Raw genomic sequence first — 60,716 nt, forward strand, 5'->3', positions numbered from 1 at the left:
TTGTGACAGCTGTCCTTCTGGAGCCCACCTCTTTGAGGCAGCGAGCAGTAGCCTAGAAACATGGAATGCTACTTTCTATACAGACACTGGTTAGTCTCTAGAAATATTTCCCCAAGCATCACAGTGTATAATATTACAGCATTCTGTGTTAAAGATTATCTGTCCAGGGCTCTATGTGTCATACTGTTGTGGAAATGTAAAATTTTAAAAAATTGTCTTGTTAAAACTGGCCATTCTTTCTCTTCTGTTTCAGTCATTTTTGTTCTGTGGAATAAAGACTACATGCAATGTTACCTGCTCAGTTAAAGTATAATTGATAGCTGTAAATTTTGCCCTAAGAAGTCAAAAATTTTTTTTGTTTCCACATAAATTTATCAAATGTTGCAGGAAGATATCGCCATCTCACTGCCAAAAATGAAGAGATTACTATTAATATAAATAATTTGAGTTGCATTGCATAAAAGGAAATGTTTTTTGATGGTTATTTCTTAGACACCTGCCTTTCCCTTAAGAGACCTGTTAAGAGTGTCTTATTTTTCCTATTACAGTAAAGAATCAGTTATCTTTATATCAATTATAGCAGTTGCGAGGCAGTCATCACCAAGAAACTTTAAAAAGATAAATTTTTTTAAAAGAAATTTAAATTTTTCATTTTAAATTTTAATTTGTGGGTAAGGCTAATCTACAGTCTTTATTATTCATAGATAACCAAAATGTTTTAAACAGAGATTTTAAGTGGTACCTTTTTTTAAAAAAAAAAAAAAATAATATTTATTTATTTATACAAGCACTGGGTACAGAAGCGCAGGAGGGTGAGAGAATTCACCAGAGCCAAAGCGGGGAACAGAACAGGAAGATGGACGAAATACACTGCTGAGGGGAGCAGCAGGCACAGCAGGAGAGGTCTGTCATGCCATGTGGGACCCTTGCCAGCAGCCGGGGATCTAACCGGCGCTGCAGAGGCTGCAGGCAGCTTCGCAGTCCAGCACTCAACCGCTGCGCCATCAGGGGAGGCCCTTAAGTGGTACTTTTAAATAATGGTCACTACTCAGAATTATTTTTATTTAGAAAGGAGCTGGCTTATTAGCATGCTGATAAGATTTTTGACATACATGTTTTTACACCACTGTCACAATAGTCAGGTTTCAATTACTTGGAACACTTTCACAGGAATGAAAACTTAAACTAAAAGAAAATAGGTTTCTAGAAACAAAGATATTTAAAACCCATATTATACTATGGGTTGATGCTGATTTAATTGATTTAAGAAATTTTTATAAAAGCAACATAAATTTTCAGATTAAGTCCATTTCAGAGGAAATGGAAAATTCTTTTAGATATTTCTTCTTTTTTCTTGTCTTTTAATTGTAATGTCTAAGGTAAAAATGCAGACTATCAGACAGCATACAATAGCTTGGAAGTTGACCATTTCCAGGTTTCTTATGTTAGTTAAGGGAAAGCAAGTTGAGAATTTTGGCTTCAGTTTACTATGTCTCCTGTTTAAGACAAAATATATGTTCCTTATGAGGCTAGTTCTAGATTTTTATCTTTACAAATTGTTTTCAGAAATGGCTAAACATGTACAGGAAGCAGTAAATTCCTTCGTTATTCAGAATAATATCAACAGAAGATTAAAATTAATAAAAATTTTAAATTATTTAATTTAAAATTAAAATCTAACTTAAATTCAGCAATATTCAACATTAAATTTTAAATTGCTACTTTGAGCTTTGATAATGGCCAGATACTTCTCAATCTTAATAGTGTATCACATCCCAAAATTGTAAAAATTGTAGTGCCTTTGTGGTTGGGATGTTTCTTAAGATTGTGTATCTATATCTAGTTAAGGCACAGAATTGTCTGTAAGGGGTTGAATCTGATTAAATTCATTAGATGTATATTTTGAAATTATAAAGCATAACTGGTTAGCCTCTACAATTAGAATCTATTAGGGCCCTCTTTTGCATCTGTATATTGGAATGTAATAGTACTTGGTGCCTTCAAGGGTTACCTCTTCAGTAGCGTAGAGGTGCTATATCAAGCACAATTTAGATTAGGATTGAACCACTCATTGTTCAAATTATAGGTGTGCTCAGATATTTTACAATATCACAATAACTGTCAGCAGGCAACAGCAAGGTTTATATTAAAGGAAATGGAATTAGATTTTTAAAAAATGATGATGCATGTTGGTATCATGGAGTAAAAAATAGGAACAGTCTGAAATTAAAGCAAAAATAATTGAGGCTCCTTATCCTTTCCATCACATGTTTTGTTATGGTCTTTATACTGTAAAAAGTTCTTTTTTTTTGTTTGAAAAGAAACAGGAATAGAGTAGTATTAAGGCGCTAGTTAAACCTCTGGTGAAGTACTCAGTGGCTACTCATCTTTTTCCCTATTGGCTACTAATCTTAGTAGAAAATTTGAAAAATCTTATCAGACCCATAGTTCCAAGAAATGACCTTAAATATTGCTGCTTCTCTTTCCTGGGCAAAAAATGCCATTTAATGACACTAGTCAATTTAAGTAAATTATCCAAGGTGGATGTAAACCACCCTAAGACTGCTATATAATCAAAGACTGCTAAATAATCAAAGATGCAGGTTTAAAACATCAATTCTGTATATCCAGCCTAGGAAGCTATACTTAATGGAACTTTGGAGTAGAATTGTTTTTTCCCCATTCCCTTTCATTTGACTGTATTTTCAATTATGTCCTATGTCAAGATAACATCTAGCACCTTTGAAGAACATTGCAATGAAAATATATTTGTGTTAAATTAGGGTAGATTTATGAGCCATAGTTTTGGTTTTGTGTTTTTAATGTATGACCCCATAGGACGTGTGGCAGTACCCAAAGTTCAAAGGAGATCATGAGTAGCAGTGAAAGCAAACTTACTGTCTTGTATATGTGAAACCTACCCCTCCCCTGTCTTCTAGTGGGATGTTTACATTATTTGGTTATTGTGCAACTTTCATTTGCGGTAAACAGTGTTATTACTAAACTGATGGTATAAATTAAAGGCAGTATCATACTGTCAACTGATGTGGGCAGCTTTATCTATGTGTTCTTTATTCGGGAACTTTATATGGCTAGGACTTCAGAGTATAGTCATCCACCCCATAACAATGTTTTGGATAACAACAGACTATGTATAAGACGGTTGTCCCTATATATAGCCTGGGTTTGTAGTAAGCTATACCATATAGGTTTGTGTAAGTATATTCCATGATGTTTGCACAATAGAATTGCCTAATGACGCATTTCTCAGAACTGTCGCTGTCATTTAAGTGACCCATGACTTGTAGTGTTCTGAGGCAGCTTATTGAGAGGTTTGCAAACTTATGGTTTCCCTCTAAAATTGATTGTAGCTGATTTAAATGATCGTTGATATTGAAAGTTTAATCTTTACCTTTGCTTTGTATTACACATTTTTAATTTTTAGTGTTAACTCATGAACTTTTCTTTCAGGAATGATGCAAATTCAGCCTTTGTTCAGTGATGAAAATAGCAATATGATAGGAAAATTTGCTCAATGTGCTTTAAATGAGCAATAACTATCTTTTTCAGTATTTCATAGGCTTTGCATGACCTGGTACACTCCTAATTGTGCATTCTTGGGTTTCCAAATCTTAGCCTGACATGTTCTATATTAGTCAATTGGTAGCCTAAGAAAGTGCTTTCTCTGCCTGTTTCTCCTCTCCCCGATTTGGGGGGATAAATTATGGGAAGATCAATACTGTCTCATTTCTCTGGATGAAGAAAAGCTGTGACAGCATAGCCAAACTTTATAGCTAGACAGAAGACTATTAAGAATTCTAGAAAATCCAGATTTAGCAAAGTTATTTGATGCGAAATCATAAGTAGAGTTCGTTAGAATGTGATTTTGGACATTTGGAAAACTTCATATTGGTTCTTTTAGTTTATTTTAATCAATTTAGAAGGAAGAAGCTAATTAGTTAATGAAAACTGAGACAGTTGCATACAAACAAAATCTTGAGAGCATTTTTTCCACTTACAAATAGGAGAATGTGTGTCAAGATTTATCTCACATAATCCTTCAAGAATAAAATTTTTTGAATCCCTGACTTTTGTAGAATCCTCACTGTCAAATTCTCACTGACTTGTGAATAAGCTGTTTTTTGCTTGTTTCCTGATGGAAGAGTTTAACTCCACTCAAATAATAAGAAAAACTTATTGAAAAGTTTAATGTATATACATTCCAAAAGCCTCTCAATTGTCTGGACTGAAGGCTTTATTCTTATTATGACCAGATGACTTGGAGTGTTCTGTACATGAATCATGTTAGATTTTAAATCAGGACATCACTTAGGTATTAATATTGTGTGTACAGTTTTTTGTTTGGGAATTTTTTTTGGCCTAAATAAATGTTATAAATTTTATGTAAAGTGTTTTGTTTACTTTGATTCCAGACATTTGCGTAAAATTTAGTAATGCACGATTCAGATTCCGCTTTTAACAATCGCTTAATGAAAAAGGCCAATAGTTTTGTTGCAAAAGTTTCCTAGTATTGAAACTGTTCATATCATTAAATACCTATACTAGGTACTGTTTTAAGTGTTGGAATTTAATGTCATGTTACAGACCAGTCCAGAGTGCTTATTATAGAGGCAGAAGTTATAGCTAATGCAGGCTAGACACCATTAAACAACCCAAGAAAACTTACCAGAGAACATCTGAATTGACAATCACATAACTATATAATGCATATTGTTTAAGTGCATTTAGGGAGGGAGATTAAACAACTCTACACTATGAGAACTCTTGCGCCAGGAAGAATAAGTGATTTTAGTTTCAGAAATGTTTATAGTAGAAGAAAAAAACTCAGGCCAAATGAACTTGCTCATGTCACACAGCAATGATAGACTCTGCACTACAATTATCATTTTCAGACTTCCAATCCAATCCAGTAGCTCCCACCACCACCATATTGTTGCATGAGGTTTTTTTTTTAATCTTAGTCAATGTGTGAATAAGCATCAAGTGAATAAGAGAAGAGAAGGTGCACCAAATGGTCAGAGAAGTAAAAAAAAAAAGCCCATGATTAGTCTTAAGGAACCATTTCCCTAGTTAATTTGGTTCCCGGGAGCAATATCTCTTTTTTCAAGTTCACTACTATCCATTTGTTAAATTTTACTCATGCTCTTTCACAGTCCTCTTAACTCCAAGCTGACCCTTTCAGGTTTAAGAGTGCTGACAGTTTGTGCTCCTTTGTGATTCCAATTCTTTTTATTTCTTAGGCGGAGCTCTTTACATAATAAAGGTTTTACTGCTGATGACTACAATGGGAGAAATAAACAGAACCAAGACTTGTGATATATGTAAATCACAAATCTTAAGAACTAGTGATGGAGGCTAAGAGTAGAAAATTTAGGATGGAGGTTTCACAAGGCCAAAAACTGGAGGTGGGGGTAGAAATGATTAACATAATCATTAAATCAGCCATAGAAAAGAAAAATCCTTAGGTGCCAACTGCTAAAGAAAGTATCTAGAGTTGCAAACCTGAGGTGGGGACATGGAGTTTGAGGGCCATTAGAGAATCACTGGGCCTTACAAATTACCCCAATCACACCCTAAAAGTGATTGATTTAACAGTAGGTAACTCTACAAAGGAATGAACCCTTAGTGATGTTGTTTTGATGAGATGTTAGGTTCACCAGTGGGATCCTTGGCTTACCTCTGAGAAAAGTTTGGCAAAATTCCCTTTCAGCAGCACAGTACCCAAGGAGACAAGATATTTGCACAGACACAGGTGAAGGGTTACATTTTAAAAGGACAGGTTTATTAGGAAAAGGAGAAACAAAAGAGACACTTGTGTAGTCACAGGCGGGCAGTCTTGGGGGAGAGTTGAATTTTGCCACTGCAGAAATTGTATTGATAGTGTTTTTTGGGGAAGGGGCCCATTCATTTGTGGAATTCTTATCTATTGTTAATCACTTTTAGGGCCTCCCTGGTGGCACAAGGGGTTAAGACGTAACCTATGAAGCTGCCAGCAGCCTCTACAGCATGAGTTCGATCCTTGGCCAGCCAGGGAGCTACACACATGGTGCAGCAGACCTCTCCTGCCTAGCCTGCTGCTTCCCTCAGCAGTGTACTTCGGTCGATCTGTCTGTTTTGTTCCCCACTCTGTCTCTGGTGAATCCTCTCGCCCCCCACAACTCTAGCCTGTACCCCTTGTATGCAAAAACAAATCTTTTTTAAAAAAATAAATCACTTTTAGGGTGTGATTGGGGTAATTTGTAAGGACCAATGATTCCCTAATGGCCCTCAATTTCCATATCCCCACCTCAGGTCTGCACTTCCTGATACTTTCTATAGCAGTTGGTACCTAAGGATTTTTCTTTCTCCTTTTTTTTAAAAGATTTATTTATGCATACAAGAACTGGGGTACAGGCCAGCTGTGCTGGGTTGGGAGCAGGTTGAGAGGATTCACCAGATAGAGTGTTGAGCAGAACAAGAGGATCTACTGAAATACACTGCTGAGGGGAGCAGTGGCGAGGCAGGAGAGGTCTGCTGCACCACATGGGTTAGCTCCTGGCCAGGGATCAAACTTGTGCTACAGTGGCTGCCAATAGCTTCATAGTGCTGAGACTGAACCCCTTGAGTCACCGGGAAGGCCCCGACATATATATTTTGAAGCTACACCTGCTAAGGAAAAACCTGAGGTAAAATGACCCAGCGTATGAGTCTTCACCATGAGTGTTTATACCTTCTTAAGAATACAGGAAGAGATCCAAATACAGATTTACATCCAGAGTGAAAAAGGGATCTCTAAGAGACAAGAAATTTTATTGGGGGCCTCCCCGGTGGCGCAGTGGTTGAGCGCTGGGTTGCGAAGCTGCCGACGACCTCTGCGGCACCGGTTCGATCCCTGGCTGCTCCCCGGCCACCTGAGGAGGGTCCCACATGGCACGCAGACCTCTCCTGCCGCCCGCTGCTCCCCTCAGCAGTGTGCTTCGGCCCTTCTGCCTGCTCTGCTCCCTGCTCTGGCTCTGGTGAATTCTCTCACCCTCCCGCGCTTCTGACTCTACCCAGTGCATGTATAGACAAAACAAACAAACAAATAAATAAATAAAACATGCCTCTATTAAAAAAAAAAAAAAAGAAATTTTATTGGCTGGTACGTGGCAGGATGCTATCTGTCCTACCAGCAGATAACATCAGTTGAGCAGAGACCCGGGTGCAAGAAGACAAAAAGGAGAACAGCTCTCTGTGTTCAGTCATTTTAAGGTCTGCCTGGCAGGTCTGATCCCTTTGTTCCCAGCAGCGTCCTCTCAGGAAGTCGGGTAGAGTCAGAAAGCTACACCTACTATGGTATTGGCTCTAATGAAGCGAAAATTTATTATTGAACAAATGAATATAATAAAAATTCCAGCAGAACTTCCAGCCCAGGTGCAATGAACACTCCAACGCAGGCATAATCAACAAGTTTGCTTACTTACAGCTCCTTCCCTTTCAAGATTCGTGGCCAGGGCCTCAGCACTCTTATCTACAAGGTTAGGCAGCTGGCCAAGCTGGTCTGTCTCTCCAAGGCCATCCCCTAATGCCTGCATCTTTCCCCCCTTGCCTTGCCCCCTTGTCTGAGGACTTTGCCGAAATGGTTGTAACTGCTGAAATATGATGTTATCAAGGTAACAGATATGGACACAGTTGTGAATAAAAGGAACCCTTGGTCTTTTTTTTTTCTTTTCAAAGATTTATTTATTTATGCATACAAGAGCTGGGGTACAGGCCAGAGATGTGGGGGGTGAGAGGGTTCACCAGAGACAGAGCAGGGAACAGAACAGGCGGACTGACTGAAATACACTGCTGAGGGGAGCAGCGGGCGAGCCAGGAGAGGTCTGCTGGGCCATGTGGGTTGCTCCCTGGCCAGCCGGGGATCGAACTCGTGCTGCAGAGGCCGTGGATTGCTTCATAGTGTGGTGCTTAACCCCTTGCGCCACCAGGGAGGCCCCCAGAACCCTTGGTCTTTAAACAGATGCTCAGACCTTATGGGCTACCCAGGTCTGGGACCTCATGCATGAGTAATAAAGCTTTTCCTGACCTCACCATTCCTGAAATACCGCTTGTTCTTCCTCTGCCTGGGTAAAAAGTAGAATTTATTTCTACAACACTGAGAGGCACCCACTGACTCAGAGTTTGCTCCTCCCTGTTCCTCTTACACAGCAGGATTCCCTAAAGGATAGGACAGGGTATATATGACTACAAGAGGAGTTAATACCAATTTCTAAGGTTTTTTTGTCACAAGCCACTGAAAGGAAGAAATTGCTCTATACTAAAATGGGAAGACTGGCAGGTAACGTAGGTTAGAGAGAGACTATCAGTGTTATAGGGCAGCCCCGATAAAAATGAGGTGCCTGACTGTGGGTCCTCACCTGCGCGCTTAAAAGGACTTATCAATGCTCTACTGCAGGCACACATGAAAGGTTAATAAAAGGTTTATTTACAAGGGAAGGGGAAATGAGGAAATGTACAGCTCAGGGAGAAAAGTGGGAGAAAAAGTTTTAAGTGAGTCCTACCCGATTCGCCGATCAGGAATCCCAAAATGGCACTCTGAGAGCTGGCCGCAAGCCAGGAGCCGTGAAGCCAGGAAGCAAGCGATAGTGAGCCAGCCCAAGGCCCACGTGTTTGGTTTTTATATCCAACCTGGCTGCCCAACTCCACCTTCAGGTCCCAGCCACCCTCCCTTTGGTGGTGATGGGATTTGTCTTTCCCAATGTCTTGATGGCTTTAGTCTGGAGTGGGGGTGGGGTCCACAAAGCCTGTATGGGATTAGCTCAGGACATCATTTCCCCCTAACATCAGGAGTTTATTTTTGGAAACGAAGTCTTTTCCGTAACCTGGTGAGTATGTTGAATAGAGTTGGCTATATTAATCTGGAGTGGAAAAAGAAGATAAATGCTAGACATATAAAACGGGGATATATTAGCTTATTGAAAAATTTTAAAGTTATGAAGCATGGTGGCCTGGGATAAGCAGCCTGGGGACCTTAGCAACAACCTTTTACTCAGTTCATGGTATGCAACTTAATCCCTGCTCTGACTCTTAGACCATATACCGCCATGAGGCAGGATGGACCTGGGGGCATCCCATGACTACTCACCCTTTATTCACACCTTGGTATGCAACTCTACGACTCACCTCTTGGCATGTAGCCACGTCCTATCTGACCATGTATAGCTGCCAATGCAAACCCACCCAGAACCTTGTAGAAACTGAAAGTGTATATAAGCCCCTGACTTCCTACAGACAGGGCTCAGCCTTGGGATATGAATCCTCTGAGTCAGCCCCAGTGCATTAAATGTGCTTCTTGTTAGCCCTGGTGTCCATGTTTCCTTTGTGCCATATAACATTTCTGAAATGAGAGAAAAAACACCACAAATAGGAGAGAAGAGGTACACAAACACTGACTCCTGCGGTGCACGAGATTTAGAACACCAAGTAATGAAGAATCAGGAGGACAGAAGTATTGATGGAGGATAAGAATAGAAAAACTGGAAAGGAGATACAAAGTCAAGAACATAACTCACACAGGAGGTAGGGGTAGAAGGGATTAGCATAATTCATTAACCCAGTTATCGAAACCAAGACCCTTAGGCATCAACGCCAGATCAGGAGGTGCAACACCCAGAAACTATCAGACTGCTATAGGGAGTGTCAATGGCATAAACCATCCACCCACAAAGATGAGTCCCTCCCTAAAGATGATAAAGCCTAACGCAGCCCTCACAACAGGGCAGCATTCTGTCTGCCCACCTGTAACTATGCAGGTGCTTCCTCTTACCAACTCTCCCACTCCGCAGGGCAGCAGCCTCCTTGCCTGCCCATGACCTTGTTACAGGACAGGGAGAGGGGCACCTCAGACCTCAAACCTGCCTGATCTAAATAGTTTCTGCTGAGACACAGGGCAAGCTAGAAATTAGGCAGTTTCAGGGACAGTGCAGGAGGGGACCTCTGAAGAATTTAGGGAGGCTTCAGAGATAAGGACAACCAAGGGAATGTAACCAATTCCACTAGGAAAAACAAACATCTCAGGACCAAGGACAACATTGTTAAAGCTGGTCCTGGTTTCCTTCAGGTGGTAAAGGGAGGCGGAGAATGGAGAAATGGAGAGTGGTTTAATTTATGGACAACTTAGAAGGGCAGCTGTTTAACTTCAATGCAGGGATGCCCATCCAGAGGACTGGGCCATAAATTTAAAGATGCAACAAATGGGGAAAGAAAAAGCTGTTAGATAAGGAATGTGAAGATCCCCCACTCAGTAGCAAATTAAGTGAGACAGCCGAGAACTAACCAATCACAAAGAGTCTGGTGGAGCTTTAGAATAATGAGGGAAAAAAGGTATATATTCCCTGAGACACAACTCCACTTTGGCTTCCTTGCCCCTCCCAGGCCTGGTTCCCTGGCCTGGGAGTCCCACTTTATTTCTGCTCTTTTTCTCCTCAATAAGCTTTTTCTTTCTCTAAACAAACCTGCCTCTTCTCGCTTGCTTGCCTGAACGTCTGCGAAGTTCCTGCTGCGGCTTTGTGAGACACCAACCCGTGGGGGTCTAGTGGCTGGGACTCAGCGCTGCCCTGCAGCCTGGGATCCGTTCCTGGCTGGAAGACTAGGCCTGACAATTCTGGTATCACTGCCATCCGCCTCATCAACACAAAACATATGAGACTTTAGTGGGAAAGAACTTTAATACAATTAGGAAACAATACAGGAAAGGCAAAGAATGTAGTTTCTAAATCAAGCACCCAAAGTTACCCGTCCCCTTGTGGGCAGAAGTCCACCCAAGAGGGATTGGCCCAGAGTAAGGCCCCAAAACCTGTCACAAGTCTAAAGCATCTTCCAGTGGGGACCCACAGAAAAGGATCAGAAACAAACAGACAAGTCTGAAAGGAAAAGACCAAAATTAAAATCAAGACAAAAACCATCATTGTCACCTCCCCACAGGTCTCTCACCCACATCTGTGTCACCCAGTCCATGACCAAAAGGCAAGCGCAGTTTCTTCACGTGTCTCTCGGCTCTGTGTGCTTCCTCCAGGTCTCCTCTGGCTCTCCATCCTGCTTCCTTCCTTCCTGAGTCTCCTTTGCAGCTTCTCTCTCTCAGCTCCACTCTTCTTTTGGGTGGAGCAGTAAACCTGGAACCTCCCCTTTTCCTGGGGACCACCCTGTTACAACCTGTATCATGCCGGGGCTTCTCTTCACTTGACCCCCTCAGTGGAGGCAGCTCTCCTGAAGGCTGCCCACCTGCAACCACGCAGGCCTCTCAGCAAAACTGTCCCTTTCAGGGCAGCTCTTCCTGCCCGCTTGCAAGACAGCAAGTGCTGTCTATGCAAGTATCTTTTACTATTCTATCCCTTTTTTAATAAACCTGCTCTTTAAATATCACTACTGGTCTCTGTCTCATGGAGAAACTCACTGCGTGCCGCCCAAACGGGCGCTCTGGCGAAACCTTTCCCAGAGTGAACCCAAGGACGCAGCACTCTACAAAACTCCATCAGTATCAGTCAGTTAGAAGAGAAAGAGGAAGAAGCTGTGAGGGGGAGATGTATCCTTGAAGCCAGTGAAGTAAGTGTAACAGGGTGGTCCCCAGGAAAGGGGGAGGTTCCAGGTTCCCTGACCCACCCAAATGGAGGGTGGAACTGAGCAGGGAGAGAAGAAGCTGCAGAGGAGACTGAGGAAGGAAGGAAGCAGGATGGAGAGCCAGGAGACCTGGAGAAGGCACATGGAATGGAGAGACATGTGAAGAAACTGTGCTTGCCTTTTGGTCGTGGACTGGGTGACACAGATGTGGGTGAGAGACCTGTGGGAAGGTGTCAATGCCAGCTTTTATCTTGATTTTGATTTTGCTCTTTTCCTTCTGGGCTTGTCTGGTTGTTTCTGACCCTTTTCTGTGGGTCCCCACTGGAAGATGCTTTAGACTTGTGGCAGGCTTTGGGGCCTTGCTCTGGGCCAATTCTATTTGAATGGAGATTTACCCACGAGGGGGGAGAGGGGGGACGGGTAACTTTGGGTGCTTGGTTTAGAAACTAGATTCTTTGCCTTTCTTATATTGTTTCCTAGTTGTATTAAAGTTCCTTCCCATTAAAGTCTCATATGTTTTGTGTTGATGTGGCGGATGGCAGAACCCATTTAGAATAGGCAGGTTTGCAGGGTTTGGGCTGCCCCTCTCCCTGCCCTGTAACAGAAGGATTTGGCAGAGAAATATACTCAATGCTCAAATGCTGGTGAACATTTAAATAAGATGAGGAATGGCAAATGGACTTTGATTTTAGCAACTTGTAAGTTGACAAAATGGTTTAGTGGAATGGCAGAGGTGAAACACAAGAAGGTGGGAGAAATACTGGAGACAGCAACTATTGATCACACTTGTGAGCATTTTGCTGTAAAGACTAGAAAAGATAATGGGTCCTCCCTGGTGACACAGCCACAGCAACATGAGTACAATCCCCCACCAGGGAGGTGACCCACATGGCGCAGCAAACCTCTCCTGGCTTGCCCGCTGCTCCCCTCAGCAGTGCATCTCAAGTCAGTCTGCCTGTTCTGTTCCTCACTCTGTCTCTGGTGAATCCTCTCACACCCCCCACCTGGATTCACTGAGATACACTGCTGAGGGGAGCAGTGGGTGAGCCAGGAGAGGTATGCTGCACCATGTGGGTCATTTCCCCGGCCCGGGCTCGAACTCTTGCTGCAGTGGCTGCGGACAGCTTCATAGTGCTGCGTCTTAACCCCTTTGATACAGTTAACAAGTTTGTCTTTCCCCCATTTTTTGCAATTCCCCTTATCTAGCATTAACAGGATTGATGACTTGTCTTTCCCATTTGTTGCAGCTTCCCCTCCCCTTGGGAAGAAAAAAAAAAGCTGGCGCCCACCGGTTTCCCTGCAGACCCTTCCCCCTCGCCCTAATAAAAACAAGCTGGCGATCACCCATCTCTGTGCCTTGACACCTTCCCCTTCCCTTAAGATGAATGAGCTGACACCCATCCATCTCCCTGTTGAGCTGGCGCCCACTTGTCTCTGTGCGGACCCCTTCCCCCTCCCCTTTGCGGACCCCTACCCATCTCCCCCTGTATAAATACCCCTGCCCGCTGCCAAAGAGCAGGACGGTGGTTTTTCGGACATGAGTCTGCCTCCCTCCTCATTTGTCGACAAATAAAACCGCTTTCCTTTTCCTCAAACCTAGTTTCCTTTTATTGGCTGAGGGAAACTGAGGCCGGCGTTCGGTAACACCTTGAGCCACCAAGGAGGCCGCAAATAAATATTTCTTTTCTTTTCCTTTTTTTTTAAGGAAAAGGATTATTAATAGAAGTTGGAATTAGAAAACTTGACTCCCAGGTTTCCTTCTCATATAGTCGTTAAAATTTAGCCTGCTTGTAAACCTCTCAGATGTAGTTTCTTTACAGGTAAAATGGGGATGATGGCTACCATCCAGGATTTTTTTTTCAAGTGATGATTAAGTGAAAATAAATATGAAAGGGGGCCTCCCTAGAGGCACAAGGAGTTAAGACACAACCTATGAAGCTAACCACAGCCACTGCAGCATGAGTTTGACCCCCTGGCCCGACAAGGAGCAACCCATATGACACAGCAGACATCTCCTGACCCATCCTCACCTGCTGCTCCCCTCAGCAGTGTACTTTGGTCAATATGCCTGTTCTGTTTCCCACTCTGTCTCTGGTGAATCCTCTCACCCCCCCACACCTCTGGCCTGTACCCCAGCTCTTGTATGCATAAATAAATAAATCTTTAAAAAAAAATAAATACGAAAGGAGGGCATTTTGCAAAGTCACTTGTACTGGAAACGAATTTTAACATTTGAATCCCCTTATTAAGGACTTGCCAGTGGGCAAGCATTGTGATGTTTTACATAACATTATCTTCTTTAATCCATATACTAACCCTATGAGATAAAGCATTCCCACTGCCTTTTCTGAAAAGGAAGTTTAGCTTCAGAGAATTTAAGACGTGCATTAAGGTTCACAAGTTAATTGATGACTGAGTGGGGAGGCCAATTGAGGACTCAAATCCAGGGTTCAGGGCCTCCCCTGGTGGCACAGGCGGTTGAGCGCAGCGCTGTGAAGTTGTCCACAGCCTCTGCAGTGTGGGTTCCATCCCCAGCGGCCAGCGAGAATCCCACATGGAGTGGCAGACCTCTCCTGCCTCGCCCACTGCGACCCTCAGCAGTGTATTTCAGTCAGTCTGCCTGTTCTGCTCCCCACTCTGTCTCTGGTGAATGCTCTCACCCTCCCGCGCACCTGGCCTGTGCCCTGGTTCTTGTATGCGCACATCTGGCCTGTACCCTGGTTCTTGTATGCATGAATAAATAAATCTTGAAAAAAATAAAGTTACAAATCCAGGGTTCATAGGCTTAACTAACCTTTTCCAAGACCTAAAGCATGCTTTTTCCACACTCTCGGGAAGTTTTCCTTGGAGCTCGCTATAAGGGTTTCCTTGGCACTTTTCAGGTCACAGGAAGTTGATAGTTCATTTTGTGAATTTATGGAGTCAGTAGTGGTGTTGATATTTAATTCATCTAATGTCTACAGAAGATAAACAGAGGTGCTGTTGCCAGATTTTTAGGAGAAAAATTCTTCAAAATTGGAAGAGTTAAAAATACACGATCCAGGGGCCTCCCTGGTGGCGCAAGGGGTTAAGCACCACAAGATGAAGCAAACCGCAGCCTCTGCAGCACAAGTTCAATCCCCGGCCAGGGAGCAACCCACAATGGCGAAGCGGACCTCTCCTTGCTCGCCCGCTGCTCCCCTCAGCAGTGTATCTCAGTAGATCAATCTGTTCTGCTCTCCAGTTTCTGGTGAATCCTCTCACCCCTGCATCTCTGGCTTATATCCCAGTTCTTATATGTATAATAAATATTTACAAAAAAAATACACGATCCATTCCCCAAATTCACAGACTTGGTCCGCTGAATGCCACTGCGGGGCGAGAAGGAAGGTGGTATCTATCCCTGGGGCGTGGGGTTGGGCAGGCCAGTCAAGCAAGAGGGTGTTGGAGTCCAGTGAGTGACGTAAAATTGGGCTCGCAGCCTGTGGGTGCCATCACTGTGGCGCTAAGACGCGTCGCGGTCGGCGCCCCGCGGCCTGAGGGCGGGCCTGGGGGGCGTGGCCTCCAGCGGACCCGCCCCCGGGGCGGGGCGTGTGCGTCGCCACGCCGGGCTTTTCAAATACCCTTGCGCAGGGGCCGGAGAGGCGGGATCTGTGCGTGCGCTGCCCGCGGAGCCGGCGCTCCTCAGCTGCCTGTCGGCGCGACCCCGCTGCATTTCTCGCGGGACCCGAGCCCCGGCTCGACGTCCGTTCTCTCCTCGACGCCCGGCGCCGGGGTCGCCATGGTTCACTTCTTACACCCGGGCCTCACGCCCCGTCTCGTCATCACTCCTGACGCCCACAGGGATGCTCTGAGCCGCTGCGTGGTGCAGGTGAGCGCCGGGCGGGCGGCGCGGGCACGCGGGCCTCGCGGGGGCGTCCGGCCCCTGCCGAGCGCGGCGGGTCGTCTGGGGCCCCGCGGAGGCACTTGTTGCTTAGTTTGGGCCGCGCGAGGCTGAAATCTGACGAGGCTGAGCCCCGCTCGCCTTCGCCCGGGAACTGAGGGGGGGGGGTTCTCAGCCTTCGGGGTCCAGAGCGCTGGCCGTGCGCACCTGAGGAGACGGGCCTCGAGGGCCGAGGCCCGCCCCGCGTCACCGCGGTCCACCTGCTCCTTGGGTCTCCGCTGGCGCCTGTGCTTGCTGGAGGCTGGCGTGAAGTTAGGCGTTAAGTGCTGGCCTCGACGCTACGCCTGGCCTGTAGTAGGCGTTGGCGTTTAGGGTTGCCATGAACCCCCAAACCTCGACCGTGCTTCCACGTGGGTTGTGTACACGGTATCCCCCAGAGGCTGTGCTCCCGCGACTGCTACTACCTGAGCCCAGTGGGGAACTGGAGCTCCGCACCGAAATTCCTTCAATTTCACGCGTTTCTTTACTTTATTTTTTAATTCCCCGAATGCCTGTTATTACTGAACGCTGAGCCGAGCAAGTCAAAAGAGTGTGTATTTGGCGCCTGCTGTGTATTAAGTGTTGCATTTTTTAAAAAGATTTACTTATTTATGCATACAAGAGCTGGGGTACAGGCCAGAGGTGTGTGTGTGGGTGGGGGGGAGGGGTGGAGATTCACCAGAGACAGAGTGGGGAACAGAACCCGCAGACTGACTGAAATACACTGCCGAGGGGGGCAGCGGATGAGTCAGGAGAGGTCTGCTGCGCCATGTGGGTTGCTCCCTGCTGGGGATTGAATTTGTGCTGCAGTGACTGTGGATAGCTTCGTAGATTGTGTCTTAACCCCTTGCACCACCAGGGAGGCCCAAGTGTTGCATTTTTAAAGCACTCCGGGTAGTCTCTTTCGTAGGCCTTGGTAGTCTCCATTTTAGGTTTGTTGTGTCCGGAAGTTGGAAACGCTTGGTTGGTTTGCTCGTCACATCAAATGTTGTCAGACTTTACTTTATACAACATTTGAGGGCCATCCGCTGGGGATCCAAAATATGCTGAATGCTTAAAACGGAGTAACGGCCATTATTGTGATTGAGTTTGTGCTTTACATACTAAAGACTAAAGACTTTTTTGTTCCCTGTAAAGATCTAGCCTGTACTTCTGTATTCACTTTTTAAAAAGATTTATTTATTTATGCATACAAGAACTGGGGTGTAGGTCAGAGGTGTGGGGGTTGAGAGGATTCAGCAGAGACAGAGTGGGGGGGCAGAACAGGCGGATCTACTGAAATACACTGCTGAGGGAGCAGCGGGGGAGACAGGAGAGGTCTGCAGCCCGTGTGTCAGTAACTCCTTTGTGGGCTGGGCTTCACAGTGCTGTGCTTAACCCCTTGTGCCACCAGGAAGGCCCCTATTGAAACTTTCATTTTTTTTTTTTTTTTGTGGGACCCTCGCCGGTGGCAGGGGATCAATCGGCGCTGCAGAGGCTGCGGGCAGCTTCACAACCCAGCGCTCAACCGCTGCGCCACCAGGGGAGGCCCTCATGTGTTTTTTTTTTTTTTTAAAGATTTATTTATTTGTTTGTTTATTTATTTATTTTTTTATTTATACAAGCACTGGGTACAGTCAGAAGCGCGGGAGGGTGAGAGAATTCACCAGAGCCAGAGAGGGGAGCAGAGCAGCCAGAAGGACCGAAGTACACTGCTGAGGGGAGCAGCGGACGGCAGGAGAGGTCTGCGCGCCATGTGGGACCCTCCTCCGGTGGCCGGGGAGCAGCCGGGGATCGAACCAGCGCTGCAGAGGCTGCGGGCAGCTTCACGACCCAGCGCTCAACCGCTGCGCCATTGGGGAGGCCCTTTTTTTAAAAAAAAAAAAAATAAAAGATTTATTTATGCATATAAGAACCGGGGTACAGGCCAGAGGTGTGGGGGGGTGAGAGGATTCGCCAGAAACAGAGTGGGGAGCAAAACAGGCAGACTGAGTGAAATACATTGCTGAGGGGAGCAGCGGGTGAGACAGGAGAGGTCTGCTTCGCCATGTGGGTTGCTCCCTGGCTGGCCAGGGATCGAACTTGTGCTGTGATGGCTGGGGTCAGCTTCATAGGTTGCATCCCTTGAGCCACCAGGGAGGCCCTAAAAATAAATTTTATAAAAGGAATTGTGGGGCCTCCCCTGGTGGCACAGGCCGTTGAGCGCAGTGCGGTGAAGCTGTCCGCAGCCCCTGGCCTGCCGGGGAGATACCACAAGATGACGTGGCAGGCCTCTCCTGTCTCGGCCACTGCTCCCTTCAGCAGTGTTTTTCACTCAGTCAGCCTGTTCTGTTTCCTGCTCTGTCTCTGGTGAATCCTTTCACCCTCCTGCACATCTGGCCTATACCCCGGTACTTGTATGCATGAATAAATCTTAAAAAAAATAAATGTGGGCCTCCCCGGTGGCGCAGCGGTTGAGCGCTGGGTTGCAAAGCTGCCCGCAGCCTCTGCAGCACCGGTTTGATCCCCGGCTGCTCCCCGGCCACTGGAGGAGGGTCCCACATGGCGCACAGACCTCTCCTGCCGCCCCCGCTGCTCCCCTCAGCAGTGTACTTCGGTCCTTCTGCCTGCTCTGCTCCCCGCTCTGGCTCTGGTGAATTCTCTCACCCTCCCGCGCTTCTGACTGTACCCAGTGCTTGTATGTATGTATGCATAAACAAATAAACAAATCTTTACAAAAAATAATAAACGTGATAAATCACATTAATAAAAAAAGATAAAAATTATTTAAAAAAAGGAATCGTGGTCCATTCATGCAATGGAATACTTCATAGTGATAAAAAAGGAATGAATTATAGAAAAAAAAACTTGAGTCAGCCACAGTGCACCATATAGAATGAAATCAGATCCAAATGACCTCTGTATTGTATTGATTCTATTTAAATAATATTTTGAAAAAGGCAGAGAACTCTGGGGACAGAATCCAGGTAAGTAGTGCTTGTGATGGATTGGAGGGTTTGTTTATAAAGTGTCAGAAGGGAATTTTGGGGTGATGGAACACTTCTCTGTAATTGTGTTGGTACATGGTTGTATCTATTCATCAAAACTCAGTAGTACTGGGGCCTCCCCAGTGGTGCAGCGGTTGAGTGCTGGGCTGCGGAAGCTGCCTGCAGCCTCTGCAGCCCTGGTTTGATCCCTGGCCGCTGGCGAGGGTCCCACATGGCCCGCAGACCTCTCCTGCCATGCATGCTCCTCCCCTCAGCAGTGTACTTCTGTCCTTCTGCCTGATCTGCTCCCCACTCTGGCTCTAGTGAATTATCTCACCCTCCTGTGCTTCTGACTGTACCCAGTGCTTGTATAAATAAATAAATAAATAAATAAATAAATAAATAAATAAATAAATAAATCTTTTTAAAAAAAAGAAAGAAAACTCAATAGAACTGTATACCAAAAGGTAATTTTTGTGGGTAGCTGTATGTAATTTATACCTTATTTAAAACAAATAAAAATGAGTAAGAGAGAAGTGATTTTTAGCTTTGTAGAATAAACTGATTGGCAAAATTTGAGTATGAAGAGGAATAACTTAGGGCCTCCCTGTTGACATAGGAGTTTAGTCTCAGTGTCTCTGCACTGTCACTGCTATGGCCTGAGTTCGATTCTCCACAGGAGCTGGCCCGCATATGCTGCAACAGGCCTCTCCTGTCTTGCTCACTACTCCCATCAGAAGTGTATTTCAGTAACTTGGTCTGTTCTGCTCCCCACTCTGTCTCTGGTGAATCTTCTCACCCCTGCACCTCTGACCTACACCCTAGTTCTGTGCATAAATTTTTTTTTTTTTAAAGAGGAATAATTGAAGAAGATAATGGAGAGGCAAACAACACAGGGCGTAAGTTGTATGTTTATGAAAATGATCCAATTGAGGAGGAGAGTTTGAAGGTGTATGAATGAAGAAATAACAGGAGGAACCAAGGCCAGAAGAATGGAATTCAACCAGCACATCTGGAAATGTTTGCAAGGCGGTACACTTTTTTCATGTAAAAGGGAAATTGGCAAAAGGTGAAGTTTCTAGCTAAATTTGATTGAGAGATGACTTCATTTTTCTTAGTGAAATGAGTCAAGATTTGAGGAACAAATAGAAGGCATGAAATAATTCTTGACAGATTGTGGAAGAATCCCCTGTCTGAAGAGGCCATATAGGATTTTCAGCTACTAAGGACTCATTGTAAGTCAATGATTGTGACTTTTCCATGAGTCTTCCCCCTCTCCACTGAAGGTTAGCTGCTGGGTATTGCCATTATAATGGTGGATAGTTATTCCTGGAATGGAGTTTTGTCTGGAGAGTGTAATAGAAAGGAAACAGGAGTTGATGATATTTGTAAGGGAATAATTTATACTTTGGATCGTTGATGGAAATTAATCTGTTGAAAGTCGAGTGGAAGTGAATGAATTATTACTTCAAAGGTGGTAATCTGTTTGGCTTATCACACTATTCATGTCTAGTACAGTGCCTTGCCTGTCAAATATTTGTGGAAGTAATGTTACTATCTTTTTTTTTAAGATTTATTTTTTATTATTTTTTAAAGATTTATTTATTTTTGCATACAAGAGCTGGGGTGTAGGCCAGAGGTGGGGTGGGGGTGGTGAGCGGATTCACTGGAGACAGAGTGGGGAGCAGAACAGGTGGATCTACTGAAAAACACTGCTGAGGGGAGCAGTGGGTGAGACAGGAGAGGTCTGCTGTGCCATGTGATTAGCTCCCTGGCTGGGGATGGAACTCAAGCAACAGTGGCTGGCAATAGCTTAATAGTGCTGAGACTCTACCCGTGGCACCACCAGGGAGGCCCTGCCACTATATCTTAAAGGAGAAAGGGATCATATGCCTTTATTCTCTCACTTTTCTGTCTGTTCTTGTGCAACACCCTAGGTTGGGTATGGCAACTCTTTTAAGTTGTGAACATTTTTGAAGATAGGAATCAACAGACCTATCCTCTGGCACACATCGTAGTCACTGAATGAATGAACACATGATCTACTTTAAGTTATCCCACCAGTTGTATTGAAATTGTCACATTTCTTGGTTATATTTCCCACTAAACTGTTAGCTCTAAAAGGATTAGAACTGTGTCTTAATCATCTCTGTATTTTTTTTTTAAAGATTTATTTATTTATTTATTTATACAAGCACTGGGTATAGTCAGAAGCGCGGGAGAGTGAGAGAATTCACCAGAGCCAGAGCTGGGAACAGAACAGGCAGAGTGACAAAATACACTGATGAGGGGAGCAGCAGGTGCAGCAGGAGAGGCCTGTTGTGGCACGTGCGACCTTCGCGGGTGGCTGGGCATCGAACCGACACTGCAGAGCCTGCACTGCAGAGCCTGCGGACAGCTTCGCAGCCCAGGGCTCAACCCCTGCACCACCAGGGGAGGCCCCATCTCTGTATTTTCTTTTTTTTTTCTTTTCTTTTCTTTTCTTTTCTTTTCTTTTTCTTTTTTTTTTTTTTTTTTAAAAGATTTATTTATTTATTTATACAAGCGCTGGGTACAGTCAGAAGCGCGGGAGGGTGAGAGAATTCACCAGAGCCAGAGCGGGGAGCAGAGCAGGCAGAAGGACCGAGGTACACTGCTGAGGGGAGCAGCGGGCGGCAGGAGAGGTCTGTGTGCCATGCGGGACCCTCTGCTTGTGGCCGGGGAGCAGCCGGGGATCGAACCGGCGCCACAGAGGCTGCGGCCAACTTCGCAACCCAGCGCTCAACCGCTGCGCCACCGGGGAGGCCCTCTTTTTTTTTTAAAGATTTATTTATTTATTATTTATACAAGCACTGGGTACAGTCAGAAGTGCGGGTGGGTGAGAGAATTCACCAGAGCGGGGAGCAGAGCAGGCAGAAGGACCGAAGTACACTGCTGAGGGGAGCAGCGGACGGCAGGAGAGGTCTGCGCGCCATGTGGGACCCTCCTCTGGTGGCCGGGGAGCAGCCGGGGATCGAACGGCGCTGCAGAGGCTGCGGGCAGCTTCGCAACCCAGCGCTCAACCTCTGCGCCACCAGGGAGGCCCCCATCTCTGTATTTTCAATGGCTGCACAGAACAGAGGACAAGTTGAAGGACTTTGAAAACTTTTTCCCTTTAAGATACAACAGAAACTATAACCGATAAAAATCTTCCATTCAGTTAACAGTTGGAATAAGGTGATTTCATTACATGTATAAATCATTAGATCCTTCATCAACTAACCTGATGTGTGGTATGACTTTATGTTGAATTTTTGCAAATGTAGTCTAATAAAGTTTGGGGTTTGTTTGCTAGGAGGAATCATCTCCCCATTCTTTGGTCAACATCTGCCTGAATGTCTTGGTTGCTAACTTGGAGAAGTTATGTTCTGAAAGATCTGATGGAACTCTGGGTTTTCCAGAGCATTGGAGTTTCCCTCAGGAAGTAGCTGATCGATTCCTAAGGGTGATGACTTGGCAAGGTAATTAAGATTCTTCTGTAATATACTGTTATAATACTTTAGTATTTGAAAAGCACTTCTACATACACTTCATGTTTTCCTCCTCAGCTTGTCAATTTCTAAATAGAAGCCAGCTGGTATTTGAATAGGGTTTGCATAGAGTGTTTATCAATTAGAGGAATATTGCCCCTCTTAACAGTTTTAAGTCTTTTGATCTATGTGCATGATGTCTTTGTATTATGTAAATCACCTTTAATTATTTTCACCAGTGTTTTGCTCTCTCAGGAATTTGAAATTGTTAATTCATGACCATGGGATATATTTCAGTTTATTTAACACTGATCTAATGTCTGTTTGATTTTAGTCTTAGTATAATGCTGGCTTCATAGAATGAATTAGAAGGTATTTCCTCTGCTTCTAATGTCTGTGCTTGCAGAGAATTGCTATAATTTCTTCCTTAAGTTTTTGGTAGAATTCAGCAGAGAACCCATTTGTGATTGATGTGTTGGTTTATTTTGGAAGGTTATAATTACTGATTCTGTTTCTTTGATAGAGAGGCCTGTTCAGATCATTTGTTTCTTTTGTGAGATTTGTCAGATTATGTCTTTCAAGGAATTAGCCTGTTCCTTTAGGTTATATTTATGGGCATAGAGTTGTTCAGAGTATTACTTTTTTTTTTTTAACTTCCATGGAATTCATTTTGAATAATCTGCTATTCTGGGCCTCCATGCCTTTCACATGTTTTTCTACCTTCTACTTCCCCTCTTAGCAAAGCCTTACCCAAAGCTAATCTTATCTGTACTAATTCAGTGTTTGGTATGAATCACGATTGTAAGTAATAACACTACTATAGGTATCATTTATTTACCTGATGTACCTTCCTAGACTGAATAATCTGCCTGTGGTCATGGGTGTCTAGTTATCTTGTGTGCCCATTTACATAATACAGGATCTCATACTTAGAAGACACTTAGGAAATCTTTCCTAAATGAAATCTTAAAGAATCTACTCATTTCATAGATAAGGAAAATAAGTCCCAGAGGTAAGTGGCTTGTCAAGCTTGTACACTAAATTGGTTAAAAATAATCATTAGTAATATTATTTGCATGTTGTATGTCCTGTACTTACACATATTTTATTTTGTTTTTTCTGTGAACAAGGTTACTATGGATAGAAGTGGGAGCTCTACACAGTCAAACTGACTTTGATTCTTGGTTCTGCCTCATAGTTTGATTTTTAAGAAAAAACTTAAAATTTTTAAAATTTATTTATACATACAAGAATTGAGGTATAGGCCAGATTTGGGGGGTGTGAGAGGATTCACCAGAGGCAGAGTGGGGAGCAGAACAGGCAGATCTACTGAAATGTACTGCTGAGGAGAGCATCTGGTGAGACAGGCGAGATCTGCTGCGCCATTTAGGCTCCCTGGCCATGATCATATCATGCCATAGTGGCTGGCGATAATTTGATAGCGCTGAGACTTAACCCCTGTGCTATGATAGTTTAATCTTGAACAAGTTACTTCTGAAAACTTTGGTTTTCTTAGCCATGTAACAGTATAATCATTCTTTGATAGTAATGATAGCAAAAAGTAAATGAGATAGTCTGAGTACAATGATTGGCACAAAGTAAGCAGTGAATGTTGTTATTAGCCTTTGGCCACATTACCTCCTGGAAAGGCATGGATATAGGTTGTTATTACAAGCTGGTTCTGGTTCTCTTATAGGTAAACTAACTGATAGAACAGCAAGAATTTTCCAAGGCAGCCAGATGAAACTGAAGCTGGTTAACATTCAGAAAGCTAAAATCTGTACAGCTACATTTATAAAAGCCTTCTGTCATCACAAGTTTACTGAACTGGATGCTACTGCAGTACACAATGACCTCCCAATCCCAGACATCCTAAGTGGACTCTGCAGCAATAGTTGGCTCCAACAAAACCTCCAATGTCTATTTCTGGACTCAGTGAGCAGCCCTCAAGATTCAAGACTATTGTTCCTTGGTCAGCTCACTGGTCTTCGCGTTTTAAGTGTTTTCAACGTTTGTTTTCGTAGTGAAGACCTAGCTAATGTTTCTCAGTTACCAAGACTAGAAAGTTTGGATATCTCCAATACTCTGGTTACCAACATCTCTGCACTCATTAACTGTAAGAATCGACTCAAATCTCTCACAATGCATTATCTGAAATGCCTGGCCATGACTAAACCACAAGTCCTTGCTGTCATTAGAGAACTTAAATGTCTGCTTCATCTTGATGTTTCTGATCACAGGCACCTCAAATCAGACCTAGCTTTTCATTTGCTACAACAGAAGGATATTCTGCCTAATATTGTGTCACTGGATATTTCGGGTGGTATCAATATCACCGATGGAGCCGTAGAACTGTTCATCCAACAACGACCTGCCATGCAGTTTGTGGGACTATTGGCTACGGATGCTGGCTATTCAGACTTCTTTACTACCAAGCAAGGCTTGAGGGTTTGTTTGTTTTTTGTTTTTTTTTAAGATTTATTTATTTGTACAAGAACTGGGGTATGGGCCAGAGGTGTGGGGGTGAGAGGAGGATTCATCAGAGACAGAGTGGGGAGCAGAACAGACAGAGTGAAATACACTGCTGAGGAGAGCAGCAGGCGAATCAGGAGAGGTCTGCTGCGCCATGTGGGTTGCTCCCTGGCCGGGGATAGCTTCATAGGTTGCGTGTTGACTCCCTGCGCCACCAGGGAGGCCCACTTGAGGGTTTGTTCTTAACTAAAATAAATTCATTACATTTGTTTAGAATATTATTTTTTGCTGAGTATCAGAATCAGTACTAGGTTTTAGAGAAAGAGATAGATTGAGAAAGAGAAGATAGAGAGAACTTAGTAATTACTGTGTACTTACTCTGTGGTAGGTAGTAGAAATAAAACCTTTAGTTACAGTACTGGCTCCAAATCTTCTATTCTAGCTTATTAATGATAAATACAGCCACTTGACCTTACCTCATGTGTGTCAGATGCCATGCTGTGCATATTGTTTTCTGCTTTAGTCCTCCCATTTTAGGAAGCCCAAGGAGATTAAGGTACACACTACAATCATGGGACTTAATAAATGGTAGAGCTAGGACTTATATCTTTTTAAATCTGTAGTTCAGTGGTGTTAAATGCAGACATGTTAATGTGGCTATTGCCACTATCCATCTTCACATCTCCCTTCATCTTGTAAAGTTAGTACTTTATGTCTACTCTTTTCATCCCTCTCTTTAGCCCGGGCAACAACCATTCTACTTTATGTCTCTGATCTTGACTACTCTGAGTACCTTATGTGGAATCATATATTTGTATTTTTCTTTGATTGTCTCATTTTATTTAGCAATCCTCAAGGCGCCTTTCTTTATAAGACTAAATTATATTCCCATTATATGTGTCACATTTTGCTTATCCAGTTATCGACAATGGTCACTTGGGATGCTTACATGTTTTAGTTACCGTAAATAATATTGCTATGAACATGGGTATACAGATACCATCAGGCAGACTGACGAAATACACTGCTGAGGGGGAGCAGCAGGCGAGATAGGAGAGGTCGGCTTCGCCATATGGGATTCTCCCCGGCCGGTATCAGACCTGCGCTGCAGAGGCTGCGGACAGCTTCACAGTGCAGCACTCTACCACCTGTGCCTCCAGGGAGGCCCTGTTCTGCTGGTCTTTATGTCTCTCTTTATGCAAGTATGCTATTCCCAGTTTGTTGGGTGTTTTTATCATGAAAAGCGTCTCACTGCTGCTACCCAGTATTATTATAAGAGTCATAAATAATCCTATTGAGGATACCTTGTTTGCAGTCATTTGCTTATCTCTTGCTGCTTTCAAAATTCTGTCTTTGAGCTTTGAAAATTTTGATGATGATTAGTCTTGGTGTGAGTCTCCTTTAATTCATCTTGCTTAGAGTTCCTTGAGTTTCTTAGATGTTTATATTCATATCTTTCGTTGTATTCGGTAAGTTATCAAACAGTCTTCTTTTTTCTGCTGGTATCCCACAGATCTCTTTAAGTCTGTTCTCTTTTCATCAATCTTTTTTTTTTTTTTTTCACTTTGCAAGTTCCTTATCTCCCCCCTTTATTTCCTTCTTTTCCTTCACTTCCTAAGAATGCTGAAAATTGGGTCATATCTAGTTTTATTTACATTTTCCTTGTTGATTTTATGGTTGTATCAGGTGGGTATCATTATCTTCTAGATCCAAAGTCTATATATAGGTTATTTGAAATCACTATATTAGTGGTAGTAAGGAAGAGTTGTATTAATAAGAAATAAATTAAGTAAAAAGAACACTACTAACAAAGAGTCAACTTTTTTTTAGTTAATTTATGTGATTTTTTTCTGTCTCAATTCTCCTATATGAGTACTTAGAAGGTACATGCATTCATGGTCATTGGTTGTTTTGAAAATTTACATGCTGTTCATTATTCATTTGCGGTCTTATCTATAACTATACTATATTATAGTATAACTTAACTATAACTATACTATAACTTAACTATATAGATATAGGGAAAGGATATTTGAGTGTGACCACTTATTTGTTTTATTGCATTTAACAGCAGTTTGTCGCTCTGAACCTATCTGTAAAAATGAGATTGGGGAGAACATTTACCTATTAAAATTATGGTGGAATGAGTCTAACATAGTAAAGCCCATGGGGCATTTCCTTAAACATCTAATATTGTTAGAAACCCTTGATACCCCTAAAAGCCTGTGCCCAAAGATGACCCATGAAACCTTTTGGTAACATCTTTTATTTTTCAGGTTGCTGGAGGAGCCAATATGAGTCAGATTTCAGAAGCATTGAATCGATATAGGAATAGATCATGTTTTATGAAGGAAGCCCTTTGTAGGCTCTTAACAGAGACATTTTCGATACAAGTAACCAGGCCTGCTATTTTAAAGGTAATTATACCCTAGAAAGTTAGCTTTTAATCATTCTTAACTGGTTCAATTAAAGTTGTTCACCATACACATTGAATACAATAACAGTTAGCTTTTATGCCTTTATTTATGTGAGTCAGAGTATCTCATAGAAAAAGGAAAAAAAAACTTGTTTTAAGGCTCTGAATCTACATGTAATAGACTTGACTCATCCATTTTTTTAGAATTTGTTCTGAGAAGGGGATAGTGTACCATTGCACTATTTTCCCTAAAACAGAACATTCGCTGTGCCCTAATTATCTTAGGCAGCACTTTACACCTCTTTTATGATGCTTTTTTCAGTTTAATGTTTTGACATTCCTCACCATGTATTTTGTTTGCATAGCTTACCTCTCACAAAGTTTTATGCTAAGGAGTAGAATACAAGTTATTCATGTTTGTATTTGCTTACTTAGGCATTTGTTTTTCTCTTTAAAATCTGACATTGGTTTTTTTGAAAACAAACAAACAAATAGTATACAAGCAAGAACAGAAAAAATAATAAACGAAGGTGGGTCAACTTCTACCATTTTAAAGTATTTTGTGAATAAAGTAAAATTACTGGTATTGATAGGGCCAGTCTTTGCATTGGTTTATGGAAGGAATTTATTTTAAATGTTTTTGGAAGTATTAAGTTGTTCAGGAAGGAAACTGCAAATACTTAAATGTAATATGAAACTGAAGTGTAGTAAGAAAGTTACCTTGTCTTTATTATTTATATTTCTTTGCAGTTCCTTAAAAATATGGATATTTCTGTATCATGGGAGATAAGATTTTAAAACAATACTATATAGAGAAAAAACTCTGGACCTTTGTTTCCTAGTAAGGAGATTGAATTAGATGTTTTAAAAATCCTTTTTGTATCTAAGATTTAATGATTTTTGAAGATTAAGTTTCTTTCGATTTCTCCATTTTAAAAATTGCAGATTTTAGTATTCCAGTGAAATCTTAAGAAGAGGTTAATGTTACAGAAAAGTCATTTTCAATAGCACTAATGTGTCCCAGCTCTGTCCCTAGGCTTTTATGAGTTCATGAGGTTTTCAAAGTGAGGGACTCTGGGCTCTTAAAATCATGGTTTATCAATATCAGTAGACTGAGGTGGGTAGTGATGATTATCCCAAATTGATAAAGGAAACAGATTACATTGTCCCTGAATGTTAGAGCAGGTGTGGTCTGTGTTTATGACACCTTCATTTTTTGTGTTCTAGGGCTTCTACTGTCTGTCTCCTAATGACCTTGCTGATGTCAGGTTTTGCTACTTTTCAGAATCTTTTTCCCAAATCTTCCTTTGTTGGTAGATTTATACCATTCTTTGGTACTCTTGTGTTTTTCCTTACCACAATTCCCTTCCCTTAGAACTCCCTCTCCATTCTACCTCCTTTGAAAATGAATACTGAAACTCTGCCTGCCTTTTGTGCTCTCTGAAAGAACCCTTTTGTTCCCTCCATAACTACTTTAGGCAGCACTTTATTTATACCTCTTTTTTTATGCTTTTTTTTTTCAGTTTTATGTTTTGACATCCCTCACTTTTTATTTAAATATTTTATTTTATATAATTCTTACATCTTTTTTCATCTTTGCGCAATGTATGCATTTTCATTTTGGTTATATTCCCCATACAATTGCACCTCCCCCCTTATTTTGACTCTAGTCCTTCCTTTCCTGCCCCTCCCCCCCCCCCAGGTAGTGTGTCTCTGGTTTATTGTTGCTTGTTGATTTTGATTTTTACTTTGTATGGATTAGTCTTTTCCTGGTCTCTTATTTAGATTTTCTAAATTCCTGCTATGAGTGAGACCATTTGGTGTTTTTTTCTTTCTGACTTACTTTGCTGAGCATGATCCCTTCTGGCTCCATCCATGTTGCTGCAAACTGCATGTGTTTATCTTTTTTGATTGCTGAGTAATAGTCCATTGTGTATATATACCACATCTTCTTGATCCAGTCATCTATTTTTGGGCATTTGGGTTGCTTCCCAGTAATTCCAAAGGGCACCTGCACCCCTATGTTCATAGCAGCACTTTTTTTTTTTTTAATATACCTTATTTCTCTCACAAGGTTTTATGATTCATGTTTGTGGCTGCAGTGTCTGTCACTATGTCTTCTATGGAGTAAGATTCAATAAATGATTATAAAAACACAGATAAGGAAACAGAGGTCCAGATCAGGGAATTGACTTGCTTGAAGCTCCTGTTATTTTAATTGCTGCATTTGGACTAAAAAATAATGCTGTGGTTAGGGAAAATGTTACTTTCTGAAACATTTTTTACAACAAACACAAAAATAAGACAGTATAAAGAATGCTAATATTGTCGTATTGTTATAGGGCAACCCCGATATAAAAACGGGTTGCCTGGCTGCGGGTCTTCACCCACGTGCTTAAAAGGGACTTATTAATACTCCACTACAGGCACACACAAAAAGGTTAATAAAAGGTTTATTTACAAGGGAAAGGGAATTAAGGAAATGCACAACTCAGGGAGAAAATAGGGAAATAAAGTCTTTAATGCGTCCTACCCAATCAGCCGACCTGGAAACCCAAAGGCACTTTCCGAGCTGTCCGAATGCTGCGAGCTGGCAGAGAGCCAAAATGGGGGATCCCCTCCAAAGCCCACGTGTCTGGCTTTATACCAAACCTGGCTGCTTAACCACACCCTCAGGTCCCAGCAACCTTCCCTTTGGTGGTGATGGGATTTGGAGTTCCTAGTGTCTTTTGGCTTTGGTCTGGAGTGGGGGGTGGCGTCCACAAAGCCTGTATGGAATTAGCTTTAGGACATCCTTTTCCCCCTAACAATTTAACACTAAAAGCAAGTTTATCTTCAGCTTGTGGCTGTAGGAATGAGGAATCATCCATTGGATTTGATACTGCAATTCACAGCCAGTGCTTGCACCCTCAACTTAACACGCCAAGGCCTGGCCTGGGGAATGCCTGTTCGTCTCTTGTCAGAAGTTACCTGTTTACTTTTCAAGGCTCTGAAAAATTTTCCCCATTATCAGCAGGTAATTTGAATTGACTACTTGACTATGCTTTTTACTTTGGACAAATAAATGAATAATATATGTTATTTAGATCTGATTCCTCATCTTACCTGAAAGAGAAAGAGAATAAGAGAGGCAATAGATAAAACTTCATGTACATTATAGCAATGAGCAATAAGGTTTACATTTTTGTTTTTTCAAACTAGTTCAAACTAGTTACTGGTGGCGCAAGGGGTTAAGCACCGCACTGTGAAGTTATCCAAAAGCCTCTGCAGCATGAATTCAATCCCCCCCGGCCAGCCAGGGAGCAACCCATATGGTGAAGCAGACCTCTCCTGTCTCGCCTGCTACTCCCCTCAGCAGTGTATTTCAGTCAGTCTGCCTGTTCTGTTCCCTACTCTGTGTCTGGTGAATCTTCTCACCCCCTGCATCTCTGGCCTGTACCCCAACTTTTGTATGCATAAATAAATAAATCTTTAAAAAAAAAAAAAAACTTCTGCTACACTTTGGTATGTCCTCAAAGGCTTAACTATAAATCTATAAGACTTAACATATGTGAAAAACTATATTGAATTGAATAATAGATATAAATACAAAAGCTAAAACTTTAACTCTCCTAGAAAAAAACATAGGCTTAAATATTTGGGACCTCAGATTAGGCAAAGGTTTCTTAAGATGCAAAAAAGCACACAAAATAAAATTAAAAAATACTAAGTTAAAATTCATCAAAATGAAAATCTGCTCACAAGGAAGAGCATTAAAAAATGAAAAAAAGGTAGGGGCCTCCCTTGTTCCCAGGGGTTAAGTCTCAGGACTACCACCACAATGGCCCTCCATAGTGAAGGGGCCTGAGTTCAATCCCCAGCCAGGGAGCAAACCCATATGGTGCAGTAGACCTCTCCTTTGTTACCTGCTGCTCCCCTTAGCAGTGTATTTCAGTGAATCCACCTGTTCTACTGTGTCTCTGGTGAGTCCTCTCACCCCCCTGCACCTCTGGCCTATACCCCAGTTCTTCTGCATAAAAATAAATAAGACAAACAAAAAAAAAAAATGAAAAAGGTAAACCACATACTGGGGAAAATATTCATTTTATATATATGACAAAGAGCTTTTATCCAGAATATCCACTTTTAACTCAGTAACCTACACCAAATAAACCAAGTTCGTTAAAAAAAAAAATTGAACAGATAATGTCTCCAAAGAAGATATTCAGATGATGAATACACGAAAAGATGTTCAGGATCTTTAATCCTCAGGGAAATGCAAATTAAAACCACCATGCTAGGGGCCTCCCTGGTGGCTCAAGGGGTTAAACATAGCACTATGAAGTTATCCGGAAGCCTCTGGGGCACGACTTCGATCCCCAGCCGGCCAGGGAGCAACCCACATGGCATAGCAGACCTCTCCTGACTCGCCCGCTGCTCTCCTCAGCAGTGATTTTCAGTCAGTCTGCCTGTTCTGTTCCCCACTCGGTCTCTGGTGAATCCTTTCACCTTCCTGCACCTCTGGCCTGTACCCCAATTCTTATGGGCATAAATAAATCTTTTAAAAAAAAAACCACCATGCTAGTGTATTTCAGTGGATTCACCTGTTCTGCTCCCCATTATATCTGGTGAATCCTCTCACACCCCACACCTCTGGCCTACACCTCATTCTTGTATGCATAAATAAATAAAATGAATCTTAAAAAAAAAGTTAGACCTACCTTTTGTACTACCCAGTCATTCCACTCCTAGGTAGTTACCAAAGAGAACCTAAAGCATATATCCATATAGAATTATAGAGGAATGTTCATACTATTTTTATTTATAGTCCCCCAAAATTGATAGCATATCAAATGTCCAGCAATAGGTAAATAGATAAATTGTATATTCATATAAGAAAATACTATTTGGCAATGAAAAGGCGTTATGTACTGATACATGAAGCATAGGTGAAACTCCAAAGCATATTCTGAGTAAAATAATCCAAACCCCAAAAAAGTAGATACTGTATGATTCCATTTATGTGAAAAAAAAAATTCTATAAATGCCTAGCTTTCTGAGGCTGATTTTGACACAATGGGACTCTTTTGAGTAATGGAAAGACATTTTATTTCGTTTCTGGTGATCGTTATGTGGGTTTATACATTTGTCTATGTAATTGAAATGTGTACTTAAAATGAGAATTGATTTTTTTTTTTTTTTTGAGGTAACGTTCGTTTACAACACTATGTTTTGGGAATACAGGTTCCTTCAAATGTATGCTAATACACTACATCCACCACCAAACTACCCATAAGCCCTCCACCAGAGTCCACTGAAACCCCTCTACTGTTGCTCTACCTCCAAACCTCCTGTGAATTGATTTTTTTTTTAATTAAATGAGGTTGGAAATATAGCACAATAATGATCTTTCTTTTTTTTTTTTTTTTAAATAGAGGCATGTTTTATTTATTTATTTGTTTGTTTGTTTGTTTGTTTTGCTTATACATGCACTGGGTACGGTCAGAAGCATGGGAGGGTGAGAGAATTCACCAGAGCCAGAGCAGGGAGCAGAGCAGGCAGAAGGACCGAAGTACACTGCTGAGGGGAGCAGCGGGCGGCAGGAGAGGTCTGCGTGCCATGTGGGACCCTCCTCCAGTGGCCGGGGAGCAGCCGGGGATCGAACTGGCGCCGCAGAGGCTGCGGGCAGCTTCGCAACCCAGCGCTCAACCGCTGCGCCACTGGGGAGGCCCACAATAATGATCTTTCTTCATTAAAAAAAAAATCTGCATTTTCTTTCTCTTGAAAAGTTGGAAGAGTCTTCCCAATTTAGCCTTAATTCCTGCATGGCAATCAACACTGAACTCAGTAGTAATTGCCCTATAACAGGCCATGAATTCTCTAGTTTGCCATAATCCCTATCAGGGCCCTATTGTTTCACTCAGACCTTTTCACTTGTCTGTTACTGCCTCTGCCTCTTACACTTACTTCATGCTGGCTACACATTGCCTTCCAAAGAGAAGCTATATTTTTCTATTCCAATACCTTTCTAAGGAGGCATTCTTTCAGACCCCAAAAATCTTAGGGAGAAAAGTAGAAACACTATCAGTTAGTTATGAGATCTAGTAATTCAGGAGATGGGCCAGGATTCAGGTGTTGATTTGGGCTGACAGGCCACTCTGGATCCTTCTGGAGTTTAGGGGGAAGAGACCCTTTTTTGCCCTCCCCCCCCAAAAAAAAGAAGAGACTTCTTTAGGCAAAGGTGAATGTGACAGTTTATTAGATGAAATGAACTTGGAGAGGGGCAGGTATAGTATAAATTATTGCTCATCTAAACTCATTGGTAGCACCTTCAACTGCTTTGAAGAACCTTTGTTTAATATAAAGTATACATTTGCTCAAAAATATTTTTCTTTATTTCTTAAAAGTTACAGAAGAATTGTCTTCTCTCCTTAACCAATTCCAGGATTCTTGTGGATGTTCCATTTGACAGGCAAGTGTAAAACTTGGTCATCTGATTATGGAGTGTTGATCAGTGTTACTCTAAGCATTATTTTTGTTTATCAGCAAGAGTCTGATTAAGGCTGGGATAAGGTGTTTGGGGTAAATGCTCTGTTGTGCCTTTTTCACAGTGAGGTTATTGGAAGTACCCTACTTACAAATATTGTTTACAAAGTGTGATTACTCTTTAGAGCAGGTAGGTGGTGAGAACATGGGCTCCAGATAGTCAAACATACTTGGATTCGAGTTCTAGTCCTTTCATTATTTTTATACGTTTCCTCACTTGTAAGATAGTGACTCTATTGAGGAATAGATAGGATAATGCCTAACTTAAGTACAGGCTCTTCCTAATATTAGTCATTCTTTTTGTTGTTATTTCATCAGTAGTACTTTTTGCAAATCATCATCCCAGAATCTAGAGGGATTTCTCTTAAGTCCTTTGTAATCTCCCAGATTCATGAGTTCAGAAACATTTATAATAGTTACTGACAATAGCTTAAAAAGTAAGCCCAGACACATCAACAAAGCCTCTGGTTTGTGGCTGCAGTGATATAGGCTATGCCACACAAATTGAATTGAAATGTGTACTTAAAATGTATTTTAAAAATACAATATAAAGGTGGTCCTCCTCATTTTAAGAAAAATTCTGTTATTTCCACCTTCTCTTTCAAAATTGGAAAATCTGTCAATTCAGTCTTCACTTCTGCAAGGCAATCTTTAGTAGGAGCTGAATAACAACTGCCCTTATTACAGGGCATTTTAGCTGTGCCATTTAATAAAATGCTGTGGCATATTAGCACTGTCTACCATTCTTAGACAGTTCTCTCTTTCTTAGAGAACTTCTTTCCAATTTCAGACCTGTTATAGTGGAAGCTAAATATTTTAAAAATTAGTGTCTTTCCTATATCTTTGCATCTTTCTTTGAATCCCATGCATTTTGATCTCATTCTTATCTGCATGTTCTCTGTTTCTTTTCTGATCACTTCTTTTTGCCAAATGCTTTGGGTTTTCATAACTGACCTTCAGAAGTCCAAGGCTAAGTGATTTCTTCTCTCCTCAAGTACAGTTTCACAGACTTTATTGTGAAAAAAAAAATAACTGCTTTTCAGGTTAGATGCTGCCAAGTTTGTCATGAGGTGGCTCTGTAAACATGAAAACCCCAAGATGCAAACAATGGCAGTGAGCATCATCTCTATTCTGGCTTTGCAGGTATGTGACTGCTAAAACAAGACTGTTCCTTGTCTGATGGAGCGCTAGTATCTCAATTCTGACTTTTTGTTTGCTTATAGCTCTCACCTGCACAAACTGCACAACTTAAAGACCTTTTCATGGCAGTCAAGGTAAGTTGTTGCTTTTAAATAACCTTTTTTAAATCAAAGAAATTTATGAACATTGTTTGAAAAAAGCATTAAAATCATTTTAGAAAAGGCCTGTAAAAGGAAAAATCTGTAGTCCTGCTCCCCAATTGAAATTCCTCTCTATTCTTATTGCTATTTCTTCTGATATATACCTACACATTTCTAATTAAAATGCCAATAACTGCAATGCCTTGATTTACCAGTTTAGATGTTACCTGGTGGTTCTGATGCTATGGTAAATAAACACTTTACTCACCTACATAAGTCTGTACAAATTTACCTTCTCTCCAAGCCCCAACAAATTTATGTCACAATTTTTAATAGGCCAGTAATCAAAATTTACATTATGGCTATACTAACATTGCTCCACTAAAAAAATGTGCATCATTGCTTTATTTTAGAATTCTCTTATTTTGAGATGAGACATGAACCATCTTTTTTTCTTTAAAGAATCATTTATATTTGCCATGAGCTGTCTTTTTATGGCCTTTGTATATTTTTTGTCTTTTTCCCCCTAATTTATAGGACTTCATTAAGGAAATGAAACTTTGGCAGTATGAGATGCGCATATTTTCCCCCAGCTAATTTTTTTACTTTATTAATGGCATTTTCTGCCATGAGTGATTTTTTTTTTTTAATTTTTGCGATTGAATGTACCCTTTTCCTTTATACCTTAGGATTGATTGCATGCTATTGAAAATATTTCTTTCCCATCTCCATGGAATATTTTTTCAATCTTAATTTTTTTTTTTCTTTCAATGTATAAATGTTTGATTTTTTTTTTTTTAATGTAGAGCAAGTACTGAAACTAACATGAAGGGAAGAAGAATAACATTATATTTCTCAGAGAAATAGTTTTAGGTGGTAGTACCAAAAGTTTAGGCTTTATTTTTTTTTTAAGATTATTTATGCATACAGGAACTGGGTTACAAGCCAGAGGTCTGGGGGTGCTGAGGGAGTTGAGAGGATTCACCAGAGATAGAGTGGGAAACAGAACAGGCAGATGACTGAAATACACGGCTGAGGGAAGCAGCGGGCGAGACAGGAGAGATCTGCTGCACCACTTGAGTCAGCTCCCTAGCCTGATAGCTTCATAGATCTGGGACTTAACCCCTTGCGCCACCAGAGAGGCCCCCAAAAGTTTAAGCTTTAGATGGAGACAAGCCAGGCTCAGCCACTTATTGGCCATATGACCTTAGATAATTTTCTTCTGCTGTGCCTCACAGTCCTCATCTGTAAAAACTGGCATCATATGAAAAATAGGCCTCTGTTAGAGGAGTAATATTTCACTTATTTTGAGTATCATTAAGAAATATGTAAAGGGCCTCCCTGGTGGCGCAAGAGATTAATTCTCAGCACTGTGGAGCTATAGCAGCCACTGCAGCATGAGTTCGATCCCCGGCCAGCTACCCACATGGAGCCGCAGCCCTCTCCTGTCTTGCCTGCTGCTCCTCTCAGCAGTGTATTTCAGTCAGTCCACCTGTTCTGCTCCCCACTCTGTTTCTGGTGAATCCTCTCATCCCTTGCACTTCTGCCTGCACCACCCAGCTCTTGTATGCATAAATAAGTAAAATAGATCTTTTAAAAAAATATATGTAAAGCATCTAGCCATGGACCTCGCCAAAGTCTTTGTTCCTAACAGGATCATGCTTACTTCCCCTGCTCCTTCCCTTGCCTGTTGCCATTCACCCCATTGACCATCTTAGATGATTGCTACTAGTTTCTGCTGCTCTTAAAGTGTTTTCTTGGCTCTCACAGCTTTATTTTTGTGATTTCACTCTCTCGATACATTCTCTCCTGACTGGGTAAAATATTTGAGGTGATCTCATTCCTCCTCAGAACACATTCTTTCTTGTTTAGTGCCATTATATTTTGTGTGTCTGTTCATTTGCTGTCTTTTTCCTCTTACATGACAGTCTAATATTTTTGAAAGAAAGTACAAGTATGAGGTTAGCTTGTTTCCAAAACTATTCTGATCTGAAATGGTATGTTGGAATCTCTATTAGAGCAAGCCAATGATTTCTTCAAGCTGTTAGAACATACGGTTTTAATTACAGAACTGCTCCGTAGTCTAGACATGTTTTTCCCTCTCTTACTTTTTGATTAACTGGGTTATCTTTTTCTTCTGGTCTTAGTTTACATATTACCTTTGTGTGGAGGCTTCCCTCTTCAATCTTTTCTAAAGTAAACTGTTAGGCTTTTATGTGTTTCCTTCAGAGCATTTACCAACACTTAAAATTATTTTACTTAGTCAAGAAAGACCAAGTATTTAAAAAATCTGGGTCTCTTACCCGAATGAATGCCTGGCTTTCAGGAGGTGTTGATAAAACATTCTCAATAAATGAATAATAGAATAACTGCCGTGGTCTTGATTATGAGGTTTATTAACAAGCACCACCACAAGACTACATGCTTGTTAAAGTTTAGTTTTATTCATTATATCCTCAGTAAAAACCCTCGGAAATAGGTATAACTCATTTTATAGGGAGAAAATGGGATCACAAAGCTATTGAGAGGTAGAATTTGAGTTCAGAACCCAGGTTTGACTCTAAAGCTTTTCTTATTATTGCTATCTTTAAAGTGGAATGTGTGTTACTGGGGCATCTAACTCTCCCTGTCTCTTTGGTTTCTAGGAACTTCTAGCTATAGTAAAACAGAAGACTACAGAGAATTTAGATGATGTCACTTTCTTGTTTACTTTGAAAGCCCTTTGGAATCTTACAGATGAGTCTCCAACTGCCTGCAAGCACTTTATTGAAAATCAAGGATTGCCAGTCTTCATTCAGGTTTTGGAGGTGGGAATACAAGATTGAGATTACGTGTAATTTTCTTCATTACGTGTAATTCTTAATTATGTGTAATTTCTTCTACATTACAATGTAATTTTCTTCATGTTAAGGTAACCTGTATTTTCTTTTGACAGACTTTTTCAGAATCAGCAATCCAAAGCAAAGTACTTGGTCTTTTGGTAAGGTCTATTATTTTGAGTTAAATGTAATTGGTTTTATTTTTTATATTTAAAGAGCAGGTTTATTAGAAAAGGGATAGAACAGTAAAAGACACTTGCATAGACACAGCGGGCAGGAAGAGCTGCCCCGAAAGGGACAAATTTTCTTTCTTTCTTTTTTTTTTTTTAAAGATTTATTTATTTATTTATTTATTTCTATCTATAAGCACTGGGTACAGTCAGAAGCGCAGGAGGGTGAGAGAATTCACCAGAGCCAGAGCGGAGAGTAGAACAGGCAGAGTGATGAAGTACACTGCTGAGGGGAGCAGCGGGCGGCAGGAGAGATCTGTGCGCCATGTGGTCAGGGAGCAGCCGGGGATCGAACCGGCGCTACAGAGGCTGCCGGCAGCTTTGCAACCCAGCACTCAACCGCTGCGCCACCAGGGAGGCCCCAGGGACAAATTTTCTAAGAGAGGCCTGCATGGTTGCAGGCGTTCACCCTTGAGGAGAGCTGCCTCCGCTGAGGGAGGTCAGTGAGGAGAAGTCCCGGCATGGCATAGGTCACGGGCAGGCAGGAAGGCTGCTACCCTGCAGAGGGAGGGAGTTGGTGAAAAGAAGCACCTGCATAGTCAACAGATGGGCAGACAGAGTGCTGCCTAAATGTAATGAATTTTAAAAATAAGAAAACTAACACATAGCACCTACTATATGCCAGGCACTTTTGTAAGTAATGTACACCTATTAACTCTTTTAATCTTCACATCCCTATAAAGTGAATACCACTATGTGTCAGTCATCTATTGCTGATTATCAAGGGGGTTAAGATTATGGTGTTAGGCTAAATGGAGGAAGTGGAGGAGGGTGGGACTAAGTGTTCTGTGTATATCTGAGCTGAGCAGTGGAGAGGAAAAAGAGCCAGTTCCTGATTTTTCCCTCCCTTGCTATCCCTGATACTTTTTGCCCTCTCTGCCCTGTAGAACAACATAGCTGAGGTGAGAGAACTCTCTTCCACTCTGATGACTGACAGTGTGGTCACGCATATCAGCAGTTTGCTCCATAGCAAAGAAATAGAAGTCAGCTATTTTGCTGCAGGCATCATAGCCCACCTGACATCAGACAGGCAGCCCTGGCTATCCCGTGACCTGCAGAGGAGTGCCCTTCTCCAGGATCTGGTACATGAATCTTTCTTTGTTACAGAACCCAGAGTAATGACTTCTTACAGAAAATGTATTTTTTTAGAGTTTACTTATTTATACATAAAGAACTAGGATGTAGGCCAGAGGTGCAGAGGGTGAGAGGATTCACCAGTGACCGAGTGGGGAGCAGAACAGGTGGATTTACTGAAATACACTGCTGAGGGGAGCAGTGAGCGAGACAGGAGAGGTCTGCTGCACCATGTGGGTTAGCTCCCTGGCTGGGAATTGAACTCATGAGGCAGTGACTGGCAATAGCTTGACAGTGCTGAGACTTAACTCCTGCGCCACTTGGGAGTCCCAGAAAATGTATTTTTCTAGGTCATAAAGGTTTTAGAAAATATGTGTTCATTGAAGAAAAAGGGAAACACACAGAAAAATATAAAGAAAACACTATCGTTCATACCCCACTACCCAAAGAGAGCTTCTATTAACATTTTGTTGCATTCCTTCTGATGTTTTTTTTTTTATAAAAATTATACATGCAAATAGTTATTATAGATGGCTTGTTCGAATTTCCTTTCCTACTGTCAGCTCTTTCTGAAGCCATTTCTTTTGGTATTTACCTGCATATCTCTGAACATCATGTTACTACTACTACTTGACTTTGCAGATTGTACATTGTCTATTGAGTCTTTTTCCCACTCTGGAAGATGAAAGCTCTTTTCCTCATGTCCTCATGCACATACCCTTCCTTATATTTCTAAGTGTAAATCTTTCAGTACATTCGGATACATTCTGTCTACTTCAGCTTCTCAGAGACTTCTTTTCCCTGCTTTTTTGGTATATATGTTATACTGTCTGTCAGAATTCTAAAATCATCATTCTATTGTCTTTTATATCTTTGTATCACTGAAAAGTTTGTACTCTGTATTTTTTGAGACTTGAAGCTCTTTGCCCTCAGTGTTTGCAAATCTCAGTGATATGCCTTGATAAAGGTTTGTTGACTTCTATTTTATTGGCTACTTAATTGCCCTAGAAGCTCATTTTCTTCAGTTATGGGGAATTTCTCTCCTCTCCTGTCCTTACTGTCTTTCCTCCCACCCTCCCTTTTTCTATGATGTTACACCTTCCAGGCTCATCTTTTCTTAGCTATTTTAAAGATTTTATTTATTTTTACAGAGAAGGAACTGGGGTATAGGCTAGAGGTGTGGCAGGTGAGAGGATTCACCAGAGGCAGAGTGGGGAGCAGAGCAGGCAGATCTACTGAAATACACTGCTGAGGGGAGCAGTGGGCAAGACAGGAGAGGTCTGCTGTGCCATGTGGGTCAGCTCCCTGGCCTGGGATCGAATTGTGCTGCAGTGGCTGCCGATAGCTTCATAATGCTAAGACTTAATCTCTTGCACCACCAGGGAGGCCTATATCCTTACCTATTTTTAAAATATCTTTTTCAAAAAGACAAATTTGCAAACTGATCATAGATATGAGGCACACAGCAAGAGGGGTCAAAACAGGGGAAGAACCAAGGTTCACTGGTGATATGGTGGTGGGAGGACTTTGGGGACTATACCTGAGGGGAGAGACCAATTACTGTACAAAAATGAGCGGTATAAGAAAACACATTAAAAAAATGCCTATCTTTTTTTAGGGCTGCTACATACATACATACATACCTATTAATTCTTTTTAGGTATTAATGATAGTTTGTGACTTTTTAAAAGATATTTATTTTTATTAGAAGAACTGGAGTATAGGCCAGAGATGCAGGGGGTGAGAGGATTCACCAGAGAAAGAGTGGGGAGTAGAACAGGTGGATTTATTGAAATACACTGCTAAGGGTATTTCAGGAGATTGGAGAGCTCTGCTGCACCATGCGTGAGTTAGCTCCCTGGTCGGGGATGGAACTCATTAGGTTGAGATTTGACCATTAGGCCACCAGGGAAGCCCCTTGCAACTTTTGTTTTATTTCAACATTCCCTGTTCTTCTAAGATATTTGTTTCCTGCAAGTTGCTTTTCTCCCATTTTTACAATTTTTTTGTTGTAGATTTTCTTAAGAGTGTATGGTGACCCTCAGCTTTTAAGAGTCAGACTATTTGGAAGTTAAGTACAAATGGGTGGGATTAGTCACCTGAAATGTGGGCTTTTACTATAGAGTCATATGGATTAGTTGTGCCTTAGCGTCTTTCGGTCATTTGTCCTTAACTGGTTGAAACTTACCTGAAGAAGAGTCATCTATTCTCTTGATTGCTGCTAACAACCTGAAAGCGCACTAGGAAGAGAGCTGGGACATTGCAGTCCCTGCATTCTCAGCATTTAGCTTTTTTTTTTTTTTTAAAGATATATTTTTTTATTTATACAAGAGCCGGGGTACAGGCCAGATGCGCGGGAGGGTGAGCGGATTCACCAGAGACAGAGTGGGAAACAGAACAGGAAGATACACTGGAATACACTGCTGAGGGGAGCAGTGGGCGAGAAAGGAGAGGTCTGCTGTGTCATGTGGATTGGCTCCCTGCCAGGAATCAAACTCATGCCTCAGTGGCTGGTGATAGCTTGATAACGCTGAGACTTTCACCTCTGAGCCACCAGGGAGGTCCCCAGCATTCATTCATTTATTCATTTATTTATTTTTGAAGATTTGTTTATTTATGCATACAAGAACTGGGGTATAGGCCAGAGGTGTGGGGATTGAGAAGATTCACCAGAGACAGAGTGGGGAGCAGAACAGGCAGATTGACTGAAATATACCGCTGAGGGGAGCAGTGGGTGAGTCAGGAGAGGTCCGCTGCGCCATGTGGGTAGCTCCCTGCCAGGGTTCAAACTCCTGCTTGCAGTGGCTACGGAAAGCTTCATAGGTTGCATCTTAACCCCTTGCGCCCCCAGGGAGGCCCTGTTTTTTAGTCTTTATATGTAATGGTTATCTGATTGGTACTTTGGCAAATAGGCATAGCTAAATTCGAGAAATCATTCCCATATTTTGAAATTGTAGGTTTTTTCACATATATACATAATTGGAAATGACATAAAATAGTCTGTATGGACTACAGTACTAAAACCCTGGTCTCTCTTTTTGTATAGTATGCAACTATCCAGAACTGGCCAAGTTCAAGTTGTAAAATGACCGCATTGGTGACCTACAGGTAACTTCATGATGGCGTTGTACTTTTTTTAAAGCTTATTCTGAATCTTCTCACTACTCAGGGCCACTGTGTAAGTCAAATAGCCATGTGTTCAAATCCTGTTTTTTGAGAATTCTAGGGAAGTCATTTCCAGAATATCTTGAGACTCAGCTTTCCTCATCTGTAAAATGGGGGTGACAGTGTGCAAGATTGAGGACGAACTGAAACATTGAATGTCCAGACTGTCTAACAGTATAGTTTCTTAAATATTTGCTTCCATTATATGGTCAATTATAATCTATGTCTGTGAACAGTTGCCCCTAAGGGGAAATGTTGAAAATGATCATATCCTTGACGTTAGCCCAGGTTCTGAATGCACATCTTTGTACTTTTCCAGATCCTTCAAGGCATCCTTTTTCCCACTTCTTAGCAACTTCTCTCAACCAGAGGCTCAGCTCTGGGCACTATGGGCTCTATATCATGTCTGCAGTAAAAACCGTATGTATTCAAAGATAATAGTTTTTCAGCAATTTTTCTGTATATTAAGCTCAAGGTGAATTTTTAAAAAAATTTGTACTGTGTCTTGAATTTAATTCTTAAAAAAAACTGAAAAGCATTTTATTAGCTTTAAAAAGTATTACAAAATTACAATATTTGGAAGTAGATATTAAACTATATAGAAAGTGAAAGTTTGTTCCTATTCTCCACTGATAACAATTTGATAACTAGAACTATCCTCCAGGTACTTTTCTGTGTACATATTATTAGCCCTTTGCACTCCGAACCATTCTGGACATTGGCTACCAATGTCCCCTGAGAGGGGACAGCGGAGTGCAAAGGGTTAGTATATATCATATGTAATTTTTAAAAAATAAAATAGGCTCATTCTGTGCATACTGATATAGCTTGCTCTTTTCACTCAATAGTTTATCACTAATATTCTTACTATGGTAATACATAGATCTGCCTCTTTGTAATGGTTCCTAGGATGCTGAGGGGTGGGCTGGGAGTTAAGAGTTGTAAGAAATACAGGCCATGATTTTATATAGTTAACCCTTGAACAACGTGGGTTTGAACTGTGGGGCTCCACTTAGAAGTGGAGTTTTTTCTATCCATGGTTCTGCTTTCATAGATTCAGTAAACTGTATATGGAACCTGCAGAGAAGAGGACTGACTGCCTATAAGGGACTTGAAGTATCCATGGATTTTGGTGGGGGCTAATCCCTCCCAGATACCAAGGGACATCTGTAGTTAAATTTTTGGGGAGTCAAAAGTTATATGCAGATTTTCAACCTCCCCAGGGTTTGGTGGCCCTAAACACTCCTGCCCTCCAGGTTCTTGAAGGGATCAACTATACTAAAACCAAGAGGTAGCTTTTAGAATTAAAGCTTTGGCTATTTAAATATAGATTTATGGGGCCTATGTGTAAAAACTCTGAGAAATAATTTTAAAGCCTGAAATAATTGAGACAGTCTGTAATCCTAGATGGAAAGATTTAGTAGGATTCAGATGTCAGTTCAGTTCTTTCCAGTTTACAGATATAATTCAATTCGAATGAATATGAGATGCAGGATCTGAAAAGTATTCTAAAATTAATCAGGCAGTATAAACAGGAAAAGACTAACCAAGGAAATTTTTTTTGAAGAGCATGACCTAATACTTCTCTTAAAATTATATAAAAGTACCGGGAATAGTGCCAGCATATGAATAGACATGGGTAGATCAATAGGTCAGAATGGCTCTGAAACAGACTCCAGTTACACCAGCAGTAACTATAACAACGGGAACGTGTGTGAGTCATGATGATGTTTCTGAATATGTGTATGAAATACAGTGAAAATGGAAAGGGAAAGATGCACATGGTGATAGAGTACAGGTGATGCCAGAACTGAACTGTAGTCCCAGTTTCTGTCCTTTACTAATTGGGAACTTGAGCAAGTTATTTAACTTCTCTGTTCCTGTTTCCTCATCTATAAAATAAGGATAAAAACTTTATAGGATAGTCAAGGGAATTAAGTGAGTTAATATTTGTAAACATATAGAACATTGCTTGGCTAACAGTACAGGCATTTGTATACAGCACAGTATAGAGTTTGTTAAATAAGATTCATCGTTTTGTGAGAATTGACTGAATCTCAGAATATTTAGAATTGTTGATGCAAAAAATTAATGAACATTTGTAATGAATGATAGGTATTGCTAAATTGTCCTCCAGAGTTGGTTACCAGTTTGCAACCCCATCAGCATGTATGGAGAGCTTGCCAGTTTACTTAACATTCTTGCAAAAACAATTGAACTTTTTGCCAATCTGAGGTGAAAGGGATAGTCTCACTTAATAACATTTAAGTGAACTATCTTTTATTTGTCATTTCCTTTTCCATGAACTGTCTTACCCTTTTTTTACTTTTTGTTTACTGCTTGTTGGTCTTTTTCTTTGTAATTTATAGGAACTAATATATAAGATCTTTGTAATGTGTGTTGCAAATATTCCTGTTTATTGTCCTGAGTTTGTTTACTGTATTCACAAGTCAATTTTGTTACTTGGCCTATGAATTTCAGGTCATAGTTACACTTTCCCAAATTGATGGAAATTCTCAACCTTTTTCTTTTTTTTAAAGTCTTTTTTTTTTAAATTTTTTTTTTTATAGAGGCATGTTTTTTATTTATTTATTTGTTTGTTTGTTTTTTTATACATGCACTGGGTACAGTCAGAAGCGCGGGAGGGTGAGAGAATTCACCAGAGCCAGAGCAGGGAGCAGAGCAGGCAGAAGGACCGAAGTACACTGCTGAGGGGAGCAGCGGGCGGCAGGAGAGGTCTGCGCGCCATGTGGGACCCTCCTCCGGTGGCCGGGGAGCAGCCGGGGATCGAACCGGCGCCGCAGAGGCTGCAGGCAGCTTCGCAACCCAGCGCTCAACTGCTGCGCCACCAGGAGGCCCTCAACCTTTTTCTTTTAAAATACTATCCTTCCCCTCTATTCTTTTGTTGTGAAAGTATCTCTCATCCTGTCCTCAATTTTTTTTTTTTTTTAAATAGTTTGTGTTTTTGTTTCTTTGTGCTACAGTCTTGGTAATTACCTCAATGTGTTTTTGGGTTATTATGGCTATCTTTGAGTCTAATTGGCTCTTGGATTAAGAAGATGTGTTTTAGACTAAATTGTGGGCATGTCCCTTTATCCCTGTAGCACAGTTTGTATTTGCTACTGTCAGTTGCTCTAGAAGTTTCCCAGGGATTGGACTTTTTTTTTTTAATTAAGGTAGCACTGTTTTATAACACTGCCTATGATTCAGAGGTATAAGATCACACTGATTTTTTTTTTAATTTAAATTTTATTTTTATATTCCCCATACAATTACAACCCCCTTATTTTGGCCCCACCCTCCACCCCCCATAGAGTGTCTCTGGTTCATAGTTGTTTGTTGATTTTGATTTTCACTTTCTTATAGTTATTCATTTTCCTGGTCCCTTATTTAAGTTTTCTAGATTCCTGCTATGAGTGAGACCATCCAGTATTTTTCTTTTTCTTTCTGGCTTATTTTGAAGAATAATGAGCATGAAGAGCATGAAGATCACACTAATTTTTTTGGTACTAATTTTTTGTCGTAATTTTTCAACTGAAAGATTTCCAGAACATTTGTATAGTATAAATTCAAACCATATACCCACTTAAGACTGTAGTTATGAATTCTCAGGAAAGACTAATCCTCCTCCCACTCATATACATACGTAGAGCCCACGCCAAAATTAAAAGGTTTTGTTGTCTTATGCCTTCTTTTGTCTAGCCCTTTGAGGCACCAGCTTTGATGTACTGATTTTTTTACTTCTAGCTACCTAAGTAAAAATCTACCTTCATAGATTACTGAAATTGACAGTCCCTGACTGTCCCAGAATGCTGCAGATTACATGCTTGTAGGTGCTTTCGCCCTTTGTTTCTAGCTCTGGATATTTCCTCTACTTCGTATATTTTATGCACTCAAAATGCTTTTTCCATTATATTTTATCTAGCATCCAGTGTTTGTAAGTTATCCATCTCAAAGATACTGCCTGAAACTGAAATGTGTACTATTTTTTAATCAAAGAAATTCTTATCTTTTTAACTAGCATTAGAAATATTTGAAGTATGGAGTTGTTTGGTAGTAAACATACTAAAATGATTATTATTTCACTACACGTGCTAAGCATTATTTAAGTTTTGACATATTTCTTTTGAAATGATTTTATCTACTTAATTCATGTGTCAAAGGGCTTTTAAGCCTTTGTATCCTTTCTTCAAAAAGATGAATGTGGTGAGTTGGGAATAGATAAAAGTCTGATTTGTCCATCACTTTTCTTTGCTTGATTTTCTTTCAGCCAACAAATACTGCAAAATGTTAGTCGAAGAAGGAGGATTGCAGCTGTTGTGTGACATCCAGGAGCACAGTGAGGCACACCCCCAAGCACAGCAGCTTGCAACCTCCATTCTAGATGATTTCAAAATGTATTTTATGAATTATCAGAGATCCCATCTATGTTGAATGCCCTTCTTTACTTAGGAGGTTTCAGAAGTATTCTCTGTTCCTCAGTGTCAGGTATTCTCCCCTATCAACAATTGAATGTTGACACTGGTTTGTGGTGTTTGAGTTGGCTGCCTCATTGGTCTTTCGTGTTGATTTTCTATAAGTTAACAAAATATTGGATTTATATAATTCCAAGAAAAGTTGTAATCATTTGGGGAACATACCTTTAGCACTTTTGAAAAAAACAAACCCTGGACTCTGTGGGCTCTGGGAGTTCACGTTCGAACAACTACACCATTACTATTTTCTAGTTCTGGATAATTTCTTACCTCTCAGAGTTTGTCAGAGGAAGGGTAAACAAACGACCTCCCCACCCCTTGCCAGGAAGACCTTGATATTTGTTAAATTTCATGCTTGAAAGAATTTTTCCAGTTATTCCTGGTTATGTGAAGCCACTGGAAAAAGAAGTACATGAAAAAAGTTCTGGAAAGTATATGCTCATAAATGTATTGTTTGGAAGGTTGAACCTCTGTTAGAAAGGAGGAAAAAGAATAAAAAAATGTTTGTTTTGATATTAAAGTGCTTTCTACTTTTTTTTTTTTTTAAAAGATTTATTTATTTATTTATTTTTACAAGCACTGGGTACAGTCAGAAGCGCGGGAGGGTGAGAGAATTCACCAGAGCCAGAGCGGCGAGCAGAGCAGGAAGAAGGACTGAAGTACACTGCTGAGGGGAGCAGTGGGCGGCAGGAGAGGTCTGCACGCCATGTGGGACCCTCCTCCGGTGGCCGGGGAGCAGCTGGGGATCGAACCGGTGCTGCAGAGGCTGCGGGCAGCTTCGCAACCCAGCGCTCAACCGCTGCGCCACCGGGGAGGCCCTAAAGTGCTTTCTACTTGTGGGGTGGAAGGAAGAGAAAAACATTTTTTACAATTTTGGATATAGCCTGCCTTTGGCCTTTTTACCCTCAACTTTACACTTTAAACTGAGTACAATATTCTGTGTCAAGTGGATGTGTTTGTGGGACATGATGGGATTTAAGACTGAGAATTGAATGTTTAGATGAAAGATTGTATGGGGACTATAAATCTCAATTCCTCACACTGTTGAGTGCGACCATGACCAAAACTGAGAGAAAGCAAAGAACAATAAAAACTTAGCCAAAGATTTTAAGAGGTGCTCTTGGCTAGCATGAAGACAAGAAAATATGGGCTTTTCTGAGAACCAGCCTTAACCAAAATATAAAGCATATCAGAAGCTTTGATTGTGTCCTTTGCAAGCTCTTCTGTGGGATAAAGTATGAACTCATTATTGACAACTACTGAAGCATGTTTTGCCATTCATCTATTTAAGTTTTTCAAAGAACAAAATTTATTTTTTGATTAGCTGCATATCTTAGGGCTAGGTTTTTGTGCCTTTAACTGGCTTGGTCCAGATTCTTTAAATGGAATGCTATGTACCATCTTTTGGAATCAAATGAAGGAAGCTCATTTTTATTTTATTTTTTTTAAGATTTATTTATGTATTTATTTTATATAAGAACCAGGGTACAGGCCAGATGCGCGGGAGGGTGAGAGGATTCACCCGAGACAGAGCGGGGAACAGAACAGGCAGACTGGCGAAATACACTGCTGAGGGGAGCAGCGGGTGTAATAGGAGAGGTCTGCTGCACCATGTGGGACCCTCGCCGGCTGGCTGGGATTGAACCAGTGCTGCAGAGACTGCGGACAGCTTCATAGTGCGGCACTCAACTGCCTGCGCCACGAAGGGGGAGGCCCTCATTCTTATTCTTAACTGCAGTCCACATTGCTCACTATTATCCCACTGGATAAGGAGAATTTGTAACCTACTTCCTTCTATAGTCCTAAACTACTGTATTTTCTCTTATTCACTCTTCAGAATTCCAAAAGGGCTTCTTGACCTGGCTCCCAAAACTTTGGAACAACCTGTTACCAGTTGCTAGCTTTTGCTAATGTGTGGATATGCTGGGAACTGGTATCTTTGAGAACTAGAGTCTTGGTGCCCCTCCAAGTTTTTCTCATTCACAGCAATCCTCTGGGGGTAGTAAGTTTTATCCTCCCCATTTTTAACAGATGAGAAAAGGGAAGTTCAGTAAAGTTGTAACTTTCTTGAGTAGTTACAGCTCATGTGGTGGGTGCTGATTTTTCAGCTCTTGTGTTACTCTCCCTTTTGAGAAATGATCACTACCTTGGGACACATTTGTATTTAACAGTAAATCAAAAATTTTATTGGTTGTGTCCATCATGGTTTGGTGACATAGGACAGGCCTGGGCTCAGAAAACGAAGAAACTGGGGGTGGTTATAACATCTTGCCATCTCTGGTGAGCATTGACAACCACAGGCATAAATCAAGCTTGAGAGCCAAAAGTTTGCAATCCCCACAGTGGGGGATGATTTTATTCCTTGGTTTATTATTCAAATGGGAACAAGCAGAGCCAACCCAACCTCAGGGGCTAGATTCTGGCTAGGAGGAGTAATGAAGGTAGCAAGTGGATGGCATAGTCAGCACTTTAATAGCAGGCTCCACACTAATCAGTATATGTTCGTCATTGTCCTTGTGAGGAAACTAGAGCCCAAAGAGGTGAAATGATGAGGATAGTCGCACTGTTAATTTCCCTTTTGAATCCTGGCCACTAAGACCTGTATTTCCCATGCCTAAGGTTAAATGGGAGTCACTTGCCAACAAATTTGGGAGGCCGCTTCTCTCTGAAGGCTGCCATGCCCTCCAGTCGGTCCTGGGTGGGGATATTCTGAAATAATATATAGATTATTAGTTGGGAGGGGGGAAGCCACTAAAGGATCAGAAGCCACTAAAGACTAACTAAAGCTTGCTTGCCCAGCCTGTGACGAGACCAGAGTCTAGTGTTATTGAAGGTGTGGGCGCCAGTGGCTCCTGGGTCTCTGGGCAAAGCAGGCCAGCCTCTTTAGCATCCTTCACTCATTACCTTAGCCTCAGTCTCCCACCATAGTCTGGTAGGAGGTTGCTCAGCAGAGAAAAAGATTAGGCTTTGCAGTAAGAAATCTGGCTTTGATTCCTGGTGTGTAGCTGGTTCACAGCAGGTCTTGCAAGTCCTAGGATTCCCTCTTTAGGAATATTTTGGATGTTAACTTCAATGTTAGTATTTTGGATTAATCTAGTTGGTTGGGAAGAAACTACTAAGTGGGTTATATATTGCATTAGATCCTTCACTGTGGGCCAGCCTCTGCTTATAAGCATGCATGGTCTGGCAGCAGCCATTTACCTGGGCATAGCATAACCCTTCAATGACCATCCCCGAGGCGATATCCACCTGCAAGAAAGAAGTGGTACCTGGATCAGCCTGACCTTGTCTACCTCCATCTGCACTGGCAGCCAGCCTACCCTTCTGCCTACAGCATTCCTTACTCTTGCATGGATTCCTCCAGCAAAGAATTACTGAGGCTCACTGTACACCAGTCCACAAAGGACAGAGATGACTGTAATAAGGAACTCTCCCTGGAAAAGGAACACCCTATCAGTGGTAAAACAGTACTTGGCAAATGGGGACTGTGAGGTAAACGGGAGGGTTGCACATAGCCTGTAATAGCCGAGGAGGGTGGGCATGAGCTGTGTTTGCACAGCCAGTGTTCCCTCCCCACCTGGCTGCCTCACCATAATGCTTGTCACCCCTATTAGTGGACCTTACAGGTTTTCCATTTGCCCTAAGGAGTCAGGTCCTGGGCCTTTATCACCTGGCCCCTGGCTATATCTCAGCCTCCACTGCCCAGTGCTCATTGTTACTACCACTAGGAGAAGTATGTAAATTCATTTACTTTTTACAACAATAGATTATTGTCTGTGATATAACTCAGAAGTTCTGGTGTTTAGAAAGATGAAGTAATTTGTCTAAGGTCACAACAGTATGTGGAAGAACAGGTGTTTGAAGCAGAAGCCCAGCACCAGAGCCATACCCCGTCCTCCCAGGTGTGTTGTCTCACCCTTGCTCCCACTCAGTCGAGTTGCTCATTTATACACACCTGTGCTTTTGCTCATACTTTTTACTCTTTTCTGGATTCTCATCCTTCTCAAGCCCATCTCTAGAATACATTCTGTAAGCCTGCACTACCCAGGACCATGGCTGTTGCCTTGTGGGCAGTGCAGCACAGCTCATTTCTCTAGAATGTGCTTGATACCCTTCACGTCTTATTAGCAATTTGTGTCTATCTTAACAGCGCCCCTGCCACACACACAAACACACACACACCTCCCTTGGGGCAGTGACCCATATTTGACTCATCTCCGTCTCCCATTTGCCAGCTTAGGTCTAGATTCAGTATGTAATGAATGAATTCATCTCTAGAAATTAGTGTTATTTATGTATTACATTAATTTATGTAATTAATGTAAATTAATGTTTAGAAGTGAGTTAGCTGTATCAAGGCATCTACCCTGAGCTCTTGTCTTTGTTGGCATATTACTGAGCACAACAAACTGGAGAACATGGGCTGAGAACCATATAGACCTTGGTTCTTATTACATGCTTGCTCTGTGACCCTGGAGAAGTCCTTTACCCTGCCTGAATCTTTCCTTCTCTTCAAGGGAGATGAGGATAAAATGTAATTTATTACCTGGCCAAACTTTGGATTTTGTAGATGGATAAAATAATACACAAAAAGAGAGCAAGGTCAAACTCTTAAGTCTGTTAGATTTCATTTCTTGAGTTCTTTCCTCTTGTGTTGTCAGTCTGTGTGAGTCGTGAATGTGGCACTTCCCTGCCACCACACTGATGTTAGTCGACCCAAGTCCTAACCCAGAACCTCCTTACCTCCATTCCTTGGTCAATCGCTACTTTGCCAAGCCTCACAGCAATGGGGGCCTAGGGAAAATAAAAGGCTTGGTTGAGGTGATCTTGCTAATATTAAGAAGGGTTGAAATAAAATGAAGCGCATAGCTTTGGGGGTGGGGAGAAGAGTCTCGGGCAGGGAGGCAGAGGTCTGGGTCAAAGATCCAGCTTTTTTTTTTTTCCATAAATATTTATTTTTATTTATGCACACAAGAACTGGGGTATAGGCCAGAGGTACAGGGATGAGAGGATTTACCAGAGACAGTGGGGGAGCAGAACAGGTGGATCTACTGAAATACATTGCTGAGGGGAGCAGCGGGTGAGACAAGAAAGGTCTGCTGCGCCATGTGGGTCAGCTCCCTGGCCAGGGATCGAACTCATGCTTCAGTGGCTGGCGATAGTTTGATAGTACTGAGACTTTAACCCCTGCACCACCAGGGAGGCCCGAGTCCCAGCTGTTTAACTGACAATTGTGTTGTTAGTGTTAGTGCTTATTACTACTCAATTGCTGTTCCTTGTCTGTAATAAAGGGAGCCTGTCCTTTTGCATCTGGTCTATTTGACTTGCATATTATGAACATTATTTAGGTAACTGATTTCTAACCAAAGAAAATTAAAAACTATGTAGATATGCTGTGTTTATGTATGAAAAATACCTAAATGTACTTCAGTGGTGGCTGTGTATATGAAAATTATTAGAAATATGATTGACAATTTCATGTTCTTTGGAAATAACAGTGTGCCCCAGAGCAACTGTGCCCCATTTCTTTGTTCAAGTAGAAAACAACTAAATCCATATTCAAAGGATAATGTGTATTTACTGTGTCAGGAGAAAATATGTTAAGACATGGACCTTGCATATACTGACAGATCTTTCTGGACTCTAATCTCTGCAATCATTTGACTGCTCTTTTGACAAACCCTATAGTGGTTTGTCCACTAGAGGGCAGCCTTCTACACCATCCCAGGCACTCACCACCAGGTGCCTGGGCACCTGGGCACTTAGTAACTGCTCCAAGTTGTTGCAGGTTTGTTTCAGGTTGCATCAGAATGTCCCAACTTTGGGATTAGAATTTATGATACTAGTTTTTGGTATGTTGGTATTTTTATATACTGTAGTATTTGTATATTTGAAATACTGAAATACTGGTAATTAGTGGAATACCATTATTTCAGTATCAAAAATCTGAAACCTGAATCATCTTGAGATCTAGCTCAAAGACTCAGTTTTGTTTATGCAAAATAGACAAACCCTGCACGGTGTATACAGGTCTTGCTAGATAAGCCCCCTCTGTGGAAATGCAGTCACTCAGTTTTGTATTCAGTGACTTCTTGGACAAGTTGTAAAGAAACTGACAGCATTAAAATTATCCAGGTAACAACACTGGATTCTTCATGTAAATGTGATGAAAAAATCATGGGGGGCGGGGGGTGGTCTTCTCTGGTGTTGCAAGGGGTTAAGTCCCAGCACTAGGAAGCTATCCACAGCCACTGCAGCATGAGTTTGATTCCCAACCAGGAACTAACCCACATGGTGCAGCAGACCTCTCCTGTCTCACTCACTGCTCCCCTCAGCAGTGTATTCAATAAATCCGCCTGTTCTGCTCCCCACTCTGTCTCTGGTGAATACTCTCAACCCCTGCACCTTTGGCCTACACCCCAGTTCTATGCAAAAAAAAAAAAAAAAGGTAATGAACAAAATAATGCTTTCTTTTTAACTATTAATTATTAAAAGTTTTAGTCCTTGCCCCCTCAAAAAGGACCTCAAAGTTATAAAAGGAGTTAGGGTTATTTAAATTTAAAGGAGACAAAATTTTTTTTTTTTAATCAAATTTTTTTTTTTAAGATTTATTTATTTTTATTTATTTATTTATACAAGCACTGGGTACAGTCAGAAGAACGAGAGGGTGAGAGAATTCACCAGAGCCAGAGCGGGGAGCAGAGCAGGCAGAAGGACCGAAGTACACTGCTGAGGGGAGCAGCGGGCGGCAGGAGAGGTCTGCGCGCCACGTGGGACCCTCCTCCGGTGGCCGGGGAGCAGCCGGGGATCGAACCGGCTCTGCAGAGGCTGTGGGCAGCTTCGCAACCCAGCGCTCAACCGCTGCGCCACCGGGGAGGCCCGACAAAAATTTTTTTTATCAAAATAAAATATTTTTGTAATTAATTCAAATGTCTGTTAATATTAATGTGAGAATGAATGAGTAACATTTTTATGGATTTATAGTTAACTCTTGTGTTTGTAAATTTTGAAATTTGAAATGCAATAAATATTTTCAGTTTTTAAATTGTACATATTCTGCATTTCTTTAGAATAAAATATCCATTTTTATATTGTATTCTGTATTGTGGAAAATAAATGCCAGATACTAAAATTGGCAGTCACGTTTTCTGACCTTGATGAACAAATCACTTAACCTTTCAGGGTGCGTTATATCACAAATACAGTGGGTATAGTCAACTCAGTTGGATTGTTCTAATAATTGAGACACTATGGAAGTATCTCAGATTGTTTCTGATGGATGGGAGGTGCCCCATATGGGAGACCACAGAAGGCTCCTGGGTGTCCTGCAGAAGGCTTTTGCCCCAACAGCTGGCAGGATTGTACCAAAATAGGGTCTAAACTCACTCCTTGGCTCTCAAGTTTTTAAAAGAGGGGGGCCTCCCTGGTGCCACAGAGGTTAAAATCTCAGCACTATCAAGCTATTGCCAGCCACTGCACCCCAGTTCTTATATGCATAAATAAATAAAAATAAATCTTAAAAAAAAACCATTTTGTGCCACAGAATTTGGTCAGAAATATGGGCTGATAGTTCTGTGTCTGCTCTAAAATCTTGCCTTTCCACTCTTTGGGCTATTTTAATGTGGTAATATCCAATACAAAATCCACTAGCCACATTCTGGCTATTAGAATTTGAAATGTGGAAAGTGTGACTGAGAAACTAAATCTTTACAGTTACACATGGTTCATGGCTACCACAGTTGTCAGCACAAATACAGAACATTTCCAGCATCTGAAGTACTGTTAGTGTTATTCTGTGGATGTTCAGGCCCATCCTGAACTGGTTGGCTGAATGGAAACAAAAACTCTCAGAGTGTTAATTTGATGAGTGTTGGTAAATGGATCTTGTGTGGCACCTTCCACGGGACCCCTTCACTCCCTTCCATTCAAAGCCCCCACACATGTCCCCATGGCACAGGTCCTCCTTCCTGTGCTGGGCTGCCACCACACCTGGGGCAGGATCTCCTGGGCCAGTGCTCGTGCCCGATGGTAGGCAGCATTGCCCTCCTCATTCTGGGGCACAGCATGATTCACCAGCCCCAGTGCCTGGGCTTGCATCCCACTCAGTCGTCGGCCCGTGAAGATGAGCTCCTTTGCCAGGGCCACCCCCAGGCATCGAGGCAATCTCTGAGTCCCTCCTGCCAAATGGAGCAGAAGTAGTGAATACATGTGAGAAGATCCAACCTCGAGTCAGCTAAGATGCAGAACAAATTCTGAGGATGGAAGGGCAGAGTCCAGACCAGGGCAAACGAAGAAAGCAGGGAAGTATCCTGGATAGATACTTAGCAGAACTAAGCAGGTAAAAAGAAGATGAATGTTGTGGGTTAGGTTACCTGCTCCCGGGAGGAGCCCTCGGGTGGTCTCAATCAGTCCCATGACAGCCGAGGAAGCTGCTTAAACAGAACAGAGTGAAGCCCCCACCCTATCCCCCAGTGCCAGGACCCTGGAGTGCACACACTTGCCTCTATGCTTTGTTGACCCTTCCAGCCCGCTACTTCATGGTTTGACTACAGCCAAACCTCCTCCCAGCCTGGAAGTGGAGACCCAGGCCTTCATTTGCCTCCCCTACTACTAAAGGTGTGCATCACCAGGCACCTGAGGAGAGTCTTCCTGAACCTCATAGGTGGGGAAGAAATGAGTACCTCTTGTCTGCCTCCTTCAGAGAGCTGCTAAGCATTAAATGAGGTAATAGGGCTTGGAAATAAGGGGTTCCTGAAAGGTGCCCAATATCTAGGTGGCAGCTCAGCACAGGTGTCTAATATATGTCTCATGCACCATTGCTAACTCTGGCTTGGCAGTGAGTATCCATGACTTCTGCTCTACCAGTTACTCCCAGCTTTTTGGCAACTGGAAATTTCCCTGATTGTTCAGTTCATAGCCTCTTACTGAGGTCTTCCTATGAGAAGCCCTCCTTGTGTGTCCCACCCCAAAGGCTTCTCTCCTGAATTCCCTCAGCACAGGCCACCTGAACCATGCAGTGTGGGCTGGAAGGCAGCCATTACTACTGCCTACGCAGCATTTTCTATTCACCCTCCTGCCCACCCTAACCCTGCAGGTTAATTACCCTAAACAGCCAGGTGAGAAGAAGAGTCAGGGCTAAGCCTTGACCTGATGTTTTGATGCATTCTGTGTGGAGTCATACTTTTTAAATGTTCCACCTGGAGTGGCAGGAGACAGCAGTGATGGGAAGCATAGCACCATGGTGGCCTGCTAGTTTTTCTAACTGCCTCCAAGAAGGGTGCACCTAACCAACAAGTCAGTAATCTTAAAAAGTGACTACTTTTCTTTATTTCTCTCATTCTTCAAACAAGACCCATTAAATGCTCTTAACACATCATGAGGACCTTGACTGGTAAACCACATGGCTCTGTTCCAGCCTGGGTATGTTTGTGAGTAGAAGGGCCAAGGAATGTATTGTTCCCTTGGCTCACCCTTGTGCAAAATGTGATTAAGAAATGACTTGGACAGAACTGGAAGATTGCATGCCAATCTCCTCTTTGTCCTCAGCCCTTCCTCTCTATGCTGTACTATCAGCAGTTGCTCTGGGGTTGGCAGGATCATTGCTAAGATGAGGTGTTGTGGAGAATTAGAGCAGTTCATGGCTGGGCCAGGAGGGGAATTAGCTTTCACCTGAACCCCACCATGTCCTCCACTTTGCTTTTAGTTCTGCTGTTGGCTGTAAAGTCAAGAGCAGTTGCTAAATTCACAATCCCCAGATGCCCCGTTTCACCCTTCCCTCCCCACTCTATTCCCACCTCCCCCCTCCCTACCTAGTACCTGCTACTCGGAGGTCACAGGCCAAGGCAAGTTCCAGGCCTCCACCCAAGGCAAATCCATCCATAGCTGCAATGGTGGGTGCAGGAAAGGCTGCTGTGGAGATGAAGAAGGTCTCAGCCTGCGAGGCCCTAGCAAGAGCAGGACAGAAACTCAAGGTTGTGGAAAAGTGACCTTGCTGGACAGAGGGCCTCAATGGTCCCAGGTTTGGGGACCTCACCTGGTACCTCAGCCAGGTTGTCTTAGAAGTTGATTTCCCCAGTGGGGAAAGTTGTGGGATCAGCTGGGGAACCAGAGTGGTGAGATGGGCTGGATGGTGCCTCAGGCCCACTCTCCTGGTGACTTCGTGGGGCCTGCCCTTCTGCTCTCCTACTTCTGTGTGCCATGCTGGGTGCTGGGAACACAACTGGATCAGACACAGGGAAGGCAGACCTGTCAACAGGCAGTGGTGACTCAGGGTGATCTGTGCTCTAATAAAGAAGGCTTGGAGCACGGGTCAGGGAAGGATTCCTGGAGGAGGTGCTGGTGGTTTTAAAGGATGAATTAAGTGCTCAGGTGGCCAAGGGGGAGTATTCTAGGCAAAGAGAGCAGCTATTGTCAGTGCCTGGAAGCAGGCTAGGTAAAGCCTGATGCCTTTGGAATAGCCAGGCTTGACCCCTGAGGACACAGGTGGGGGTGGAAGTTGGAGTGTGGGAGAGGGAGGTATTAGACCTAGCAAAGCATATCTGAACCCTCTTGTCACCCTCTTAGTAGAATTCCTTATGTTCATTGCTTTGGGGTTATGTCTTCCCACAGAGATCACAACAGAAACTGTGCTCACTGTAGAGGATGGTGAGTAGGATGGGTCTGATCAGCAGAAACCCTGAATGCTCTCCTCAACCAAACTCCGGCCCTTACCGATCTCATTCATCAGGCCTCGGAGCCTCTGGACAAAGACCCCCACCTCGGTCTCACTCATCTGCTCCCGCTCCTTCAGGTCTGCACCTGCAGATGGTAACAGGGTGGTGATACCCCTTGGGAAATGACCCCTTACTGAATTCTAGGTCTTTAAAGGGTCTGGCAATGGAGGCATGGGGAAAAGCAGCCAGAGAGGAAAGAGAAACACCAGGAAGGTGGTCAAGAAAGCCAGGGAGGAAAAAGTGGGGGATGTGGGGATGGGGTCAAAAAAGGAGAACTGTAACACAACAGCAAAAGGATAAATTGAACTTCATCAAACTTAAAAACTTTAGGCCTCCCCGGTGGCGCAGCTGTTGAGCTCTGGGTTGCGAAGCTGCCTGCAGCCTCTGCAGTGCCGGTTCAATCCCCAGCTGTTCCCTGGCCACCGGAGGAGGGTCCCACATGGCGCGCAGACCTCTCCTGCCGCCCGCTGCTCCCCTCAGCAGTGTGCTTCAGTCCTGCCTGCTCTGCTCCCTGCTCTGGCTCTGGTGAGTTCCCTCACCCTCCCGCGCTTCTGACTGTACCCAGTGCTTGTACAAATAAATAAATAAATAAATAAATAAATAAATAAATAAATAAACTTAAAAACTTTGATGCATCAAAGGACACCATGAAGAGAGTGAGAAGACAACCCAAGAATGAAAAAATTTTTTGGCAAATCACCTATATGATAAGGAATTAAAATTGATATATAAAGAGTCCCCAACAACAGCAACACACACACACACACACAAGATATCAATAGACATTTCTCCAAAGAGACAAATGGCTAATAAGCACATGATGATACTCAGCATCATTAGTCATGAGAGAAATGCAAACCAAACCACATTGGATACCACTTCATACTCATTAGCATGGCTATTACAAGTAACAGAAAGCAGGGGTTGGCATGGATGTGGCAAGACCTAGCACTGAGCTACATCCCCTTGAAAATTCCTGGGAATCATGCTTCTTCCATTCTCTCCCTTCATGGCCTCTTCCTTTCTCCCCAGTGTGCCCCAGTTGCCCCCTTCTCTCTTCCCAGGGTTCTCAGAGCTCAGTTCGATTCAGTTCTCTTGACTTGGCTTTTTGTTGTGGGCCTGGGATACAGTATTCCCCATCTTTGGAACAGAAATTCATGGTATTTGTGATTTCTTTTTTTGTTTTTAAGTGAATTATTTTATATCGAGATAATACTGGTTGACAACACTGCATATAATTCAGAGGTACAGTTTCATACGTATATCACCATGCGACACTCATCGCCAAAGCTCCCATAATCTACTGTAGTCTATTGGACCCTTTCTGACTGCTCCCTACTCTCTACCTTCTCCCTGAGCTTCAATTCTACCGTCAGACTTCTAGGGTTCATTTATTGTCTGTTCCTTTATTTTGTTTCTGTATAGTCCATATATGAGTGAAATCATATGGTATTTGTCTTTCTCCTGATTTGTTTTTGCTTAATATAATATACTCTAGGGCAAATCATGTTATTGCAAATGGCAAGATTTCATTTTTTTTTTAAATAGCTGAGTAGTATTCCATTGTGAATATATTCCACATTTTATTAATCCATCATCATGTAGGTTGTTTCTTGGAAACATGGCTATTATAAATAGTGCTAATGAACATGGGAGTGCATAGAGCCTTTTGAATAAGCTTTTTTTTTTTTTTTGCATTTTTTGGGTAGATACGTAGAAGTAGAATTGCTAGATCATATGATAGGTCTATTTTTAATATTTTGAGAATTTTCCATACTGTTTTCCATAGTAGCTAGACCAGTTTCCTCAGTGAGGGGTCAGAAAACAGGATGATATAGCAGAAAGAACAAGGATTAGGGGCTCAGTGATATCAACTTCAAATTGATTTTTATCTGCCCCTTACTAGTGAGTAACCCTAGGCAAGGAATTTTACCTCTGAGTCTTTGAAGTCACATCTTTAAAACTGAAGTAATGAAACCTATGCTGAAACTGATCTAGGCACGTTCCCCTTATCCTCACAACCCCTGCATACTGATGGGAGCTCTGCTGTGCCCAGTGGGGCAGGGAGGAAACCCACCTGCACAGAACACGCCCTTCACTGCACTTCTGAAGAGCAGGACACGCACTTGCTGGTCCTCCCGCAGCTGGGCCAAAGCTTCTAGCAGCTGCAGAAGAGACCCTATCAGATAGCTCCCAGTCCAGCCCCAGCCCACCCTGGTGCCTTGCCTTCCTTACCTCGCTGACAAAGACATTCCCCAGGGCATTTCGGGCTCTTGGTCTGTTCATCAGAATCTCAGTGATTCCTGCAAGGAACAGGGCAGCCTTGGGTGAGCCAGCTGGCCCTGTTCACAACTGGCCTCACACCTGGAGGAAGGAGGTCTGAGTTCTAGGCAGTATCTACTCTTGGTAAGCAGAATGACTTGAGAAGTGTCGGATAAAGCAAAGAGTGTGACTGCTTGTTGACTTAGAAGGTGAGCCTGGACAGTGAGAGACTCCTCCTTCACCACGATCCCAGGAATATACAGTTCACTTGCCTTCCTCACTTCCAGAAGCTACCCAAGGACATATCCCTGAAATAAAATGTATTGACGGGAGTCAACAGAAACCACTGGAAGGCAGTGTAGAGACCTATTGGCTTAACAATCCTTTACTAATATAGAAGGGGAAACTGAGGCCCAGAAAAGGAGAGCGGCTTCCCCAAGTTAACAGCTGGACAAAGCTAGCAATCCCTCCTGTCAAATAGCTAGCAATCTATGAGGGAAGTCTAGACACATGGAAAATAAAGGGACAATGGCAGAAAGGAGAGGTAATTCTAGAAGGATTTACATAAGCAGAAAGGAAAGGACTGGCCTTAAGGAAAATGCAAAGCTAGAACAAAACACAGAGGTAGGGGGCCTCCCTGGTGTCACAGGCCAGTGAGCTCACTGCTGTGAAGCTGTCTGCAGCTTCTGCAATGCTGGTTCCATCCCTGCCGGCCGCAGAGCAACCCACATGGCATAGCAGACCTCTCCTGCTCCCCTCAGCAGTGTATTTCGTCAGTCTGCCTGTTCTGTCCCCTGCTTTGTCTCTGGTGAATCCTCTCACCCTCCCGCACATCTGGCCTATACTCCAGTTCTTGTATAAATAAATAAATCTTTTTAAGAAAAAACACAGAGGTAGGACAGCTTGAAATGAACCCATGGGTAGAAGAGGTAAGATGGAAAGTACAGGCTATGATAAACTTTGAATGAGTTACCATAACTAAGGAGTTACCATCACAGCAGACCTCTCCTGCTCCCCTCAGCAGTGTATTTCGTCAGTCTGCCTGTTCTGTCCCCTGCTTTGTCTCTGGTGAATCTTCTCACCCTCCCGCACATCTGGCCTATACCCCAGTTCTTGTATAAATAAATAAATCTTTTTAAGAAAAAACACAGAGGTAGGACAGCTTGAAATGAACCCATGGGTAGAAGAGGTAAGACGGAAAGTACAGGCTATGATAAACTTTGAATGAGTTACCATAACTAAGGAGTTACCATCACAGCAGACCTCTCCTGCTCCCCTCAGCAGTGTATTTCGTCAGTCTGCCTGTTCTGTCCCCTGCTTTGTCTCTGGTGAATCTTCTCACCCTCCCACACATCTG

The 60,716-nt window shown here is 42.2% G+C and overlaps 2 protein-coding genes across 5 annotated transcripts; one reads left to right on the plus strand and one right to left on the minus strand.

Annotated features, from left to right (window-relative positions):
• Positions 1–15,355: 15,355 nt before the first annotated feature.
• ZYG11A (zyg-11 family member A, cell cycle regulator) lies at positions 15,356–46,344 on the plus strand (the record flags this gene model as incomplete). The annotated part of the gene is made up of 14 exons (XM_084243822.1): positions 15,356–15,445; positions 21,755–21,920; positions 23,626–24,377; positions 26,678–26,818; positions 29,657–29,833; positions 33,204–33,274; positions 34,386–34,485; positions 34,566–34,616; positions 37,268–37,429; positions 37,558–37,602; positions 38,559–38,753; positions 41,792–41,853; positions 42,230–42,330; positions 46,181–46,344. 14 exons carry the CDS (start codon positions 15,356–15,358, stop codon positions 46,342–46,344), a joined length of 2,277 nt encoding a protein of 758 aa, XP_084099948.1.
• Positions 46,345–49,016: 2,672 nt separating this feature from the next.
• ECHDC2 (enoyl-CoA hydratase domain containing 2) lies at positions 49,017–59,400 on the minus strand (the record flags this gene model as incomplete). 4 transcript variants are annotated; one of them, XM_084243739.1, is made up of 9 exons in its annotated part: positions 59,342–59,400; positions 59,175–59,262; positions 57,096–57,182; positions 56,202–56,294; positions 54,758–54,814; positions 54,375–54,562; positions 51,129–51,179; positions 49,587–49,634; positions 49,017–49,094 (listed from the first exon to the last, which is right to left on the minus strand). In XM_084243739.1, exons 1-9 carry the CDS (start codon positions 59,381–59,383, stop codon positions 49,017–49,019), a joined length of 732 nt encoding a protein of 243 aa, XP_084099865.1. In that variant the 5' UTR covers positions 59,384–59,400. The 4 variants fall into 4 exon arrangements, with proteins under 4 accessions (XP_084099865.1, XP_084099864.1, XP_084099866.1 ...); XM_084243738.1 differs by having other exon boundaries at positions 59,333–59,400; XM_084243740.1 differs by lacking the exon at positions 56,202–56,294 and having other exon boundaries at positions 59,333–59,400.
• Between the last annotated feature and the right edge of the window lie 1,316 nt (positions 59,401–60,716).

Source organism: Talpa europaea (genome assembly GCF_964194135.1).
Source record: "Talpa europaea genome assembly, chromosome: 9".
Lineage (NCBI taxonomy): Eukaryota > Metazoa > Chordata > Mammalia > Eulipotyphla > Talpidae > Talpa > Talpa europaea.